The 72,089-nt window shown below is 36.0% G+C and overlaps 1 protein-coding gene and 1 pseudogene across 3 annotated transcripts; both read left to right on the top strand.

Moving 5' to 3' along the window:
• The window catches only part of LOC118999891 (asparagine synthetase [glutamine-hydrolyzing]-like), a 1,627-nt pseudogene extending 1,145 nt beyond the window's left edge, over positions 1–482 (top strand).
• Positions 483–19,536: 19,054 nt separating this feature from the next.
• Positions 19,537–58,490, top strand: DCN (decorin). Of its 3 annotated transcripts, none has more exons than XM_037064660.1 (8): positions 19,537–19,735; positions 23,617–23,872; positions 34,390–34,502; positions 40,525–40,738; positions 41,571–41,684; positions 47,399–47,492; positions 50,527–50,665; positions 57,920–58,490. In XM_037064660.1, the coding sequence occupies exons 2-8, from the start codon at positions 23,650–23,652 to the stop codon at positions 58,112–58,114; spliced, it is 1,092 nt and encodes a 363-aa protein (XP_036920555.1). In that variant the 5' UTR covers positions 19,537–19,735; positions 23,617–23,649; the 3' UTR covers positions 58,115–58,490. The 3 variants fall into 3 exon arrangements, with proteins under 3 accessions (XP_036920555.1, XP_036920556.1, XP_036920557.1); XM_037064661.1 differs by lacking the exon at positions 19,537–19,735 and adding an exon at positions 22,673–22,840; XM_037064662.1 differs by lacking the exon at positions 19,537–19,735 and adding an exon at positions 22,726–22,801.
• Positions 58,491–72,089: the final 13,599 nt, after the last annotated feature.

The raw sequence follows: 72,089 nt of genomic DNA, 5'->3' as shown, positions 1-72,089 counted from the left end.
AACTCTGTTTGCTGTTCCCTGTGAGGATCGAACTACTGTTTCCCATGGCGTTAAACTGAGAGTCCCATTTCTGGATCATTGATTTTGTTTCTAGTACTTGTCTCTGCCACCAGATATGAGAATTCCCAAGATTGGGTTAGAAAAAGATCTGTTTGGAGAGACACTTTAGGACTTCAATCTGGTACCTAAAGAGATTCTCTAGTGACCAAAAGAGGTGTTCAGTGTATGGCATAACCTCAGTTAAGAATTCCTGGTTTAGGATTTTACAGGACTAGATTGAACATCAGGTTGAGGATGCAATGAGGGCAACAGTCATCTAAAAGTTTCCCTTCAACACTCCCAAAACTAAAGAACACTATTAATACTGTCAAATCTTCTAACGCCACTACCCAGGCCGGGCTGACTGGTTGACCCATTGCTGGATGCCCAGGTGGATTAACGCTGCTGACCCTTCTGCATGTACTCTGACCACCAAAGATTAGAAACACTCTAAGGCAGAGAGTGAAAGTAAATGTTTCTTCTAATTATAAAGTGTAGAAGGTTTACAGGCTAGCAGGTTAACAATGAGCATTATTCATCCAGGGGGTGAAAAAATAAATGTCTTAAAGCTAAAAAAATTTTTTTACAAAGAGCAATTATTAGAGGTTAATCAGCCTGTACACCCTGGAAAGTGATTACACAAATGAAAAACAACAAACCACCATAGAAATTACATAGATCTAAGTGTTGGTAGCCTTGACCAAACTTTGTGTAGCTTTAGAGCTACGGAGTGACACAAGCCATCAATTATTCCTGTAAAGCACTGCACCACTTACAAAGAACGTTTCCCTGGTGGGAGGCATCAGACTGGTAGGTGATCATCCAATTATGGGAGAGAGCTATTTGTTTCCTCATTTTTTCAGATGTAGAGTCTAAGGCACAAACAATATCATAATTTAAAGCATTAGACAAAGGTAAAGTTCGGACATTGCAAATGGGTGGTTTGGGGGTGTATGTTCTGCTAGTTTTGTTTAGATGAGAATATTTCAAAATTAATTTAGATAATTACTTAAAATTGATAAATTTTGTATAGAAATCCATAGGTTTTACCCTTGATAGTCTAAAATGGCACCAGCCAGCTGGAGGTGAGCAGTGGTGATCTTAGAAAGTGTGTGTGCCCTTTCAAACGGACACAATTGCTGCCACTAGCTCAACACAGGCAAGTGCATTTGCATCAGCAGCTCCCAAACAGGAGGGTCTCTCCAGTCCCCTTCTCCACCCCCCTCCTAAAAGCTAGCATTGTTATTAATTCCTTACCTAATGTACATATATATATTGAGTTACTATGATGTGCACTATTTTGAAGTGTGGATATAGCAATGTAAATGACAAAGTTCTTGCCCTCAAGCTCTTCTTCTAACTGATGGGGATTTTAATGGGACTTGATGGGCTCCGCTATCATGTTTTATTGTAAAGGCTGCATGTCAGGGGTGTCAAACTCAGAGGCCACATCAGCCTTGCGGTTGCCTGCAAAAGGCCAAAAGAATTTTAGAACTGTGTAAATGTAACTACCCCTCGACTGTTATGGAGTTGAAATTACATTCAGCCCTTTGAAGGCAGCTGAAAGGCTTGTGTGGCCCCCGGTGAAAATGAGTTTGACACCTATGCTGTATGTAATCATTTGAAAGATATTTATTCATTTAAGATGTGCTGTTTGTGGCTGTGTTGATGAATTGTTATGTTTTAGGCATTGTGGTAAGCACATTACATACCCTTTCTAACAACAAAAGCCCAATGATAACTTTCTGAAGTAGGTGATTATTATCCTGATGCTAAATGTGAGTTTATAAACCAAATTTCAGAGAGGAAAACTTGCCCATAGTTTATAAGCTATGAAATAACGAAGCTGTGATTCATGTACAGATCTGACTAACACAAAAGACAGTCTTGTGTAACTCATCAGATCCTGCTAAAAGCAATTAGCTCTAATTTCAACACTTTGCCGGGAAACCAACTTACCCAAATTTACAAGTTAATTGGGTTCATATGCTTTCTTTGATATAGCAGTAAGTTCTCACTATGAATGGGTACTATGGGCTACCTTTCTTCCAGTCTCCTATATTGTTGTCCATTCCATTTTTTAAGTGTTTCTTCAAAACCAGTTTTCTTGCCTTTCACGAATCAGTCTCAAATCCAATACCCAGTATTTTAGGTTTTCGTACCACAGCAGCACACTTCGAGGAACTACCTCTACCAATGAGCAGTTTGCCCAGAGAATTTCAGCGTAAACAGAGAAAACTTTCCCCATGAGCCATGTACAACCAAAGGACAGATATTTGTGGTGAGGAGAAGGGTGTAAGGACACATATCTGAGATCAGATCAAATACTTTGAGTGGTTCAGGAACATTACCCTTCCTTATCCATAGTTAATTATATCGTGGAGAACATGTAGCTGTCAACAGATTCTGCTGTATTTTCATAAACGTGGGAACAATCAGGCAGTAAATAAATTAGTCCCTAAAGCAGTAAAGTTAAGTAAGTGTCTAGCAGAGCTGTTTTATGTCTATTGCAATTTCCTCCGTTCATAGATAGAAATTCTCGTAAAACAATTACTTTCTGCAAGCTAATATTCCTTTTAAAAAATAACTTTTGGATTCTAATCTTTACTCACAGTATAGATTGAGTAACTGTGTTTGTATGTTAAAGAAAATGACTTGAGTAATATTTACTATTATCTTCAGGGTATAATTTAATTGCAAGTGAAAACATGCAGTAATACATCTCTCCAAATGCACAAATTACGTGTCTTTATGATTCATAAATCCCAGTCCACTCAAACACTATCAGAAAATAAGTTTATTTGGGAGAATAACCATCTTTGGTGAATAATTGCTTACAAAATATTGTGGGGGAAAAGGCAATTAATTTGTAAGAACTTTCAAAATATTGAGTTAATATCAAAAGCATCTTACTATGTTCAAGACAATATTATATAATATGTTAAGCCAAAATTCTTATGTTTTCTCCCTAAAAACTCATAAAAGTTTCAAAAATAGGAATTGTACATGTACAAAAATAAATGCATTCCTTCTACTCTATGTTTTCATATACAAAAATTAGAGTCTACCTTGGGCACAAGGTATATATATACATATGTATATGTATATATATTAGGATCACTTGGCACTAGATTTGACACTCATGGAATTTCAAAATTTGACTTTTAGCATTATTTTCGAGTAATATTTTACATATAGTCACACAGATACACTGATGGAACCTTAAAAAACTATTATCATAATTCTTAAAGAACTACTAATTCCACGTCATATTTCATATCTTTTAATTTTTTAAATATTAGCCTTTAAAATGAAATGAGATTAATCTGTCAAACTTTTAGAGACTCTGATAATATGGCTCTGGTTTAGAAGGTAATTTTTTCAGAATAAATATTTATAATATCATATAGCTGGTTTTTAAATTGATTGGTATCATAATCCTAAATTTCTACTCAATTATTTATTAATTCAATAAATATTTATTCAGTATCTATAGAGTAAGCACTAAGTAGTAAAAATGTCTTTATACTAAATATATATATATATATATATATATATATATATATATATATATGCTAGATGCACTTTTTAGTAAGGGGAGAAAGACATATAAACAAACATGCATAATTGAATGACATAGATAATTTGGGAAAAGTCTGTCCTAAGTACATGATAGTGTAAATGACATGAAGGAATCAATAATAAGTCAAAAGACTGAGATAATGGCAAATATCAAGATACTTTATAGAGAATTATATTTTAAATAAACATTGAAGCAGGTAGATTTCACTAGTTGATGAGAGAGGAAACAAAGCATAAGCGTGAGCCACGGGGTATGAAACAATGCGATGCACTGGGCCCCCCAAGTTGTTTGCCGTGGTTGGTGCATGCATGGGGCATGGAAGGGCACCTTGAGAGATGAGGCTGGAGACCTAAGCAAAAACTGACATTAATCTCGTATTCCAGGTAGTATGGTTTGTTTCTCTATTGTACAATAAGATAGCTGCTAGTTATAGCTGGGTTTTTATATTTAATTTTAGCTAATTAAAATTAAATATAATAAAAATTAAATATATAACAAACTAAATAAATTAAATATATTCTATAAATATTCAATCACATAATTAAATATTTAATATAATTACATATAAATATAATATAATGTATTACCTGTTTATACAATATAAATATATATTATATGTTTATATGTAATATAAATATCTATTCAATATGATGATATAATTTAAATATATAATAAATTAAATTAAATTAAATTAAAATATAACTTAAAATTTTATGTCACTTTAGCCACAGTTCAGGTGCTCAGTAGACAATGTACCATATCTAGTGGCAAGTCTGTGGGTCAGAACAAATATCAATCATTTCTACCATTGTACAAAATTCTGTTGGACAGCATTGAATCACTTAGAATAAGAACCCAAGAATTTAATACCTACAGAGAATAGGCAAGTAATAAAAATGAATGAATCTGGCTTAACATAGATAGATTAACAAGTAAGAATATTTTTTGATATATGATCCAATATTGCTAGATAATATTATTCATGAAATTCATTGATTTAAAATATGTGGACTAAAGGTTATATCTGAAGTTTAGCCCCTTGTTTATAATACTTATGTAGATTTTGAAAAATTTTAAGCCACGAATATCATAATCAGACTATTCAGTTACACATATCATGCTGGTGGCTTATTGGATCATTGGTTAGGGGAAGGCAATACTGGAGGCAAATTATAGCAATAGTNCAAAATTCTGTTGGACAGCATTGAGTCACTTAGAATAAGAACCCAAGAATTTAATGCCTACAGAGAATAGGCAAGTAATAAAAATGAATGAACCTGGCCTAACATAGATAGATTAACAAGTAAGAATATTTTTTGATATATGATCCAATATTGCTAGATAATATTATTCATGAAATTCATTGGTTTAAAATATGTGGACTAAAGATTATATCTGAAGTTTAGCCTCTTGTTTATAATACTTATGTAGATTTTGAAAAATTTTAAGCCACGAATATCATAATCAGACTATTCAGTTACACATATCATGCTGGTGGCTTATTGGATCATTGGTTAGGGGAAGGCAATACTGGAGGCAAATTATAGCAATAGTTTATTTATGGCACAGTGATACAGAAGCTCATCAGGGAGCATAATGGAGGTACAGAAGAGATGATGGATAAACACCACATGAAGAAAACTTAGACTGCTGATTGTTTGGGTAGATGATTTTGCCCAGTCCTAAAGTAAAAAAACAAAACAAAACACAGAGAACACTTATGTTGGACAGCAACGAATTCCATTTTGAACATGCTGAGACTGAGGTGCTTATGAGATGTTCTAGAAGGAATGTTCAGTAGAAAGAGAAATAGAAGATTTCAGAGCACAGGATAAATGCCAATACTTTATGGTGCATGACCAAAATCAGGCCATTGCTTACCTTTAAAAACAAAGTTTTATTGGCATACAGTTAAGAACATTTATTTAGATAATGCCCCCCTTTGCTCTGCAATGCCAGAGCTAAGTAGATAGAATAGTGATATATCACCAACAAAAAATTTAATAACAATATTAAACATTTAATATTGAATTACAAAAAAAGTTTGCTGACCCCTACTCTAGCACCAGAGATTAGTGCTCTGTGTGGCTAACCCACAGACCTCAATCCAATGTGTGAGGTAAACCCAGCCACTCATTCGTTGAATCAATTAGAAAATATTTATTAAAAAGCATCTATGTTCTGGGCATTAGGCTAACAAATTATGTGAGTTTTGCCACTTTTGACAGTTTTGGATTACTTTGTTTAGGCTCATACAAATTTTCTACTGAAACATTAGGTGATATTGATTTCTCTGTCCTTTCTCCCAGAGTAAGTCAACAATATATAACTCCAGAAATGTGAAAAGACTTCTGGACTAAAATCTGTGAAACTCCAAAAGAACTTCCAGTGTAAATGAAGTATGGATGAGGTGGTTTGAAGGGAAGACTCTTCCTGGAATAGCTACCACATCAATAGGTGACCATTTATACATTTATTTGTTCTTTCACCTATCAATTTATTTAGTAAATATTTGTTTATTTATTTATTTTTAGAGAGAGAGGAAGGGAAGGAGAAAGAGAGGGAGAGAAACATCAATGTGCGGTTGCCTCTCATGTGGCCTCTACTGAGGACCTGGCCCGCAACCCAGGCATGTGCCCTGACTGGGAATCCAACTGGCGGACCCTTTGCTTCACAGGCCCATGCTCAATCCACCGAGCCACACCAGCCAGGGTTAATAAGTAGTTTTTGAAGTACTTGTTATTTGCAAAATACTGTTTTGGCTTCAAGATATAAAAGTGAAAAGGATAATTCTCAAAATCATAATATTGACATATTTGGGGAAATTGTCTCATAGAATACTAAGGGAATACAGTGTTAAAGTATGGATGACAATTTAAACAAATTCATTAACCTAACTTCTTTACCAAATCTAATAAAGGTGTCAAAAATCTTTAAAATACATCAAAAATAACAGTGAAGAGAGAAAAAACTATGGTAATAGAATTCTGGAAGAAAGGGAGAAGGATAAAAATCACTGACTTAAAAGATCTGAGACATTTCCAGTTTCAGTAACAAAGCTTGGAAGCAGCTCCTATTGCAATAAGAAAAAGACAAACAAACTGAATATCAGTGATGTTTTTAGACCAACCAGAACACTGAAGTTTTAGGCCCAAGCACTGCACAGCACTTTGGCTAGACAGAAGAACTCAGAGAGTCGTAGCTGGGATCTGTTTAACTGCAGCAGACCCAGCTGCAGCCATGGACTAGTAGAATCAGTTAAATGGTGTCTTTCAGTAAAATATACACACATATCATGCCAAATTGTCTAAAAAGACAAAGTAAGCCTTAGAATCAGACTCAGATACGCCACAGATGTTGGAATTATCATAGGGAATTTAAAACACTTTTTTATTCTCACCCAAGGACTTTTTTCTTTCATTGCTTTTAGAGGTAGGTGTGAGACAGAAGCACCAATCAGTTGCCTCTCACTTATGCTGGGACTGGGGATCAACCTGCAAACTAAATATGTGTCGTTACCAGGAATTGAACCTGCTACACTCGGTCATGAGGCAACACTCCAATTATTAGAGACACACTGGCTAGGGCACAGGGTTTTAAAAAATGTTTGGTAATATTGTAGAAGTCCTAATGAAAAAAAAAGCAAACGTGTAAGAACAGTTGGGTAGCATAAGCAGAGAAATAGAGATCCTGAGGACGAATCCAAATGAAATGCTAGAAATCCCAAATCTTAAAAGAGACAGGAAAAATACTTGTGATAAGCTCATCCATTGAATAGATAAATCCAAGGAAAGAATCAGTGAGCTTGAAGATAGGTCACTAGAAACTATCCACATGAATTTGAAAACAAACCAAACACACACACAAAGACACAGAACATCTAAAAACTATGGAACAGTATAAAAATGTCACACACACATGACTGGAACACCATAAGAAAAAAAGAAATATTTGAAGTAACAATGCCTGAGAACCTCTGACATTTAAAAAAGATACCAAAACACAGATCCAGGGAGGTCAGAGAACAGCAGGTAGAATAAATACCAAAGGACTACATATGGGGTGGGACAAAAGTAGGCTTACAGCTGTTCCTTTTTGAAAATGGCACAATCATGAATGAATAACAATGAAAGAATAAAGTGTGTTTTTCATACTCACAACTATAAACCCACCTTTGCCCACCCCACATAGGCATACCATATTTAGAACACCTCTCTCTCCAAATTAGAAAGGGACAGAAAAACATCTTAAAAGAATGTAGAGGGGGAAAAATGCACCTTACCTATAGAGAAACAAGAACATAGTAAATGTCTTTTCAGAAATCATGCAAGGGAGAAAGAAGTGAGATGAACCTGCAAAGTGCTGAAAGAAGTAAAAAGCACCAGCCAAGAATTCTATATCCGGAAAAATTTTTCTTCAAAGTGGAGGAGAAATAAACCCTCTCTTAGGTGAATAAAAATTGAAGGAATCCATGGGACTGTGAGAAGTAAATGTCTGTTGTTTGTAAACCACCCAGTCTAAAGATTTTGTTGTAGAACCCAAACAGATTAAGACACAGTGTTTTCTTCACATATGTAGTATGGAATGGCTATTGAGAATTGTTTAATGTTTATGGACCTCTTTCTTAGTGACACAATGATGCGCGCATAAAATTTCAGTATTATTCTAGTTAACAGTATTCTTCTCCTTGGGAAAAACAAATCATTTGTTTTTTTAACTCTCAAATGGTAGCATATTTGAAAACTCCTGGATCAGATTACACTTTCTCATACTTCATAACAAAATGCTGTAATAATCTACCTGGCATATGTATCCTTCAACAATACAGTCATCTCTCGCTATATCACAGTTCACTTATTGTGGCATCACTGTATCGAGGGTTTTAAAAATATATAGATCTAATTCTAAATCATGGAGTTTTCACTATATGGTGAGATATGGTGAGATTTTGAGGTATACTATACCCATGTAGAATTTTATATGTTGTTAAAATTACTTAGGTTTAATAGTGTAGAAAGTGTTTAAGAGCATATTAAATGTTTATAAGAGTGTGAGAAAGGTTAATAAGAGAGTGGGAAAGGTTTACAGGAATGTGGGAAGGGTTTAGAAAGCCTTAAAATATATATAAATAATAAAATAAGTATAACGCTGCTACTTCATGGATTTTCACCTATCTCGAGGTCTCTGGAATGTAACTCCTGTGATAGGTGAGTGATCACTGTATATAAGTAGCCATGTATAGGTCTGTCAGCCAAGTTCATGGTTTTAATATACTATTAATTCATTGTAATTCAATTTCCTATAGACTTGTGCCAAACGTCTAATTTTTTAGTTTTGTTAATTTAACAAACAATTGTTGAGTAACCTATACTTACTATGCCAGATGTCATGAATTATACATTTGAAAAGGCACACATAACTTCTACTTTTAACCAACTGTTGATTTAGTGAGATAAAGAGATACAGAGAAATTTTCTTTTTTTAAAATCCTCACCCAAAGGTATGTTTATTAACTTTAGAGAAAGAGGGAGGGAGAGCAAGAGAAACATGGATGTGAGAGAGCGACATCTGTTGGTTGCCTCCCAGAGGCTCCCTGTCTGGGGATTGAACTCGAAATCCAGGTTTGTGCCCCGAACAAGGGTCAAACCTACAAACTTTTGTGTGCAGGCTAATGCTCCAACCAACTAGGCCACCCAACCAGGGCTACAACGACATTTTCAAAATAATAGAAAATACTTTATTCATACGAAAAAATTCCTATATGATACAACGGGAAGCTCTTGTGGTGGATGCTGTGGGCCATTATTGCTCAGACATTTTCTTCATTTTTGAAGCACTTATTTCTCTAGCTGTGAATTTTCAGTTGTCAGAATTTTTGACAGAGGAAATTTCACAGCTCGGTCCTATTGATGAAGGGAGCTACCTCATTCACAGTTGAGTGCCTTCTCCCAGCGGCATCTCACACATTCTATTTGGTCAACGCTGGGCTACAGAAGTTCCGCTGCCTCGCTGCATTTGACTCACGTCTTAAACTCCTCTCAACTTAGAGCTTCATACTGTATTAGCTGAGGCGGTGGTTGTGGTTACAACATAGTTCCACTTCTAATCCTACTCTTGTCTCTCCCGTACAAAGGTTGTTTCTAAGAGCTTTCCCCAATCAACCTCCTACAGGAAAGTTTTTTCAGGATCTGCTTTCTCCTGAACCTGACCTAAGGCATCTCTGAATGTGATTTCCTTGACAATTAAAGAAATTGTCAAGGAAAATACTGAAGGGCCAGTCCAGAAATATGATAAGGCAGGAAGTGAGAAACTCTGTGAGGGAAGATCTAATGCAGAATTTGCAAGTGGCATTAGAAGATACGTGAGATTCAGTCTGGGCCCTATTGCTCCAGATAACTTCACCCAGTAAGAGCATTGTGAGTAGTCATCCTGGGATCCACATACAATAGATTTAACACTTAGGAAGTACAATCAATATAGCCTATAGATCACTGTTACTGGGAATCTCGGTGACATTTGGAAAAGAGGTTCAAATTACCTCACAAACAGAAAACGAGGGATGTATTTCTAACCTGATCCCAACAAACTAAAAGGGCACTGAGTAGATAGCCCCCAAATATCCATAAAACTGACATCTGTTATGGGTTAATTACTAACATGTTAAATATAAAATATTAGAATTTTTTTAAGAAGTTTGGGTTAGGGCTTAATAAATATTTTTCACAAAGTAAACCCCCACCTTTGATAGTAGGCAGTGTTATTTTATGTGACACATCAATGAATAGTTTTATTAGAATAAGTAAGTATTTACTTAAGCATATAACAAAAATATAACTACCATATAATAATATGGTTTTGCAGACTTTAGAATTATTTAGAGCAATTATTTTTAAGTAATGAATAATCATTAGGTAAAACAGAGAAGATAATAAGAACTTAGGATGTTGCTGATCAGTTGACTGAATTTTGAGGCTCATGGAGCTACAGGGAAAATGACAGCTGTGGTGGAAAAGATGCACTGTGAAACCCCCTGGGCTGTGAAACTGGACACAGAGGGCTCATCAGGCAAGTTCAACAGTTTACCGTGGCCACTCTGTGCCATGCCTGTTTTAAGCACAGAAATATAACAATGGATAAAAGACACAAATATCTCTGCTGTGATGAAGCATTCATTCTCATTTTGATATCCTGGATGCTACAGTATAAATGAACTTTAGAATGAACTGAATTATGATTTTTAAATTGTAAATGAAAAAAACTTCACTTCTCCCTTGGCTTTTGTTTGATACTGACATTTTTTCCCTAAGAATCTCCACAATGCTTGAATTATTTCTCTCATTTGGAGTTAAACATTTAAATGGTTTCTTTTTAACTTCAACATACTCGATATTTAAAAAGAAAATTTACAAGTACTTTGTAGAAATATGTGCTATTCTTTCAGGAAGATAATGTCTTTAGTACTTCCATAAAAGTATCTAGTTGGTGTAGGAAATATCTTTAGTAAGACCCAAATTAAAAGTTTATTTGACTATGTCAAGTTTGTTTAACTTTATTTTATGGTCATAAATCATACCCTTATGTTTCTTGTTTCGCAGAACTGCTGTGACAAGACACAGATACTTTACTGATGCTCAATTAACAGTACTGAAAATATATCCCTCCTAATAAGGAGTTGGTACTACCATTCCAAATGCATGAGTTTGTCTTCAGATTATATCCTCAATTTTTGTAAACAGATATTCAGTAATATTAACGCTTCCTTAGTAAAGTATCTTCTCAGAAAATCTGTATATTTTATGTTTTTTATTCAATACTAATTTTAATAAAGAAGGTTGGGTATCTTCAGATTATATCTCTGACATAATAATTGCAAGCTCCCCGGCTCATCTGTCACGATTTCCTGGCAGAGGCCAGGGTGGTCCTCTCAGAAGAAACCCTTCAGTAACATAGTTGGCTCTTTCACAGCCTCTGACAGTTTCCTCCCATTCTGCTTTTTCCTCATGTAAATTAAAAAGAAAAAAACTTAGCCAAAACAATTAAAAAATGCTTCCCCCCAAGTTAATAAATGTGTTGTATCATTTCAATTATATATGGTTTCTAGTATAAGCAAATTCATGGAGACAATAAAATGGAGGTTGCTGGGACCTGAGCAGAGAAGGAAAAGTGGAGTTACTGTTTAAGGGGCACAGTTTTTGTTTGGGAGGGAAACAAATTCTGGAAACGGATAGTGGTGATGGTTGCACAACATTGGAAGTGTACTTAATGTCCCTAAACTGAATGCCTAAAATGTAAAGTGGTAAGATTTTTCTGTTGTTTTAATCACAATAAAGAACAAAAACAAACAAACAAAAAAGCCCTTTAAACCACGAGATTTGCAACAGCATCATTAAGTACTCGGTTGTTAGGGAATGTGGGCGCCACCATCTTTTAATGGCCAGTTGGCAACCATCGAGATTTGCAACTGCATGAAATCGAAAATGAAAAATAATCGTCACAGTGTGTCCCGTGATCACTCAGCAGCTATGGCTATGTGGCTTTACTTTCCTCAGAAAGGCACATAATGTTCTTATTCAGGAAGTTAAAAATCATCTATTTTCAAGAGCTGTTTTTATTTATTAATTTTAGAGATAGAGAGAGGGGAAGCAAGAGAGTCATAGATCATTGATTTGTTGTTCTACTTACTTATATGTTCATTGCTTGGCTATTGTATGTTCCCTGACTGAAAATCAAACCCCCACTTGGGGGTATGGGGACAACAGTCTAACCAACTGAACTACCCTCCCAGGGCCAAGAGCTGTTTTGATGGCACGAACTTCTGCACTTCTTGGTATATGGCAAGAACTAAATATTTTGTTTCTAGTGGGATTTTGTATTGTCTGAGACCATGAGCAATGCTGGGGAAGTTATTGAAACTGGCCTCCAAGAATGAAGATGTTTCACAAGCCAACCTTTTGTTGAAAAAAGCTCCAAGGAGATGTAAACTTGAAATGCTGGATGTGATTATGCCTCAATTTTCTTTGTTAATCTCATGCAGTGATAAAGTGAGCTCATGTAGTGGTGAGTTAATGTGCTTATATGTGATATGTTCAGACATCATTCTAAAAAAAGAGCACATACATTTTATCTAAACAGTAATACTTCCTCAGGTATTTAAAGTAGATTTATTAAAAACACAGGATGGTTTACAAAAATAAAAACCCTCATGATTTAAATGATAAACCATGTTCCACTTTGTTGTCATGTTGATCTTTATCTTCATCAAAAAATCCATCTCATGTATTGTTAAAGAAATAACCTCAACAAGGCAAATTACCAGGGATGGATTATTGCTATTTAAAGGACAACTTGAAGGAAATCAAACCGTTCTCAAGGGGCTATAACTATCTCAAACACAGTACCTAAACTAAGCCCTTATTTGACAGTGCAGATACTAGAATAAAGCCTTCCATCCATTTGCCTACTTGAATTCTGAATGGCTGTACTTTGTGGTGGAACATCGACTTTCTCCAGGATGCAGGGTAAACAGAAAGGAGAATATTTACAGACCAAGTAGGTGCCGTACAGTAAATACACATCTGAAAACTCCAATCTAAACAGGACATAACTTTCAGGCTAGAGCATCAATCAAAGGCAAGATGAAGAAGAAACAATCTCATATTAAAAGCCTCAATTCATTCTGACATTTTTGTTACTTGACATGAACTTACATAGCTTATCTTTCATGACCGTCTGTTCTATGCTGCTTGCAACTACAGACTCATTTTATCTTCCTGTGTAGTAAGTTGCTATCCATGGGGATATTGCCTAGGATCAGGGATAGAGTTAGTGGCAGAGCCGAGAATCAAACCTGATCCGTCTGGCCCCAGGCTCTCTGTGCTCAAATACTACACTGTGCTACTGTTTTGAAACGCTAGTGAAGAGAAGTGATCTTTGTTGCAGAAAATTACCAATATAGGGTCTTTGCTTTCTAATACTCATTATTTCCTTCTATCTGTTGTTCTTAAGTATAACTTTATGCTTGTTTTTCTTTGTTTGAAAAGAAAGTATAGCATTTCCAGTGGAGTCTTCATTGGCGAGTTTATGGTAGCGGGCCTTACTCTCGCAGCCTAGTCAACTAATAAGTGAACTGACAGGCACGTAGCCAGGAGGTAGTCTTCCAGAGAACGTCTGTCTTTTATCTCTCTTTTTTGTAGTTTCATTCACTTCTAACATGTACCTCTCCAAAGGTGGTCCCATCTGTAAAATGTCAACATTTCTACCATCAGGGTGTGTGAAGCCTTCATTAAACACAAGTTCTTTTCCCATGTGAGAATTCACAGGGAAAAATTCTATGTAAGTCCTTCTCTCCTTTTTTAAATTCCATAATTCAGATTGCATGATTTGTCCAAGTGACTAGCAAGACCACAAATTATTTAAATATACCAAAAGATGACCTCATAGAATGGTTAATTTCTTAGGATATTTACATATCCAAAGAGCTTTAGTTAGCTCAATCATTTTTGTTTGTTGCTCTTTCCCATTTAAAGAATGTTCTCCTTAGAAATAAATAAGCAAGCAAAAGAAGTCCACTCTTCCCTTTACCCAGATGTTGCTTACACAAAAAAAGAACTGGTTGGAGCTGTGAGGAGAATAGAGTCATGGAGCACATGACTTCAAGCTCTGAACTGATTTAAAATCAATTTTAAAATTGATTATGATAGTAACTAACTGATATGGTTCTTATGATTCTTAGTCGAGATAAGACACTTAAAGAATACAGCACAGTGTCTGGCCCAGGACAGGCCCTCCACTCATCTGTCTTTGATTCGTCGCCTCGGCTTTCTGAGCACTGGTCCGATCCTCACCGTGCTTGTTCTTGTTGCTGAGATAGTATTAGCACGCCGAGATGAAAGTAATAGCCTGCTAATTAGCTCCCTTGGTTCTAGCATCACCCCCTGCACGTACTTGCTAGATTCGATTTGCTAAAATGAAACTTTTATCATACTATTACCTCATTCAAGTACCTATCGTAACATCAGCTATTTGCACAGGAATTGGCATATATTAATCGCCAGATGAATATTTGCTGAATAAATCAATGAATAAATATGTGCTCCACAGGAGACTTTCAAGACCTCCCACAGTCAGGATCTCCCCTCATTTCTTTCCTTATCACCCTTTAGCTTTTCCCATAGACTCAGCTCTCCATTTACTGTGTGACTTCCATACCTCAGACACCATGCCTGTTGTTGAATATTCAAGAATGATGAAAAGGGCTCATGCCTTCCTTGAAAGACAGTGTCCACTTAAGCTGTACTGCTTTATTTATTCTCTGGTTATCCTGTTGTCAAGGTTTTGATAGAAGTGTTTCACCAGCCTACAGAGCTTTCTTTCTCCTTTCATATTCTTTTGACGCCTCAGGATTCAGCTCAAATTGTACTTTGTTCTCAACAAATACTCACCTAAACCACCTTTGTGTAATGTGATCTCTCCCGATCCCTCCTCTGACTTGCTAGAATAATTATTTTTAAGTACAACATATTTTGCTTTTGCCAGGTATTATAATTATTTAATGCATCATAGGTTTTCTAGTATAACTACTCTGGATGTGTGTGTGTGAGAGGATACACATATTTAATGCATTAATTATATATATATGTATATCATTATATATATACACACACACACACACACACACATATATATATATATATATATATATAGCGTACGCCCTATCCCCTTACTCCAGTCTGAGTATTCATGGGCATGTTTTTTACTTCATAATTTTTGTTTCTTTGTATCCTCCTCAGGGCCTAGTATTGACTTTTTCTCCCACAGCTGTGCCTCAGTAAATACATGCTGATTGATTAATTGTTTGGTAGGTTACTGGAAGTTTCCTTATATTTAACAGAGAAGTGTGTGCCTTGCACACACTACTAGATATTCAATAACTGGTGACTTATTATCCCAGTGCAAATTGACTAATCCATATTGTAGACAGAATAATAAGTCTTCTGACTGAAACCGACAATAGAGATGCTCCTGAATCTTCAAGAAGAGTCACGCAATCAAGAAACTGAATACTTTGGGGGTAAAAGAGAGGTACACGTCTCTGTATCTTTTTCCTGTCTAAATTTATAACTTGCCCCATCCTTGTCTCTATGACTCTTTCTGCTTCATAGCTCAGAGTAGAGATTCCCTGCCTTGGAGTCTCTGGATTTTTATGAAGTCCATGAATGAATTTCAGCAGGATTTACTTGGAACCCAGTAAAATGTTATGCATGAAAAAAGCCAGGCAGTTACTTAACAAGTACAAAGTATGAGTTTAAACCCAAGCTTATCTAACTATGAAGTCCCTGTTTTTCCAGTTCCATTGTGGTTGAGGTGATCTCTCTGCAGAAAACACCTTGGGCCAGGAAAGGGCTGCAGTCTGACTATTGGACTGGTGCGTCTGAGGAACGGCTTGTGACAATCACGGCAGGAGCGGCAGCAGCAGAAGTGAGAACACTTACGTGTTGTTTGGGTTGTGTCAGGTACAGCTCTGAATGCTTTATGTATTGACCTGCTTTAAACCTCACCACAGACCTACAGTAGGTAGTATTACGGTTATCCACATTTTATGGACTAAAAACCTGAGAAAAAGAGGGGTTACATGGCTTATGAAAGGTACAAGGATACTGAACACAGTGGTGATGGGTGAAGGGAATGGAGTCATGTGGGGAAAGAAAGGAGATAACCAAGGTAATAGTTTCCCACTACCACATTTGGTCTCAAGCCGTCCCACAGGCGAGGCTGCCCTGAATTCCCCCACTAGCATTCCTTCTTGGCTAAAGGAGAAAATCTGTCTAGGATGGTGAAAAGAAGAGCCAGACAACCCACTGCAGCCACTGACCTGACTTTGAAGAGTCAGTCTAAGAATAAACCAGTCACATCAGGTTTGTGAAGATAATCACTTGCTTTCAGACCTCTTAGAAAATAAAAGGATGTCATAAGGAGAGCTTTCTAGGCTCTGGCATTCTTCACATCCTTAATACGTAGGTAAAGTTTAAATCACTTGTATTGGATGTCACTGGGGGAAAGTGACTAGCCTTGCAATGAACTTTGACAGCATGCAGAAAGTAGTCACCCTGTTAACCAGGGGTTGTCAGTAGAAATCACAGTTTAAGTGGTTTTAACAGCAGTTGCGGTATGTGCTCTGCATTTGAATATTTTGAATATCTATACAGCAGCCAAGCTTTCTGTGAACCCTACTCCCATACATTCCAAACCAGGATAAGTTTCAGTCGTCTCTGTACAAGCCCTGCTTCCAGCCTCAAAATTGTTCCATTTCCCATTAGATTGAAAGCGACCTGGATTCTGACCACAGCTCCCATGGTTTCTTTGTGGCTTGATTGCATATGATTTTGTTGCGACTTAGTTTCTTCTATTTAAAAGCAAGCATGACCATAAACGCAATTTAACATCTGATTGAAAGTACAGACTTCAAATAAAATCATGTTTGACCAAATTGTTGGGGGTTTGGAGGTAAGGGTCTTATTACAGTTTTTAAAAAGGAAATATTTGGTCCTTCACAAATGTAGAGTTTACAGACAATTAAAATTTGGTCACAGTTTTTAAAATACTCTGCAAAACACATGCTACCGAAGAATTTTAATAGTTAACTTTCTGTCTTCAGAGTTTGATCTTTCTTAAAATGTAGTATGGTAATGGGAAACTGGAAGACCTGAGTAGCAGTTTCTGTTGTGCTTCTTACCAGCGAGGTGAACTTGGGCAGACCATTGGAGTTCAGTTTTCTCATCTGTCAAATGATAGTAGTACATAGGATTTCTCTTGCTCACTTAAAAAGAGTTCAACTTACCAGGGTCATGCTTCGAATTAACGTGCTTTATGTATATCGCCTCATTGCTTCCTCACTCCAACATTGTGAATTAGGTAATAATTTCTTCCTGCTGTACAGATATGAACGCTGAGATTCAGAGTGGTTATGTAAGCTGTCTGAGTTCACACAGATTACCATCAGGGGGAAGGGCAGTATTCCTTCTGCTGCATAAAAGTGAAAAAAAGTGAGAAAGAAGACACACATGAAGTTAGGTCTTCTTCTCCTTCTGTTGCCCTCTTTTTACTGCATTTTAGTATTCTTATCCCTCTCTTCTCACTCTCTTTCAACTGTTATTGCTGTTACTTTTGAGTTATAATTTAGTAGGATTTGTTTTTGTTTGTCTGTGTTTTAGATTCCAGAGAGGCAGACAGACAGACAGAGACAGAGAAAGATGTGAAAGAAATGTTGTTTGGTTGCCCGCCTTACACACCCCAAAGAGGGACTGAACCCTCAGTGAAGGCCTGTGCCCTGACTGGGACTTGAACCTGTGACCTTTGGGTTATGGCACAAAGGTCCAACCAACTGAGTTACACTAGCAGGCCAAGCCTGGGCAACATAATAATCATGGTGTGGTCCATAACCAATGCTGCTAATGTCTTTATGGAACCATTCAAGTGTCTCTTGAGAATTTATTATATACTGTGATTGTGCTGGGTGCAGAGACTCTATAAATATGAAAACACTGTGCTTCCTCCCTTCTTACTATGAAAACTATAATATGAAGAAGAAGCAGCTGAATGTCTTCAGAAAGAGATAAATGCCGTACAAGAGAATATCAGAGGAAAAAAATTAATCCAGGTAAGGGGATCATTTGCACCATTGTTTAGGGGGAAAGAATATTTGCCTTTTTCTAAACCATCAGAATTACTGGGTTTAAGGTTATTAAATGTCAAGGAAAAGAGGAGTGGGGTAAGGTGCTAAAATTAGGGAGGTGGAGCTTGGGAAATAGGTAAAATATAATTTGATAGCAACCTTTCCCCTCCTTTAGTTACCCACTCAAGAATGTACTTCCTTGAAGTTCCATCAAGGCAAAAGAGTGTTTACTGTGGAATTACACCCTCAGAAGGCTGGAGGGGGGAAAGAGGGAGGGGGATGAGTGGAGGGGGATCCTATCATGTTTCACAGATGTTGATTTCAAGTTTCCACCTGGTAATAGCCCTGGGGGCCCGAGCATAAGGATGCAAGTCAAAACAGAGAGACACACAGACAGAACTAACAGCGTCCAGCGAGGGAATTACACAAACTCAAAAAAAAAAAAAAAAAGCCTTCCAGTAGCTAAATAGATGCCTTTCCTTGTACTTGCATTGTCTTTTTTTTATTACTGAAATTTGGAAAGAGCCATAGACTTTGCCTCTTCAGAGTCCCAGATTACATAAAAGTATAGTCTGTGAAATAAATGGTTTCATATGCAGACTGAATTTAATTGTGACCAACTTCTAGTATCTGTGTGCTTTATTTAAAAAAACTGGTATACAACAAGAAAGATTTTAAACTATGAGTAATAAAAGTAATAAATGATGTGCTTTTCATATAAAACCCTGGCTTTCTTCCAGGACACTAGAAACATATTCAAAATATATAGGAAACCTCCACAGCATAGGACTTGAATTTGCACAAACAGCCTAAGGCAAGTAAGTATCCGAATGAGTATTTTCACATAAGGCTACTCATTTATTTTCACAGACCACATTTAAAACAGCTACAAGATTCGTTTCATTCCATTTGCTGGACTTACACATCCCAAGAAAGCAAGAAAAACTGTCCTTTCAGAAATATAATAAATGTTCCTTGTAAACAAGACTAGAAAGGGTGGGTAGTGGAGAGGGATGGGGGTGGGGAAACAAACCCTTTAGTTACAATATTTTGGGAAATGAATCGACACAATAAAGCAAATTTTAAGTCAAGTTTCTTCACTATACTACATAAGCCGTTTAGAATCTTAAGCAGATGTAAAAGGAATAAAGCAAATGAGGAGGAAAAAAAGGCCAATAAAGATTCTGGCTGCAATACAAGAGACATATCATTACCATATGATCTAATGTGGGTGTCAGCCGGGTAGTGTTCATTGAGGGAAACCTTATTTTTTATCTGGGCTATGGAGTAGAAGCAGGAGATTTTCAGCCTAGTGACAGGCACAGAGCAGCACCTACCCCCTCCTCCTTTCCACACCTGCAAACTCTCTTGCTTGGGCTGAATATTTAGTGTAATTACATCTCAGCTTTGAGGGCTCCCGTGGCAAATCCCTGGATTAAAAGGTATGGTTTTCAATAATTGTCCTGAACTCTGCTACAAACTAATAAAACTTTGATCAAGCTGAGAGATTATTTGGTGAGAAAAAGAAAAGAAAAAGTAACTTGGTAAACTTTTAAAAATCTTTATGCAGCATTTTTAAAAAGCATTGTTGGAAATGGAAGTTAAATATTTGGTTAAATTGTTTTAGTTTTTTTCTCTCTGTTCTTACAGGAAAAAATATGCTTATTAACATCTATGACCTAACAACGTAAATATCTATGTTTATATATTTGTATTTGTACTGATGAACTTTTTAGCTCTTTACAATGTATTCGTAGAAAAGTATTCTAGACTAGGATTTTATTCGCTGTTTCATTATATTGCATTACATAGTTAAGGATGTACTTTCTTCCTGAATTCTTGTATATTTTAAGGACTTTTAAAACCTAAGAGAAGTGAACCCTGGTCACTAGTTGTAGAAGTCTTGTGTACATTTCTACCACCTAGAAAAGATAAAATTATCACCAAAGAGGTGAAAATAAACATTGAAAATATTTATGCTGGTGATTAAAGACCTAACTAAAATACCACATTTAGCTACATAATTCCTTAAATGTAAAGAAGCGACACTGTCAGTATTTTCAATACAAATGAGAATTTTCATAAGACGCATTCCCTAGAAGATGAGGGTGTAGGTTATTTTTCTTTCTAATTGCAAAACAGGGCTACATACACGACGCCCACTTGTTCAGTGGGTTCCTGGTGATGTAAATACCTGTGGTTTTTCCTTCCAATTGTTATTTTGACCAGAAAAAGAACCAAATGCTTCCTCTAGTCACTTTTATTTATAGATAAATACAGTTGTATTGTTTATTTTAAATGTATTTCTTCTATTATTGAGGTTTTAAAAATTCCCTTAGGGCTGGGGTATTTTAATTTTGCTCTGCATTTATAGCTTCATTTGTCTCCTGAGGGTTAAAATTTGGCTTTGAAAGTCACTCCAAAGTCAGAAATGACATCACACAGATGTTGATCTGAATTAAAAAATTAATTTAGTGGGCTGAAGTAGTTTAAGGAACCAGAGATTGTTATTTTTGCTAAAATACTTATAAACTGTGGCAAGATGCTTTAGTGAAGTAGTGACATTATTCTTAGCAATTAGCATTTAGGAAAAAGTCATACATTTAAAGAGTACTTAAAACAGTTTAATGAAATTAGAAAAAAAACAAATCATGATCTCAGTAATAGGCTGCCTGGTCTCTATATGGGCAGCTGTTGCTTTTTGTTTATTTTTCTGATTTCTTCAGGAAGGAAGGAGATGATTAAAGAAATCATTAGTATCAACTGCCCACATTAATTGTTTTAAGATGCTGAATCTTCAAGTATTACGGCACCAATTTAAAAGAAGTTTGTGGAGGAATCAGTGTGAAGTTCCTGGACATGTTAGTTTTTATTCCCCAGGACCTTCAGGTTTAAAATACACACACACACACACACACACACACACACACACACACACACACACACACTGAAGGAATGGCACCTATAAGCTGTCTGTTTGCATTCAGCTTCAACCAAAAAGAATTTTGTATAGAGAACTTGCACCATTTTAACAAGAGTAAATAAGTATAAATGATAATATTTCCTTGAGCTTATAGCTCAACATTTCCTTTTGTGGGTTTGTGAAACAACCAGGCACTTTGTGTTCTGAAGAAAAGATCAAAAAGTGACATCTGCATTAATTCTCGATGCTATTTATTAAATCTGCAATGACTTTGCTGCATGTTTCTTCTAAAATTGTGAGACATTAAATATGCAAGGCTAGCAGACTTGCGGTCAACCATAAACTTTGCATTTTAATGTGAAACAGACATGAAACCCTTCCCTTAGATCCAATCCAAGGAAGCTGCCAAAACAATAGGGTCTCCATGGAGAGGCCGTCCAGCAACTGAGTGGGGAAGGGCTCCTGGGGAAAGCCCGAGCCTGGACTTAAAGGGCCAGAGTGAACAACGGTCTTGGTAGTATTTTAAAAATAAAACCTACAAGCCCCTATTTTATATGTGCATTACATATACTTCAGGAATAAATATGAACTAAGAAACAAAAGTATAAAAGCTGAAAAATATCTATTCGCTCTCTAGTGGATCAAGGCAAAAATTTCCTGAAGATGCATTAGGGTTAGGGCATACCGAGATTTGTTTGTTTGTTTGTGCTACAATTAGATAATGTCTCTGACCAATTGTTTAATTCTCTATATAAATGTGCGGCTTTAATTTGGATTCTTATACACATGGAATTCAAAACAGAGGTGAAGAGACTAAAGATAATACATGTGGTATGTTTCTGGAATACTCAGAACAGTTGCAATTGGTTTTTAATGTATCAGTTCAGAAGTAGACTTCTTGCTGTCTACATGATCCACTCATGTTTTGTTATTCAGATTTAGTAAGATTTAGTTAGTCAATTCTATTTAGTTTACGTCAACCAACTAAACACCAATTTAGCAACATAGATGTATATACATGCTTAATGAATGGATTGATAAATATTGTATGGATTTGTCAAAAGTGTACTTTTTGTTTGTTTACAGATGGCCTTATAGGTAAAATGAAGTCCTGTATATTATATAAAAATCAGTTAGGGTTTTCCGTAGGTGTTTATTGATTCGTTTGAAATGGTCAGTGTGAGAAACTATCCAATAGGAATGTTTAAGTTAGTCTTGCTTATACCAAGTTGAGGTATTCAAGTCAATATTTTTCTTATGCTAGCAATTGGATATGGAAAAATATAATTTGTGTTTAAAAAATCAGACTGCTTGCTTAGCACACATTGAATAGCTTATGTTAATAAACTGATGGTCAATTGAGTCATTTATGTGCAGAATATTGTGCAAGGCTGGGTAGAAAACAAAGCATAACAGGGCACGCCCTGAAGGAGTGCATCTTCTAGAGGGGGGTTCCCAAGCAGACCAAGCACGCAAAACAAATTACAATAAAATGTGGTAAATTCTTTAAAAGAAGTAACAGCAGCAAGCTTTGGGAGCACAGAAGAGGGAGAAAGCAGCATCCTGACTGGATGAGCCAGGGCAAGTCCATTATCTCACTTAATCTTTACCACCCCTTTTCAAGGTAGGTACTCTGAGTAGCCATTAGCTTTGGGGGTCAGGATTGAGGTGGGGACTGGGAGTGAAGAGCAAATGGAAAGAAATGTGGCTAGAACATCAGCTGGTACCAAATTATGAATGGTCTTACCCGCACCACAGGGGACGTAGACCTTATTGGCAATCTATGGAGGTTACCAAAGGGTTTCCAGTAGAAGAGGAATATAATTAAATTGAATTTTTAGAAGATGACGGGAGCAGAAGAGCGCGATATGGCCTGGTGTAGAGGCGATATTCAAGGCAGATACCATTTGGTAGCTTTTACCATAGTTTCAGGAGATAAGAAGGGCCTGGTCCAAGATAAATACAGTAGCATGCAGAGATGAGATAGGCTTCCAGAGATATTTCTGAAGCAGGAGTCAAAGATCTCTGAAGTGTATATACAAAGCTTATCTGACGGTGGCATGGCTCGTGTTGAGTGAGCACTGAGAATTTCGACATGATTTATCCATAACAATTTTGTAAATGATGTGAATATAGTTGCCTTAATTCAGACCCAACATTCAAAAGAAGATTTAGATAATATTCAAATTTTACTTCATAAATAAATAGCCATGAAAATTAGTCTATAATGTACCTTATCACCTTTTAAATACATTTCTAATGCTCTGCTTCCTAACAACAAATTATATGTACATAATTTGAGTTATTTACATACAACTTTTCTCTATGTTCGTCTGCTCTGCTGTGAGGTGTTACAAACGAGGCAACACCACTCTTCTAAACCTCTTGTTTGTTTCCCAGGTTCTTTGGTTGTGAACACACATGAAATAAATCATGAAGGCAACTCTCATCTTCCTGCTGCTTGCTCAAGTTTCCTGGGCTGGACCGTTTCAACAGCGAAGCATATTTGACTTTTCTGAGCTCCTGCCAGCAGATGAAGCTTCTGGTGCAGGCTTTGATGACAACCCTCCTGATGGCCCTGATATAGAGCCCATGGGACCGGTGTGTCCCTTCCGCTGCCAGTGCCACCTTCGAGTTGTCCAGTGTTCTGATTTGGGTGAGTGGAGTGCAGGCTCTTTTTACCTCCCTTCTTTGTTGTGTTCTGGGAATGGCTTCCCTGGGAGGTCAGCACTTTCAGTTTTAATCTTTGCATTTCCAAATGTGAGAGACAGTGCCACCTAATGAGAAGTAAAGGAAGCAGAGTAAGATAGAAAGAAAGAGCTTAAAGGTTAGGAGACTTTTCTCGTTTTCCTTTTCTGTAAGTCACAGCTCCATCACTTTGCAATCTTGGACAAATCACTTAAAAAAAACTTTTTTTCAGCCTCATGGTCCCCCTTCTATAAAGTTAAATTTTAAACAAAACAACATCTTACACTCTGTGATTCCAGACCGATACTTTATTTTAATTTGATGATTTTTTAAAATGAAACCTTAGATAGTAAGAAAACATGGGCAATCTCCTTATTCTTGGCTTAGTCCAGACAACAGAGTTCAAAGATTACTAAACGGTAAAGTATGCAGAGTTATCAGAAGCAAAACAAGTAAACTTTGAAAATTAAAAAAATATCTTTCAAATACCAAAATACTCCCTTAATCTCTGGGTCTTATCTTTGCCCTCATTGTTGATATTTTGTATTCTAGCTGTTTATATTCTTTAAAAAGTTTCACACTAACTCTTTATAAAGCATAGTGTATTCAAAATATTCGCAGAGCACATATATTGAGCCCAACATTGTAAATACAGCTTGATTTATCATCTTTCAAGAAAAACTTGGCCTGGGGATTTCAAGAGCAGCACACTCTGAAGATAAATCTCTAGCAGTTTAGAAGTCCCAGCACATGGGCCAAATGGGAATGAATTTAGTTTACATGGCCACTGATTCATTGTCTTCTCTTTTTTTGGTACATTTTGTTATTGGAAAGGAAAAAGAAAAAGTCCCCAATGAATGATTCTACCACAGTGTATTTCCTTGTGGAAGAAACCCATAGCGTAGTGGGACATTTTTCAGAAACCCTATATTCATTCAAAAAATGCTTTCCAGTAGGATTTTGCAGGGGAAAAAATGCCACTAACTTCTATGGTTGAAATAAATTAAATACACAGACCCAGGAAAACATAAAACATGTTGAATAATAACTGAAAACCAAACTAGCTTCCTCAATATCGACATGCATTGCATGGCTTTTTGAAACCCTAATCAATGTATAGAAAGCACATAGAAAGGTTATAAAAAACTGTAAGATAATCCCACTAGATTCATTCATTCATTCCTCAGATATATTGAGAACCCACAATGGGTCAGATATTTTCTAGGCTCTGGGAAGAAAGGACTGAGAAAGACATGTGTGGTTCCTGTTTGTGTAAATCTGGTACTCTACTGACGGTGGGTTTGTGTTTTGCTTTTTTTTTGACTTGTGTAATCATTACCAGGGAGATTAGATTACTATCAATTCAAAAGAAACTTCTATAAGCATCTAGAGATTATGTGCATTGTGGGTTTAGGCAGTAAAAACAATGAAGTTGGAACTATCTGAACAAAAGAATCATCATTTGATGGACATACTAATGGTAAATTTTTCTGACGTTACTAAAATGGCTGAGTTCCAAGAAAAGTGATGCAAGTTAAATCTCACTTTGCCTCTGAACAAGGTTAAAAGACTTCATGATTACTCCCACCACATATTATCAACAATGAAAGGCTAATGTTTTTGAAGAACGAAGACTTGTCCCATCACATCACTTAATTTTATTTTTCCATAAATAGTTTTACTATTTGCATGATAAATGCTCCACAAAGCTTGGCTCTGATAAAATCATTAGAAGAATTGTCCAATTGTCTACCATGAAAAAGGACCACACCTACCGCACAAAACTGTACAGAAAACTGTAGTTTTCAAAAGAATCATCAAAGTTCATTGACTTGGGTGTCTCATGACAGTTTTGTTGCTGTTGTTGTTCTGTCTATTTTCTTATTTTAGATGAAAATGCTTTCTGTGTTATCTGTGGTCCACAGGCCGGCACTCAGTCCACTGAGCCACACCAGTCAGGGCAATGTTGTCTTATTTCTAAGGGCCCAGAGTGTGCATAATTCCTTTAGCTTTTAAAAGGGATTTTATTTATTTATTTTTAGAGAGAGGGTAAGGGAGGGAAAGAGATACATCCATCAGTTGCCTCTCATACACTGGGGACCTGAGCCACAACCCAGTACTTTTACTCACCTTAGGAGTTTAGGTGCATCAAAACGGCCCACTCCAAAATGTGGTATAGGAAAGATACTGTGCACAGAGCATGCCCAGCAGGTTCCCAAAGTTAGCGTCGCATAGAGGCAAAGTCTGACAGATCTTCAGATGAAGCAAGAGGAATGCCCAGGTAACCTGGTTAACCCAGGTAACCAAGGCTCCCGACTCATAGGGTTAAAGATGGGCAGGAGGAAGAAGAGAGGGGTTAGAACCAAAGGGAGCTTCCCTCTCCTTGACCTGACTTAGAACTGATACATCTCAGTTTCTCAGTCCCGGGAGGGGAGCGAGGCAGCTGTGTGGGATCAAGCTGTGTTAGACTGCAGCTGTGGTGCAGTCTCCTCTGTCCGACCATTACTGGCTCCAGAGGACAGGGTGGGGTTGGGTTAGCCAGAACTTCAGTTCCCTGGGTAAAAGAGAAATGCAGAGACCTCTTAATTTTCACTTTTATTCTTTAAAAAAAGTAGTGAGATTATATGTTTCTTTGAAAATAAAAATAAGGAAGAATTAAACCAGTTTGAACTTCGGTCTTAATAAAAGGAGGAAGTCTTGTAGCAGTTACACTGTAATAACAAGATAGAGTTAACTCTTAACTTCGACTCTGGGTTGTTTTGAGGCAACTTCTGAGCTTGTCAATTTCTGTGTCTTCATTGTAATGCACATTTGTTTTTTGGGGTTTTTTTTTAGATTTTATTTATTTGTCTTTAGAGAGGAAGGGAAGGAGAGAAATACCAATGTATGGTTGCTTCTTGTAAGTCCCCTGCTGGGAACTGGCCTGCAACCCAGGCATGTGGCCTGACTGGGAATCGAACTGCTATCATGTGATTCACAGGCCCGCACTCAATCCACTGAGCTATACCAGCCAGGCCTGCACATTTGTTTTTTATTATTCTTTAGCAATCAATGATATGTAATAATTATTATTCACTATCTTTTTATTTCCTGTTTAAACATCTCTTTTCTCTACCAGAAGGGAAGCATGGCAATAATTTCAGTTTGTAGAACCTCTAATCAATAACTGCCTTGTGTTTGATAGGCTATCATACATTAATAAACACTTGGCAAATGAATAAATGAAAAAATGTAGGCTTAGTCTATGGATGAGTGCATAATTCTACAATATTCTTGAGTCTGTGAAGCTGGAAATAGGAGGGATCATGTCTGACTGAGAATTAGTTGTCATGTACCTATAATTCACCCTTTCTTATTTTCTTTGAGAATGACCTTACACGGAAGCTTACACCTTCCTTGAGTTTATTTGGGAAAACAATCCAGTTGAAGGTGGAATCTTCTATTTCTCAAACGTGGTCTGACTACCATTATAGTCAAATTGCTTTTTTTAAAAGGGAAAGAGAGAAACATGCATGCCTTGGGCAGAAAGGTATTTTGATGGGGCTGGACATCTACATATTGTTCTGGTTATATGCCAAACACTGAAATTTATCACCATTATCCTAATTATTAAATTGAAAACAGAATTACAAAAACACTGTTGGAAATCAATAAGGATAAATAGAGGAGTTTGGATCCTTGCCACAAGTCAGAGGGAAAAAAGCAAGTTATGGGACAGCCTGGCCTTTGTCCAGTGTGGCATTTAGCAGATTGCTGACACTGGCTAACAGAACAATACTAGTCATCACTGGGATGACTAGAGAAATAAAAATAAAATTATTTTTACTAATAAGCCTTTATTTCAGAAATGATTTTCCACTCACATCTTTAGACTTTTATTTAATAAATAACCCTACTTTAAAGATGACAAAGTTCCTTTTACAGAATGTGGGAAAGTAAATAAATAATTTAGAAAAGCCTTAGAAATAACTGTATTTTAATGGAAAATGTAGGATTATATTAAAGTATGCTCACTGAAAAATAATTAAATTTAGGTAACCACTCTGTTCCTTTTACTATTGCAGAATAAATATTTCCTCAAAACTTGGCAACTTAAAAATATAATTTTAATTGTGATTTTAGGTACAGGAGTACTGAGCCATGCTCAGAATGGCTGTTCTCACTTGAGGTCTCTCATGCATCCATAGTCAGGCATCCGCTGTGGTCATCACTGTGGGGTTGTTATCCTAAACTAGACCCCTAGGAAAAACAGCTCAATCTCATGACTGGCAGCTGGTGCTGCTGTTGCCTAAGAGCTCTGCTTTCCATCATCTGGAGTGCCTCAGGTGGCGTCTCCAGTGTGGTGATCTCAGCATAGACAGAATTCTTTCTTACATAGCCTCTGGCTGCCCCCCAGAGCAAGCACCCCAGAGGAATGGATATCAGCTGGACAGCTGTTTCTGAGCTGGCGTCAAAAGTCATGCTGTGTTACTTCCACCACATCAGTTCATAGAATCATTAGGAGGCCAGGCCAGACTTGAAGGAGGCGAATTTGACTCAATTTCTTGATGGGGGTGGGGCAAGTTTGAATTGAGTAAGAGTATATTGGGTGGGAGATATGATTAATATCATCTTTGAAAAATGCAATTATCTACATAGTCATTTAGATTATATATATTTCTTGATAAAAATAAAGAATACCCTAATATAAATAAAGACTAATATTTCACAGATTTCCAAGAGAGAAGAGGATTTTCTACCATTAAGATAGGATTATATTGACCATGAACAATTTTTAGGAAATCTCATTACTAGCTGGGAGCCTAGGCTTATCAAACTGAGGGGTTACCATCCAAAGATGGAGCTTGGTAGGTAAGCTCACCAGAGGCTCTAAACTTCAGGAGAGCAGCAATGACTACAGAAAGACAATGAATTGACTGACAATAGAAACCCAGCCAGTATCAAAAGCTTTAGATAAAAAATCTGTGTGTGACATGCCATCAAAAGACATTTCAATTTCCAGATAATATGTATTATAATTGTATTGTTCAGAGAGAAAATAACTCTTGTTACAGACATACAGACAAGTAATCAGCGGTGTATCATCTCCTTATTGAAGATAATTTTAGGTACCAATAATTGGGATGCTGCTTGGCACTGTGGTAAGAAATTATTTTGTAGAACAGTTTATTGAGTTTGCAGAAAAATTTTGTGAAAGATACAGGAAAATTAAGGCTTAGAGAGTTTAAGCAACTTTCCCAGTGATCTTAAGGATCAAGAAATGGACCAAAGTTAAAATTCCAATAACAGTTTTATAAAAAGGTGTGAGAACATTTTTAAATATACAAATTTACAAAATAAAAGACAATTGTGCATCCATCATCAAGCTTCACCAAATATCAACTAATGCCAGTATTTTCCTCTATACCCTGCAACTTCCCCCTCCTTGTTATTTTGAAGCATATTTCAGACATCATATCATTTTACCCCACAGTTATATCAGATATTTCTCAGGAAGATTAAAACTCATATATAACACAATCACAATAACCAGATCATATCAAAAACTAAAAACAATTTTTATTTTGCCATTTTCTTTATTTTTTCTTCATTTTTATTTTCACATTATTACATATGCTCCCATTTTTGAAATATTATCAAATATTTATCCAATGTACAGATTTTCAATCTTATAAATGTTATAAATATTTTATTTACAGTTTATTATATGAATCAGAGTCCAAATGCAGTATATACAGTGCAATTATTTAAATAGCTCTTGTGTCTCTTTTAACCTACAGTTTCACCAACATTTCTTTATTTTTCCATGCAGTTTATTTGTTAAAGAAATTGGGATTTTGTTGAATCCATTTTTTTAGTAGATTTAGCACATTCCTTTGACCTCTACATTTTTTGGTAAATTGGGACTTATATCTTGAGGCTTATCCAGATTCAGGATTCATTGTTTCTTCATTTGTTTCTTTGTTTGTTTGTTTGTTGTTGTTTTTTTAAATATTTTATTTATTTACCTTTAGAGGGGAAGGGAAGGAGAGAGGAAGGAAACATCAATGTATGGTTGCCTCTGGTGCATCCCCTGCTGGGAACTGACCCCTGCCGGAAACTGGCCTGCAACCCAAGCATGTGCCCTGACTGGGAATCGAACCGCGATCGTCTGGTTCGCAGGCCCGCGCTCAATCCACTGAGCTACACCAGCCAGGGCCTGTTTGTTTGTTTTTGATGATACTAATCCACAAATGAAAATGGTGCCAAATGCTACTTTCCAAATGCTACACTCACTCCCTCTCCCACAAGAAATTGGAGAAATACATGTCATTCAAAGAGAATTGAGTGCCGAACTGTGAAGTAAGGATCACTAGTTTGATTCCCAGTCAGGACACATGCCTGGGTTGCGAGCCAGGTCCCCAGTAGGGGGCTCATGAGAGGCAACCACACATTGATGTTTCTCTTCTTTTCTTTCTCCCTCCCTTCATCTCTCTCTAAAAAAACAAATAAGTAAAATCTTTTAATTAAAAAAAAAAAAGAAATTATCACCACAGGACCAGTCACCATGTGGGACAGAAAAGGCAGTCTTCTTCAGACACACAGGTGACCAAAGTTCCCTCACAAATATATCAGACACATAGGAAGGTGAGAGCAACTTTTAGGTAGACATATTGGGGATGATATGTTTGATAGTAGCATTTATTTCTAAAATGTTCTTGGACAACCAAGAAACAGAAGGAAAATTATAATTACTATAGTTAGCTGTACCCTAATGCTTCTCATGAAAGCGGGATATGAAGAGATGATTGTAACAAAACCTTAGCGGAAAAGACTCTGAAGCCATATCCTGAAATGTGGCTTCATTTCAGGAAATGAGAGAGCAGGGCAGATTATAATTTCAAAATTAATCAATCAAAAATCTACATCCTGTGTGTAAAGCGGTAAGATTAAAGCTCTGATGAAGGATAATTTGTCCTTGCTTAACCAAAACTTTCAGAAAAGAAAGAAACCTAAAATGAAGTATTACATCAGAAGTTATACATAAGGAGTTTGGAGGGTGGGGTCATCATTATCTGGGTTGGCTAGGATGAATATTACAAGGGAGGGAAATGAGTATGCCTTAAGAGATTGTTAGAATGAAAGCAAAAGGAAATGAGTTGGTGGCATATTCCATACATGTAAGTTATATGAAAAAAAGGAGTAGCTAGGAATAAGCACAGTATGTTCAAGAGAAATAATTGACTGACGCCTTTAAAACATCCAGAATATTTACATGCATAGATGACACATTGGGTTGTTCTGTAGTGAGGACACATGACACCTTAGTCTTGGTCTAGTGTAGCTATGAGGTGCCTTGGTTACACCATTTAATTCTGGTTTTTACTTATAAAAAGAGATTGTTGGACTAGCTTAGAAGTTCATGATTTCTGGGACAAGTTAAGTTTTTTAGAATGTTGAACAAGTTAATTTTTTTATTAAAGTAAAAAATCCAACAAAATAACAACAACCTGCCATCTGCTGTTAGAACCTTGTTTTTTTAAAAGAAAGCGTGTTTAAAACCAAAAAGCAGTGTGTATGCATGTGTCTCTGTTGTGTGTGTTCCACAGTTCATATTAAAACTAACCAGATTGCCCTATTTTCTTCTGATTTTGATATAGTTTGAGAAGAACCTCATCATGGAGTCTGTCTGATCAGCATTTGGGAACTGCAGACTAACTGATATTTAATGGTCCTTCCCTTTGTGACATTCCAAGGACTTAAACTGGCATAATCTCCCTATCATACTCCGCCTAGAGCTGTCAAGCAAGCTGGGTAACTAACACCCAGATGCGCTGTCTAGCCCTTAAATGTGCAGCCATGCTCCCGAGTCTGCTGTCAAAACAGTTGTTTTGGGGGTACACACAGGCAGAACTCTGTGCCAGCTGGAACTCTGCCAGCTAAAAACTTTTAGCTGGAAACCAGCAGAATTTTCTTCTGGTCTGTGTGTTTGTCACCCTGGCTGCTTGAACTTGTACATTTATTATACCTTTCTAAAAGTTATCTGGAAAATGAAATGCTCGTAGTGCCTTACCTATCTCACTGAATTGCTGTAAGATCAATACAATAACATATTTATTGTTCTTTTTATAAACTGTAAAGCTACATAAAGTTTAAATAGTAGAATAATGATATGTAACATGCCCCAAACAGATATGAAGTAACTAGAATTTCAGAGAAGATTGTAGGATTATGATTTTGATCATGAAAACACCTTTCAAAGAACTAAATTACAAAAATCACAAGCCTAAAGAAAACATTATATGTTTTTATAATAAATCTTCAGAAAAAAGATTTGATTTACCCTTAGCATGTCATGTTTTTAAAAATCTAGGATGGCAACATAATCAAAATTGTCAGCCATCCAAATGTACCATTTTTTTCTCTTCACATCTGAAAATTAGTTGCACTTTGCATTGAACGAATGTTAAGAGAGCCATTAGAATTTAAGTCCAACAACATATAAAAGGCCCTGGCTGGTGTGGTTTGCAAACACCAGCCTGCAAACCAAAGGGTTGCTGGTTCGATTCCCAGTCAGGACACAAGCCTGGGTTGCAGGTGAGATCCCCAGTTAAGACTTTGACAAAAGTAATGGAGTAATGGAGTAACGATGAAAGGTAGGCAGTAACATTTGTTGAAATGAAAGGAAATATGCCTTCTCTTGGTTGGAGAACAGTAATCATCAGCTGAAGATTTGGCAGAAGTCTACCACTCCTAATTGCATGAAATCAGCAAACTGACATTTCTGAAAATGGCACCAATCACAACATAGCACGGTGGAGTAACCCCCCTCCAGGGCGGCTGGCTGCTCTGGCCATTCGCTGTCTGTCGCCAAAAACAGTTCAGTCTTGTCATTTCTCCAGGAACTGTTTCTGTGATTTCTTGGAATATAATTTACACATGTTTAGAATCGCCTGTATTCTAATATTCATGTTTAAAACAACTGTTGATCAATGAATTAAGAATTAGACTTTTTTCCAGAGCAGGTGATTTCAGGTCCATTTTCTGCAATTTTCATGGAAGACATGAAGATAAAATATGGCTACCCTGATGATTTACCAGTATGCCCTACATAAGGTTCAAAACTGGAAAGATAGCTTCTTCCCAACATTGCAGTTATTATCTGCCCTGTTGCAACTTTTTTAAAGTTGAAAACTATATATTGAATTATATTTTCCATGATGATGTGGGCAATTTTTGTCTTGCTCCTGCTCTATCCCCAGGGCCTAATAAATTGATGGCATTTAGGAGGTATTCAATAAAGAATCGTTGAATAAATGAAAGCATGATGTTCAATACTTCAAGTTTCAGATATCATGGAAAAGTTGAAAAACATTTCTAATTTATGTTATACAATTTTAAAATGCAGAAACCATCACATGAGTTTTATGTTAATATTGTAGAATCTCAATTTTTGACTAATATCCTTCATCGATATGGAACAAAAAATGTAAGAAAGGCAAACAAATACATAATTTAATATTTTTCTCCATTAACATTCAAAATGATGACTTATTTTAAATGCCATTTCTCTTGAATGAAACAGTTCATCCTTATACTTCTAGTTGAAAAAATATGTTTTAATACTAAAGAATATTTTTATTCAATATGTTTATGTTTATAAACTATAGCCATAACTCAGTTATTTAGACCTAAATTTAATGTGCAGAGGAAACACATCACAGTGATGATTTTAGACAAGTCAAAGGTTTTCAGTTCATTTTATTCTAATTAGCCACATATCCATCAGTCATAAAAGTATTAACTCAAATTGATAGTATTTTGCTATTCAATTAGAACTGAAAGAACTCCCAAAAGTTTGGAGAAATATTTAAGTTGTTGATATAATAACATGGTTGCATGCTTATATATTTTTAATCTTAAATGTAGACCTGTGAGAGTATTAGGTTTATCAAAAAGATTTTTAACTGATGATTTGGCTTCTCTACTGACAAGATATTTATGTGAGAAGGTATAGATTTACAAACAACTTGCACTTAACACTGATTAAATGAATAACATGAATGAGGTAGAATAAACATGAATGAGGTAGAATATACTGTGTACTGATTATTTTAACAGTACATTCTACATATAGAATATGTGTACTGTGTACTGATTATTTTCACAGTATATTCTACCCCATTCATATTTTAAACATGAATGAGGTAGAATATACTGTGTACTGATTATTTGAACCACACCCTTTACAAAATATAAAGTTTTCTTTTATAAAGAAGAGTAATTGCATAATAAAAAAATGTGTTCTCTTTACTAGAAAAAATCCTTTGACTTGGTTGGAAAAAGTAAAGCAGATGTTTTAAACTACAACTAAAATAATTCCTAGAAGAAAATATGCTACTTGTAAAACTTTCACTGCAAGAGTAGTTTGTAAACACATCCTTTGTGATTCTGTAGTCATGTGTCCCTTCTCACCGACTCGACATTGATTTATTTCCATGCTAGGTCTGGACAAAGTACCGAAAGATCTTCCTCCTGACACTACACTGCTAGACCTGCAAAACAATAAAATAACCGAAATCAAAGATGGGGACTTTAAGGACCTGAAGAACCTTCATGTAAGAATTTTGTTTTGTCTTTTTAAATTTTTGAATTGTAACAAGGTCTGACTCAATGTATTTTTCAAAACAAAAGTTAGGTAGGGCCAGGAATACTATATGGTAATAAATAAGCACCTAAGTTTTTATTCAGTTTTTAGGAGGTGATGGGGAAGCAAATCATCAGTCATTAACTCCTAAAAATCAGCCAGTTTTTTACATATACTGCATACATATTTAGTGTTTGTTTCTTAAATTACTTTAAATCTTAATCTCATGTTTCATGACTAAAAGTCTTTATCATCCTAATTACATTGTACTTCAGTAGTGAAAGAAAATGGACTGATTTCAGTACTATTTTATTTTTTGTTTTCATTTATTCATATTCTAAGAGGTACAAGCCTTTGGAAAGGCTTATAGATTGACACCAAGAGAAAAAGGAGTAATATTTATATTTTATTTAGCAAATATAATTCCATCTTCAAATATATATATACATATATTTCTTTCTATTTTGGATTATGCATACTACATTCTTATCTGTATCTGTGTTATTATTATGCTTTTTACTTCACTCTATTCTAGTATACAACAACACATCTAGTCTACCAATCAGAATTTCAGCAGAAAAGAGATGGCATTCTCAAAAGGGTTTCACAGAGGAGACATTACTAAAGTGACTCTTCACAAAGGGGTAGGAGAACCAAGAAGGTTTTGCGAGTCACTCAAGCCCACAAGGCCTCAAGGAATATGAAGAGTTAGAATTTTCAAATAGTGTAGAAGATTGCCTAGTGACCAGTTACCTATTTGTGGAGATGAATATTATAGAAAAACACTTGTAAGGTTTATAAACATAGAAAACTATGTTCATATTCATTTATTTCTTTTAACCATTATAAAAGTTAACTGAGAAGTTATATAGTAAGAATAAACAATACATAGTAAAATATAAATGTAAAAATAGTCTGGCTGCTATTTATTAGAATAAGAAATGTGTGTTCAAGGGAATCAATGTAATGTAAAGTGAAATAAACTGACCATAATATGCTACAGAGTTCACATACTGAGAACAACATGTAGTAATCAACTTTTCGACAGCTAAGAGGAGAAAAGCAATAAACATGTATCCATTAGGAGAATTTTAAAGGGAAGTGTATATCTTTTTTTCTTAAGATTTTAAGATTCCCCGTGGAACTGTTAATTAAAATAATAGCACTTACAAAGTTGTGTAGTCAGTCTCTTGAAGGGTCCAGCAGTGTACTGCTGGATATCAGTAGTGAATGTTAAGAGTACCAAGTAAGAGAAAAATCAAACATCACTTTAAATCAGGTTACCAGTTCGTGTTTTGAGAAAATATGGGGCAAAGAAGTCTCAGAATATTAGCAGAATTTTCAAGAGAAGAGGGCTTTCTGTGCAAGAGGGAAGGAAATGTAGAACACAATAAGAAGCAGGCAAATGTAAACAGAAACTGGCTTGGGTGAAAGATTCAGGTTCCAGAACAGTAGAGGATAAAGTTTGAGCTAGAGATCTCAGACCATGGCCCCCAGGGTCCACCTCCACTGGCCAGTTCGGGGCTTGAGCCCCTACCTCGCTCTCTGCTTCCGTGTGGTTGCTTCACTGGGAGTATGCCCACCTTGCTACCAACAGGGTTTTCAATGAGTATTTAAATCGTCATTGGACTAAGCGAAAAAGAATAATGCTAAAAATGGAAGATTATTTGTTTCAATAAACTAAAACATTTTGAAAACTTTATTTTATTTTCATGAGAAAGCTACTTTTTTGAGAAAGAAAAATTTCCTTCCCCTAATCCCTACTTCCTGTATATTTATGTATAATCCGAATAATTTGTTTAAACTCCTCACATCCTGAAATCAGAGGTATTTTGTTTCTATGTTCTCATTAAGTCTGGCATTTATAATAATGCGTTCTTTATTTTCCACATCTCCATCTAAGTATGTTTCTAGGCAATTATCTTGGCAGTCTCTTTCTTTCTACTTGAAAGTACACATTAGAAGACGAGGGAGACTTTATTAGAGCTTCCAACTAGTCAGAGGACGCTAAGTAACCACTTTCCTCTGAGTCTTTCATTCATGAAAGACTATCCTTGTTATTATGCAAATGAACATCATAATTCAGCCAGGAAAGCCTCACTGGAAAGAGAAAGAAGGAAACAAATTAAAATGTAGTGAGTGTTAAAATGAAAAGGATTTAACAGAAAAATGTCTACTTATTTCCTCAATAATTTGATCAGTTTACAACTCTGTGGTTCCTTGTGAGTGGTACATGTTGTATGAGTAGTTATATGTAGTAGAAAAACTATATACTTGTTCTATAAGATAATAGAAAATTTCCTGTTGATATTCAATACTTTTGTATTGAAGCTTAAAATCTAGTAAGGAATTTTTAAGTTAAAGATAAAAATTGTCAAAGATTGAATTATAAAGACATTTGTTTAAGCATTACTATAAACTAGGCTCTGTTCTTAATACCTCATATGCCTTAACTCTCTTAATTCTAATAATTATTCTTTTATGAAGTAGACAGTCTTGATAACCCCTTTGTACAGATGAGGCCACTCAGTCACCAAGAAATGGAGTTACTTGGTCATAGCCACAGAGCCAATAAGAGCCGAAACTTGAGATCTAAACTTAGGAGCAGTCTAGCTTGTATATATGCACCAATAATTTCCTATAAATTTGATAGCCACCATACAATTCTTTAAAACACCACCTGGTACAGTGTAAGCTGTACATAAGTGGCTTTAGAGAAAATTTTGCATTTCAATTCAGTTTTCTATATTTTTTTCTTTCAGTGTTTTGAAATATATTTTACCTACATTACTGTATAATTGTAAGGTACGTACCATGAAGAATTGACTTATACATATTGAAAAATAATTACCAAAATGAGATTAGCTAACATCCATCATCTCAGATATTAAAAGGTTTTCCATTGTGATGAGAAATTTTAAGATTTACTCTCTTAGCACTTTCAAATATACCATACAGTAGTGTTAACTATAATCATTATGTTGTACAATACATCTAAAATAGTTATTTATCTTATAACCAGAAATTTTGTACCTTTTGTTCCTTTCTTGGATGAAGGTGGTAAAAGTGTTTTTACTCCTGCTTCCACCCTATTTCTGTTGCTTCATCCCTTCATTACCTCTCCCTGCCTCCCAGGTTTGATCACCTTTTTTGTTAGTTACCTAAGAAGTAGGTTGTCCTGATTTTTAAGTCTGTGCTTCAATTTTAGATTAAATGGCATTCAAGGCACTTCTCATTCCCAAGCAACACTTTCTCTTCTAATCCAGTTCTCTTGGCCCCTTAGCTAACTCATGATAATCCATTTCTGCTTGTTTTTCTTTTTTACATTAGGTGAGGTGCTCTCCAGAAGAACACCTGGAGTGTGTCTTTGACTTTTTCTTTACTCTGGACTTTCTCATTAGCCACTGTAATTAGTGAATTTTTCTCATCTCAGCATTTTGCCGTTGCCTGTTATTGTATAAGTATACTTTCTTAAATTCACATCCCCCTGTACAGAGCTAACATCAACCATCTTTAACAATAGTGTGTATACACGAGTAACTTTCTCATGTGTGAATCTGTTTTAGGTGACATTTTAATTTACATAGCCCTTAAAAGTTTACCTTATTATGACCAAAATTTACAGTTTTATTTTTCAAGTCTGTTTTATTCTGAAAGCCAAGATGGTTTTCATTGGACTAAAACTTTCAATGAACAACAATATTTGAAAGTCACTTAGCAAAGAAGCCGTCTATTGTAATTTTTAATCCTCACAACAACCCTTCTAGGTGCTCTTATTATTCCCACTTTACAGAAGAAACAACTGGGGGCAAATCATACTCCCCCCAAAATCATCAGCAGTCATTACTACAACATGCTCACAGGCACTGGCATTGTCTAGTTATTAACTAGTCAGAGAGGTAATATTTTATCATCTGGAATAGCAGGTAATGCATCCTCATGTTGATTGTTTATTTATAGTTTTTAACATTTAACATGAAATAAAATAGATTTCAAACCATGTTGAATGAGTTTAATTGTATCAAGATTTCAGAATTTGAGGATCTCCTTTGTATTTAAAATTAAACTTCCACTATTTGGGAAGTCTTTTACTGATACAAGTCCTCTGAACCTCTGGCTCTGGCTTATACTGATTTCTTGAGCATTTTGTTTGTTAATATGAATTTTCTATGACTTATAAACCCTGATGACTTTCTGAACTTTCTGTACTTTCTGTACTCTTTATTAATTTTTTTAGGATTTTGTTTTGATTTCCAATGCACAGTTTAGAATTAGATAAAAATTATGTTACTTGTAACGAGCATTAATTAATTAAATAATGTCAACTACACGAAGATGTACATGGTTTAATTAATCAGCTGTTACTCTAAAAATTATTCTTGCATTTCTGAGACTGGAAGTTACCCCTCTTCTGTTACTCTCGTTTCCTTTTTGTCCCTCTGTGTTTTCATAGATGCATAAATGTTACTATAGTTGAAAATGCAAGTTTTTAAAAACTTGATTAAATTATTTCATTAATTAGAATTAGTTTACAAAAGATTTAAAATAATAAGACTGGTGTGATTCTGTAGACGTACAGACCATTGGAAGACAATGAAGTAGTCCAAAAATAGGTTCGGCAATAGCTATAGAAGTGGCAGAAATGAATGATAAGTAATTACCCATATTAGGACAACTCCAAAACCAAAAATTTTTAAAGTTGCCAAAAAATTAATATACTTAGCCATATAAAACCATTATATGTAAAAGGGGCAAGAGAATTGAAAAGACATTTTTAGGATCTGACTATCATATTAACTATATCTTTATTTTCTTAACCAATTACCAAAATTTAATAAAAACAAGACGTATTGTGATCAGGCAAACCCTCCCCTTCAAAAAGTACAGTAAATCACAATAAAATGAGCAAAATTTTTAAAGCTTTCAAACAACAACAAAAAAAGCAAAATAAAGCAATACGCTACAACATAATATACTAATTTGGCAAAGTTTTGAAACAAATCGTCTAAATTTTTGAGGCTTCAGGAAAACGTTCCTATCTTGCACTGCTGGTGAGAGTGTCAGGTTGTGCTCGCCCCTCGCAGTGGGACCTGCAACAACAATCAGGGCAGTGGAATAGGAGGCTGGAAAACCAGAGAGCAGACAGGTGCCTTTTCAGGTGTCATGGGTCACTCCAGCAATTTCGGTTGTTAGGAATATTATATATTGTTTAATATTATATGTTGGGTTGGCCAAAAAGTTTGTTTAATTTTTCTGTATGATGACTATAATAATGCATAGTTGCCGTTAGCTTCATCCAATACAATTTCGTTAGATTGTACTGTGACAGCTGTCATATTGGCACATATTTTAAACAAACTTATGAAAATTGGTGAATTTTTGTGCAGCCATTTTAGTACTGAAGATGTAAGAAAATATGCAACATTTTAGTATATTATGCTTTATTACTTTAAGAAATGTAAAAACACACACAAAAGATTTATGCAGTGTATGGAAAAGGTGCTGTCACTGATCGAACATGTCAAATGTGGTTTGTGAAGTTTCTTGGTACCATGGACATTTCGGCCAAATGATTCTTTGCTGTGGATTTGTCTTGTGCACTGGAAGATGTTTAGCAGCACCCCTGGCCTCTATCCAGCAGAAATCTATAGCAGGAGATAGACGACATATTCAAACTATCCAAACAATAAAGTTATTGGTGACAATTTTTTAAAAATTGTGTCTTTTATTATATGGAAGAAAATAAATGGACTTTTTGGCTGACCTGATATAAATAGATATATTTCATTATATTTCCTTCTTTTTTATTCCTGATGTGCAGTTCTTCATATACTTCTTAAAGGAGCCACGTCTGATTGATATTTACTGATTTCTTACAACTTGCAGGTTTCTCTGCTAGCTTTATCAATGGAATGAACAGACTACCCACTCATTTTTCATATGTGTGGAAGGTTTTGGAATTAAAAGAAGGTTATTTTATTCCCTATCCACAGGCATTGATTCTGGTCAACAACAAAATTAGCAAAATCAGCCCTGGAGCATTTTCACCTTTGGTGAAATTGGAACGACTCTATCTGTCCAAGAATCACCTGAAGGAATTGCCAGAGAAAATGCCCAAAACTCTTCAGGAGCTGCGTGCCCATGAGAATGAGATCACCAAAGTGCGAAAATCTGTGTTCAATGGAATGAACCAGATGATCGTCATAGGTACACATATGCTTATGACTCTAAGACCAGGATTCAAGGTTCACCTTAGGAGATTTCAGGTTAAGCTTTAGCTGCAGGAATGTAAATTACCCAGAACTTAAGCTTAGGTAAATTACTGTATCTTAAGCCTGGGAGAATGACAGGAGCAGCAGGGCCAGGAGAAGTGGGATTTTGAATGTGTGCCTTTCTACAGCGTTTCTATTTCTCGTCCTAGGGGTTCTAAGAACATAGAGAAAGCTCTAGAGCTGAAGTTACCCTACTCCATGTCCAACATGTAGGATGTAATTAAGCAGGGCTTAATTAGAGATACTTGAGGATACATTTTCATGTAGGAATTGGTTTTATCTAGAACATCTATAAATTATTTGCTTTAAAAAATGTGTTCTAATGTTTTGCACTCTGCATGACAAAATTAGAATTTTATAATTGGCCTACAAACATTAGATTCAAATTATGTAACAACATTTTAATGTATTTTAGGAAAGTAATAGTCCCATTATAAGTATAATTTGCAAATACTTGATTTTGTTGATTTCTGGGCAAAGTTGTGCATGTACCTTAAATAATTTTGTCATTATTGTTTTTGCTACTATTACTCTTCTATAAACGTTTGTGTATTTTTTTGTTATTTGTTGTTCATTTTATGAAGGATCATTATTACCACATTTTTAATCCCTTTGAAGAGCATTGCTTTAATTTCTCCTTTGTTTTTCAGTACAGATGTTATTGAACCAAATTTCCGTTTAATCCTTTGTTGAGATAATAAACACTACTCTGACATGCAATGTCCTAAAATTTTCTTCTAAAAGTTCTGCACTTAATGCATTTCCAGAACTGGGCACCAATCCACTGAAGAGCTCAGGAATTGATAACGGAGCCTTCCAGGGAATGAAGAAGCTCTCCTACATCCGCATTGCTGACACCAATATCACCTCCATCCCTCAAGGTGACGGCAGATTCTCCAAAGCAGCTTGAAAATCCAAATACAACAACTTTCATACTTTAAAAGGATTTTTTTTTGTAAACCTGAATGATGAATCAAGTAGCCAACTTCATTTCTAGTAAATTCTCTATCCCTGGAAGTGTTTCTACTGAGCCTGGCTGACCACTCGGCCAACTAGGCTCATTATAGAGATGGCCCAGCTCTTTTACGTATAAAGTCTCTTCTAAGATGTAACTAGCTTAATGCACAGTGATTTCACATAATAGAATTCTGACTTCACAAAGATAAAAGCATAGTTATTTTAAGAAATGGAGTGCCTTAGTGGTACTTTGTTAAAGGAGAGATAGATACATAGAAGTACCTCTGAAATTGAACCATTTTTTTCTTTCAGTCCCTAATCACTTAGTAGATTTTTTTTCCATTTGAGGATTTTCCAGTTAATACTCTTTGAGTAAGAGGATCCATGGTGACCACACTCTTATTTAAATAGAAATGGATGTTTTTTATAAATAGTGTGGGTTTTGGAGTCTGTTTGCTTGACTTCCAATTGTCACTAATTGGAAGTTATCAAAATCAATTTCTTTATTTTTGATGTGAAAATAATATTAATAACCACCTCATTGGGGTGTTTAAAATGAAACAAATAATTAGAGGAATACCTGGTATATAGATAAGTAGTGGATTAATATTACCTTATGTAGTTCATTTTAAATGCTTTGAACATTTATTTTGCTTAGGCAAAGTCCCAAACACAGGAGATAGGACAGTGAATAGGATATACTACCTGCCTTCAGGGAGCTTATTGCCTGAGCAAAGCCCAACAGTTCAACAGTAATCATGGCACCATCCTGGGGGTAAGCTCACTGTATGAAGAGCTACCCAGGAGAGGCACGTAAGCCAGTCTCCATGAACCAGGAAAGGTATCAAATCACCAAAACTAAGTTCTTGTAATTTTCCCATTTTCACTGTCTTAGATTCTCCAGTCTCACACACACAAAAAACCCCTCTATATTCTCAGATTTTCCTTTCAACCTGCCCCTTCTCCATTTGTATGTCTTATTCTTAGGCTGAGTAGAAAATGCAGCTACTTGCTCACAGAAAACAATGACCCTTTATTGTGATTCCATAAAAACTCAAACTTTTAAGAGTACAAATTCCATAGGATGGTTTCTTACCACCACTCGCCAACTCCACAGTCTTCTCTTTACTATGGAAGATATTTTTGACTCATAACAGCAACTATTGGTGTAGACAGAGAGATACATAGATAGAGAAGGGAGACTGATTTCCAGTTCAGAAAGCAGATTCATATTGACACTCTGACTTGTTGCATATAATAGGCGATGTTTTTATCCCCAGTGCAGGGATTATATATATTTAATATATGTATATATTCATATGGTATATAGTTTATGTTGTATGTTATACAACATACAGTATAAACTATATTATATTATAGTTTATGTTGTATAAACTATATATAAGTGATATATGTATATACTTGTACACACACACATATATATATATATATATATATATATATATATATATCACCTTAGAGTGCTATAGGAGAAGTAAAGTTACTGGAATTTACAGTCCACACCCTTCCACTGCTTCTTGCTGCCAGATGACTTGCATTAAGAAAACAATCTTTGATTTTTCTCTCCTTAATGTATTTTCCCTAATATCCCTCAGTAATACATTTTATCACTTAGTGAGAGGTTTTTCTAGACTATCTTATATCCTTTCTGTACCCTGGGTGCTCTTATCATTTCTAGCTTGTTTTTATTTAATAAATACTTAATAATATTAAAATTACAGTAACAAAATTTCATTCAGTACTTGTACCCTAACAGANTGGCACTGTCCTGGGGGTAAGCTCACTGTATGAAGAGCTACCCAGGAGAGGCACATAAGCCAGTCTCCATGAACCAGGAAAGGTATCAAATCACCAAAACTAAGTTCTTGTAATTTTCCCATTTTCACTGTCTTAGATTCTCCAGTCTCACACACACAAAAAACCCCTCTATATTCTCAAATTTTCCTTTCAACCTGCCCCTTCTCCATTTGTATGTCTTATTCTTAGGCTGAGTAGAAAATGCAGCTACTTGCTCACAGAAAACAATGACCCTTTATTGTGATTCCATAAAAACTCAAACTTTTGAGAGTACAAATTCCATAGGATGGTTTCTTACCACCACTCGCCAACTCCACAGTCTTCTCTTTATTATGGAAGATATTTTTGACTCATAACAGCAACTATTGGTGTAGACAGAGAGATACATAGATAGAGAAGGGAGACTGATTTCCAGTTCAGAAAGCACATTCATATTGACACTCTGACTTGTTGCATATAATAGGTGATGTTTTTATCCCCAGTGCAGGGATTATATATATTTAATATATGTATATATTCATATGGTAGATAGTTTATGTTGTATGTTATACAATATACAGTATAAACTATATTATATTATAGTTTATGTTGTATAAACTATATATAAGTGGTATATGTATATACTTGTACACACACACACACATATATATATAATTCACCTTAGAGTGCTATAGGAGAAGTAAAGTTACTGGAATTTACAGTCCACACCCTGCCACTGCTTCTTGCTGCCAGATGACTTGCATTAAGAAAACAATCTTTGATTTTTCTCTCCTTAATGTATCTTCCCTAATATCCCTCAGTAATACATTTTATCACTTAGTGAGAGGTTTTTCTAGACTATCTTATATCCTTTCTGTACCCTGGGTGCTCTTATCATTTCTAGCTTGTTTTTATTTAATAAATACTTAATAATATTAAAATTACAGTAACAAAATTTCATTCAGTACTTGTACCCTAACAGAGCCTTTCATGGGTTCTGTTATGTGTGTCAAATGCTTTTCATAGGTTGTTAAGTGAATCTGGAAACAACCCTCTGTAAGTAACATTATTAGACATGTTTTACAAATGAGGAGAATGGGGCTTAAATTGCGATCGAAGTCCTGGAGCTGGGAAGTGGCAGAGCAAGGGTTGTGCTGGGCTGACGTCAGAGCGCCTGCGCTTGGCATTTCGCTCTGCGTCCCCAGCAAGGCCTTACTCCACGCATATCCATTCATATTTGATGTCAGAGTCAGCGTTCTTAGTCTAGGACCCTTCTGCCTGAACATCATCTATTTTCAAGGAGCCTTAATTTCTGCACATTACCTTCCATTACTGTTGCAGTAGAATAAAATGGAGAGATTATAAATTCACACTTGAGTTAGACTAACCCGAGTGAGAGACCTATCAGCCTCTCAGTTGCTCTTTGACTCCAGGCTATTTGGTCCACATCTCTGAAACCTCTGTTTTGTTACCTGTGAAGTGGACACATCAGGGACACCTGTTTTCGAGTACTTGTGAGAATAACTAGATGTAAGACTTGAAATGCACATACATGGCATTTGGCCTAAAGTAAGCTATCAGTATATTTGTGTTAAAATGGGAGAAGGAGAAAAGGTAACTATAGGTTTTTTGGCTAAATGCTGCAGTGCCAAAGGCTGATGACATTTGCTGTTACTTTGACTCCTCTGCGCTATGCAAAGCTTTCTTCCACAAACTTCCTCCTGACTATAACTTTCCTTCTGGGAAACTGACCTGCCCAAAAGGGAGACACTTCAAAACTAGGTAAGAATGACAGATATGATGTGCTTGGTGTTCTAGGCACACTGCACTTTAGAAACATCTTTTCATGGTGATAGGGGAGAAAATAGAGGGTCCAGCAGAAGTCATGCCTGCTGGAGTGTGGTCGGTAGGGTAATAATGTGGATGTAGCCATTTATAGTTTTAATTTGAACATTTCACCTAAAATGTCGATGGTGTGCTTGAGTGAGATATTGTTATGTATGTTACAGAATTACATGCTTATGATTTTATTATGAAAAAGGGGCGCTATTTGTGCCAGACCCTATATACACACAATTTTAAAAAAAATTAGAGTTGCATTCATTGTTATATACAAATGCATATATATGTGTGTGTATATATATGTATATATATATTCATTTGTTTTACTCATAGAAATAGTTTACAAATCCACATGCATTTATTCTAAGCAAATTCAAGTGGTTGAAATTCCCTATTCCAAGAGTGATTGGGATTTCCTGTTACTTATTCATGAGAATACTGCAATTGCCATTTCATTTCCTTCAGTTTAGAGCATGCTATTTAACTCCTTTTGGCCATCGGGAAACTTACTGTATTCTCTACTTACCACCTAGATAACCTACAACATTTGTTTCCTCATCAGGAAGCATAGATCATCATCACAGATGATGAAGTGGAATAAATAAAAAATAATTTAAACAATGAAAGAATTAAATGAGGTAATTTAGGAAAAGTGCTAATCTCAGAGTTTGGCACAAAACAGACATTTAGTGAACAGACCCTTCCCTTAGCATCTCCCACATAAACAGAGAAACTAATTGTCGCTTCCAAATCAAATACAGACTAAACTTTTATGGTAGATAGACACTCCTGACAGAATTCAGTGAGATGCAATGAAAATTTTAGACCAAACATAAACTGTCATTTTCCAGTTATGTTGTTAATGGATAAATAACTGACACTTTCTGCTAAGCAGATGTTAGTTCTACATGTAACCAATTTGCAGTTTTCTTTGTAGTTGTTGCTATTCTTCTAAGTGGAACAATATGCTCCACTTAGAAGATGAAAAAATTGTATTAAAATATAATACCTCCTCAGATGGCAGAAGGAAATGAAAATAAAATATCTAAAGTTTTCTATTTATATCACTAAATTTTTAGAAATCTTAGCCATTCAAGCAGTAGTACCCAGGGGCTTTGTGGATACTTTGGGTCAGAAGTGTTTTCCCAGGTGCTCCACATACGGCAGACCACTTGATCGTGGGCCCCTGCACTCAGCTTGTGTAAAGAAACTGTCTTGATTAAAGAGTCCAAAGAAGCTTTAGCTCGTCCATATGCCTATGCTGCAGACAGGCATTTGATATTTTTATGGAAAAGTTACATTAGGACTAAGCCAGTGTATCAGTGTTAATTTTTAATGATCAAATACCTAGTTAATTTATATATGATCTCTGTATTATAGTTCAGCTGATCATCTCTTCATTTTAGAGTTATTATATTTTGTCAATAACAGTGTTAGCCTAGCCAGTGTGGCTCAGTGGATTGAGTGAAGCAAGGGGTCACTGCTTTGATTTCCTGTTGGGGCACATACCTGGGTTGCAGGCCAGGTCCCCAGGAGGCAACCACACAGTGTTGTTTTTCTCCCTTTCCCTCTCCCTTTTCCTCTCTAAAAATAAATGAATAAAATCTTTTTAAGAATAATGGTGTTAGCCCATTAACAAAAGTGTAAATACCTAACAAGATTCAGGGTTTTATTGCAGTTCTATAATTGTATCTACAATTATAGATAATAAATTCCCTCCAAATTCCTAGGAGGGAAAATCTACTATTTGTTAAGCACAATCCATATTTTTGTTAAACTCAATCTAGGAGAAAAATTTAAAAAGTTCTCACACTACTTCCAAGAGTGTATATGATTATAAATAGGATGAAGAAAAATGAGGAAAAGCAAAACTGATAAGATGAAAAGCAAATCATTTGGAACTATTGTCTTTTAGAAAGTGGCTTTTGTCATCATTATATACTTGTACATTCTGTAATTATGTTTACCTGCTAATTAACTTTTTGTATCCATATTCTAGGTCTCCCTCCTTCCCTTACTGAATTACATCTGGATGGCAACAAAATCACCAAAGTTGATGCAGCTAGCCTGAAAGGACTGAATAATTTGGCTAAGTAATAACCTTTCATGAAATTCTATCAGTAAAATTCTATCAGCAAAATGGCTAGGTATATTAGTTCCTACATGCTCAGAATTAGAAACATGATTGATTTTTGACTGCACCACATTTTTTGTTGCTATTTATAACAACCTCAGACTTCAGCCAGCCCAATTATTTCTTTTAAAAAATCTAGTGAAATAGTATACTTACTATAACTACCAAATCAACTTCCTGTTTTATGAATACCCTATGTGGTTAGATTCCTGTATATCTTATTACAAGGTATTTAAATCAGTATGCTCATTATGTTCTAACTTAAATTGCATTGAACAGAAGTTTAGCAAATCATAACACAGTGTCCAGAATTTGAAAATCCATTAAAATGAAAGCTACCAGGATATGGGAATATTGGACATCTCATACCATATTATAGAGTTAGAACAGTTATGATGGGATTTTCTAATTCTTACTCAGAAGAATTTAAAATGTCCATAGATAGTTAATATAGTATAAAACAGATTTTTAAAGTGTCTGGCCCTTCTTCACTCCCCCACCCCAATAGATGATCACTAGTTCCTAGTTCACCAGTTCCTAGTTCACTAGTTTTTCTTTCTAGCCTAACTATAATATTCCTATATTTACAGTCTGGTTAAGTAATAAAAAGAGGAGAGTTCTGGAAAACTGTTTCAGTTGTCTTCAAGGAACACTTTGCTCGTGATCCACCAGTACAGTTGAATGTCTTTACAGAGGACTGTGCTGTGATGCCCAATCGGCTCCTCCTCTCTTTGTATATAAATTTCACGGTACATAAATAAATACAAAATATTCAGTTCATCTTTGAAAAGCACCTGTGCCCGGATGGGTACATCATGCAGCTTTCCCCACTTGTGGCTATTCCTCAGTAACCCCGGGGATGGTGAGAGCCGAAGATGAGCACACACACGTGACAAAGAGCTACAGAGCATCACCCCGGTGTGTCACAGGTGATAAGAAATCCTTTATCTGAAGCTACTTAATTTCAGCTTCAAATGTAGAAAACATTTTTCAAAATAGTATTATGCAGCACCCACCTTTCTTTGTTGATTCAGTTCCTCTAGCTGCAGAAAAATGTTGGAAATTCAGTTGCATTACTTGTGTAAAGTGTCTTTAGGACCCAGTTCGTACTGGGTCATTGCGGAGAGGAGCAGTGAGGATACGTGAACAAAAAAGCATGGCATTCTAAATGTCGTAGGTCACTCATAATATTCATGCCTTTTTAGTAAAAAAATTTCTGTACTGAAAATTATATGGATATCTTGAGATTCTATACTTTAATACTAACATTATATGCTTGTCATTAAATAGAAAGAAGCATAAAGAACTAGTAAACTTTTAAAGGTTAATACAAGTGAGGATTTCTGGTTAAATAGATTTGAGCCTCACTGACCAAGCAAACTTTGCTAAATCTTGAATTTATCAAACACATTTCTTTTGGGGATCAAATTCAGAAAAAAAAAATGTCTCTTAAACCATTAAAATCTTGTGCTATTTGCTCCTTACCGATGTTGGAATAGAAGTAGTTTAGTGCTGAAATATCAAAACGGCGAAAACAAGGGGAAAGCAGCCACTGATTTCAGATCCTTGCTGCAGGGTACATATTCCACTTGGTGACTGGGAACAGAGGGGGGAAATGTGTGTGTGTTCACCCACAAAAAAATATTTTCAGGCAAACTTCTCTTTTTGTATACATACACACAACCATCATATATATATCAAAATATATATCATTATATCGTCATCTCTCCCTATTCTTCAGTGAAAAGAATTGTGGGTGTTTGAGCCATGTGCCGTCTGCCTCACAAGCCTAGGGTAATGTCTTAAACATACTAAGCTCTTGAATATATAAATAAATTATTTAAACATCAAGCTTCCTTGAATAAACTATTAGGAATATTATATTCTAAGAAATGTGTTAGCCCAAAACAGATGTAGGGCTTGAAGTGTAGTAAAAAATAGGAGACGCGATTCTGAAATTAAAAAAAAAAACAGGGAAGTCCAAAAACAAGAGAAAAATGCCTAAGACAAAGAGAAAACCAAAATATTCTGAGCTAAGTTGCTAGGTTAAGAATCTAAAGCTAAGATAAACCAACTGTGCTATTAATTTCCTAAAATTAGTACACTTTAATCTCAGCTTTTTCAAATAGCAAGTCATGATTAATATTTAGCCAGAATCTAAACGTTAAAAGGGTTCAAATGTCAGAACTAGCTAAAGACAAGTAGAAACCTATAAAACATTCCCTAGTCTCTTTCACTGCATTTGAAGAAACCCAGTAGATTTTTTTCTCTCACTTGCAGCTTTCTGTATCTCTTTCAAAATCTTCTTCCCTCATCCCTAGAGATGTAGATCAGAGATGAGGATCAGAAACTAGGGATGTTGGTACCTGGTCCATTCAGATAGTAAAAGATGGTCATTCACTCTTTCAAAATAGTGGGAGATACTAATTTTGGTGACTGTTCTGGAAGGTAAGCTTGTTGACTCATTAGAATCTTATACCTTTTATTTCCAATAAATAAATCTATGCAATAAACATACAGTTGCTTAATTTCAAAAGTAACCAAAACAATAATAGTATTCTTTTTATTCTTTCCTAAATGAACCTATTACATTCATTAGATATAGAAATCAATTCAACAGCTATTCACTGGTTATGTCAATCTCTGTGTTAGTACCAAATATACCACCAGACAGTCACTGTTCTCAAGGAGAGACCCACAGGTACACAGTCCCTTGAGTTATCAGACGGTGACAGAGGATGCTTGCTATATATGAGCATTTCCATTTAATTTATTACTCTCAGAAAAATTTTAAAGAGGGTAAACTCTAAGCTGAAATCTTAAGAACAAATGGACTTTGTCTAGGTTCAGCAAGTTTGCAAAAGCACTGTAGGCAGATGGAAGAGTAAGTGCAAAAATGAAAAATGCCCTTTTGCATTGACTTGGTAGATCACATGTCTGGAAGAAAGTACCCAGGTGTGGTGTATGAGCTTGTTTCCTCTTTTCTGTTATAGGTTGGGACTAGGTTTCAACAATATCACTGCTGTTGACAACGGCTCTCTGGCCAACACTCCTCATTTGAGGGAACTTCACTTGAACAACAACAATCTTACCAAAGTGCCTGCTGGGCTGGCAGAACATAAGTACATCCAGGTAATGCAATGTCACTAACCATCGTGAACAATCTCTAGGGAGCAAGCACTCTGTCCTAGGATGTCAGGAGGTAGGAAGCTCCGCTTAGAAATCATTTTTCAGAGAGAAGTGTTTAATGTTTGCACACAAATAATCATTCTACTTTTATAGGTTTAAATGATTAAATTTTTAAAATTTGGAGTGTTGCCTTGAACTTGCTTCCAGAATGTAGTATTTTTTATGAGGCAGGATAGTTTCAAGTAACAGATTAGTGTAATAAATACATACTAGTCAGAAGAAATGATAAAATCTATGATGCATAGATAATAAATAAAATCATAGTTTAAATTTTTAGCTTCATCAGATGTTGTATAGGTCAAAAGTGAGGTTTATCCAGCAGTTTGACTGAATTAACTTTATATGAATTATAAAGTTATAATGCATTCAAAAGGATAAAATGATTCAGTTCAATGGTCCACTATGGTAATAGAGCTTTATGGTCTGTAGATCTATAAATCTATAAACATGCTACTAGTTTAAATTGTGGTAATAGTTTTATACATAATGGTATAAGACTTCCATTGTTACTTTGAAGAACTAAAATAAACAAGTTACTCAAATTGAGTATTTTTTTAAATTCAGTAATGTAGATTTACTCTTCTATAGATTTTACATATTTGCTTATTTTATCTAAATTTTTGGCTTTTGAAAGGCCATATTTAAATTGTTTCAGAGGTGTACATAGGTACTTAGTTCAACTATGGCGATTCAGAAACTCTACTTTGACAATGACACTATGTTGCAGGGAAAAACATTTTATAAGTTTGCTCTTTTTGTAATCTAGAATCTCAGCTTTACTGCTTGGGATTCAAAATAAGTTTCCTTTCTACTCTGCTCTCAACAATATGAATAAATCACTGATTTTTTATTGAGTTGTGACAAAACTCCAAACTAAATTGATATATTGCAATTTTCATTATCTTATGCTAATTCTTTTTCGGTGGGTCTTTGGTGATGCTAGAGAAGTGAGTAAGTGGGTTTGGAGCCACATGTAATACCAGCCCACTTGGAAGACCTAGAAGAATAGCTTTCATTGTTACTACTAGGGTTTGAGTTGGTAGTAGATTTTGTTTTGTTTGTTTGGTTTGGTTTGGTTTTCATTTTTTATCTCAAGTAATCATTTTTACCTTCTTTATTTCTGTTTTTCGAATGTTAGCCTCAACATATTATCAAGTCAATAAGATCAGTTTCGTGGGCTCATTAGGAACATTTATGAAATGGGATGGTTTGGAGCAGGGTGGGATGAACCAGAATAAATTGAATATAAAAGAAAATATCCTGGCCCTGGCTGGTGTAGCTCAGTGGATTGAGCACAGGCCTGCGAACCAGAGGATCGAGGTTCAATTCCCAGTCAGGGCACATGCCTGGGTTGCAGGCCAGTTCCCTGCAGGCCAACTCCCAGCAGGGGATGCACAAAAAAGCAACCATACATTGATGTTTCTCTCCCTCTCTCCTTCCCCTCTAAAGATAAATAAATAAATAAAATCTTTAAAAAAAAAAGAATGACTGATGAATAAATATGTATGTGGTGTAAAAATATTTTAAAAAAAGAAAAGAAAATATCCTGTACTATTAAGTATTTAAAAATTGATTTGCATATACAGATTTTTTTCTATTAAACCTCAATGTATAATGTGTCTCACATGGTCGATCACAAAGAAAAAAATGAAACATACTTGTTTGCATCTTTGTTGAATATCAGTAAATCTCATGGACTTTCACACAAGGTCCACATTCAGAAGGGCCTCACTCTCAGTTTTCCACATCTAATTGATTCTCTGTGTATTCATGTTACCCCTCTTCCTTCAGGCACCAAGGGATTCCACCTACCCTTCTTCCTTTTCCATAATTATATAGTTCACTTATTTTAAGAAAAATAATAGAGTTGTTCAACTTCACCACAATCCAGTTTCAGGACATCTCTATTACCCTTGAAATATTCTCCTATTAATTTCTAGTCAGTTCTCAATCTCATCCCCAGAAACAGAGAATCATTAATATTCTTTCTGTTTCTATGCATTTGCCTTTTCTGGACAATTCATACAAATGTAGGGCTTCTGGCCAAGATGGAGGTGTAGGTTCCTCACACAACCAAAAGAAGGGTAACAAGCAATTTAAAAACAAAAATAAATCAGAACTGCTAAGAAATTGAACTGGATGGAAGTGCAACAACCAAGGAGTTAAAGAAACATTCATCCAGACTGGTAGGAAGAGCAGAGATGGGCATTGGGGCAGAGAGGACACTCAGCAAGGCAGCAAACCATCTGGGTGGGGAGGTGGTGGAGAACCCAGAGGTCCCACATTCATGTGCAGATAAGCTGGGAGAAACAACTAGGGAGCAAAACAGACTGCACAACCAAGGGTTCCAGGATGGGAAACTAAAGCCTCAAAACTTCTGATTATAGAAATCTGTGGGGTTGCAACAATGGAAAAAACTCCCAGTCTCACAGGAGAGTCTGTAGGACAGGCCCACAGGATCCTAGAATGTGCACAAGTCCGCCCACCCAGGAATCAGCACCTAAAAGGCCACAATCCATTTGTGGGAAGTGAGGGAAGTGACTAAAAGTCGGTGGAGAGGCAAGCAAGTGGCATTGTTCCCTCTCTGACCCCTCCCACACGTAAAGCAGCACAGCATGGCAAAGTGAATTGGCGATACCTAATGTCCCACCCCTTACAACATAACAGCTGCGCCAAGACAAAGAAATATAGCCCAAGTGAAAGAACAGATCAGAACTCCAGAAGAAGAACTAAGTAACAAGGAGATAGCCAATCTATCACATGCAGGGTTCAAAGCACTGGTAATCAGGGTGCTCACAGAAATGGTTGAGTTTATTATTTTCTTTATTTGGTTGCCAGTTTGATTCCCAGTCGGGGCACATGCCTGGGTTGTAGGCCAGGTCCCCAGTGGGGAGTATGCAGCAGGCAACCACACATTGGTGTTTCTCTCCTTTTCTTTCTCCCTCCCTTCCCTCTCTCTAAAAATAAATAAATAAATAAGTAATCTTTTTTTAAAAACCTTATTAGCTGTATTGGTGAATACAATCTCCCATTCTTTGGGTTGTCTTTTTATTTTGTTGATGATTTCCTTCCCTGTGAACCACTTTTTAGTTTGATACAGCACCATTTGTTTATGTTTTCTTTTGTTTCCCTTGCCTGGGGAGATATAGCTGATAAAAAATAGCTATGAGCCATATTTGAGATTTTGCTGCCTATGTTTTCTCCTAGGATTTTTATGATTTCAAGTCTAATATTTAAGCCTTTGATCCACTTTGAATTTATTCTTGTGTGTGGTGTAGGAAGGTGGTCTAGTTTCATTTTTCTGAATTTGTCTGTCCATTTTTCTCAACACCATATATTTAATAAACTATCTCTTGCCTATTGTATGTGCTTACTTCCTTTGTCAAATATTAATTGACTATGAAAGTGTGGGTTTATTTCTGAGCTCTCTGTTCTGTTCCATTGATCTATGTGTCTGTTTTTAGGCCATTACCATGCTGTTTTGATTACTATGGTCTTAGAGTATAATTCCATATTAGGTAACATGATTCCTCCAACTCTGTTCTTTCTCAGGAGTGCTGTTGCTATGTGGGACCTTTTATGGTTCCGTATATATTTTTGAAATATTTGTTATAGTTCTGTGAAATAAGCCATTGGGATCTTGATTGGAATTGCATTGCATCTATAGATTGCTTTGGATAGCATGGACATTTTAATGATGTTAATTCTTCCTATCCAGGAACATGGTATGTGCTTTCGCTTATTTGTATCTTCTTCAATGTCTTTCTTCAGTATCTTATCATTTACCAAGTGCAGGTCTTTTATATCCTTGGTTAGGTTCATTCCTTGGTATTTTATTCTTTATGAAGCAATTGTGAATGGGATTATTTATTGTTTATTTCTATTTCTTAGTTTGTTACTGACATATTAAAATGTAACTGATTTCTGGATATCAATTTTGTACTCTGCTACTTTCCTGAATTCATTTATCAGTTTTAGTAATTTCTAGGTGGAATCTTTAGGGATCTCTATGTACAATATCATGTTACCTGTGAGTAAAAGCAGTTTTACTACTTCCTTTCCAATTTGGATGCCTTTTATTTCTTCTGGTCTGATTGCTGTGGCTAGGATTTCCAGTACTATGTTGAATAAGAGAGGTGAAAGCAGACATCCCTGTCTTGTTCCCGATTATAAGGAGAACTCAACACTTGTAGTTTTTGCCCATTGAGTGCGATGCTAGCAGTAGGATTGTCATATGTGGCCTTTGCTATGTGTAGATATGTTACTTCTATTCCCACTTTGCTGAAAGTTGTTTATGGTAAATGACTGCTGGATTTTGTCAAATGCTTTTTCTGCAATGAATGATAGTATCATGTGGTTTTTATCCTACATTTTATTAATGTGGTAAATCACACATATTGATTTGAGAATGTTGCTAATACTGCACCTTTTGATTACTATAGCTTTTGATTATGTTTTGAAATCGGAAGTGAAGATATTCTAACTTCCTTCTTGTTTTCCAAAATTGTTTTGGCTCTTCTTGTTTCTTTGCATTTCTATGTAATTTTAGGATCAACTTTTTTATTTCTGCTAAAATAGTGTGCTGGGATTTTGATAGGGATTGTATTAAAACTTTAGATCAATCAGAGGAGAGTTTTTATCTGGATAATATTGAGTCTTTCAATTAAAAAGCATGTAATATAATATCATAGCATGTAGACCTCTTTTATCTTTTTTAATTTTTCACAACAATGTTTTTTTCATTTTAGGGTACAAATGTTAATGATTCTTTTATTAAGTTCATTTCTGTTTTTTTTTATTTTGTTGTGAATGAATTGCTACCTTAATTTCATTTGAATTATTTGTTGCTACATACAGAAATTCAATTGATTTTTTTATCTTGCTCTTCTGCCCTAGTACTATGTTGAAATAGTTTTTAGTTGAAATTAGTTTTTCATGTATTCTTTTGGATATTCTATATTCAGGAATTGTCGTTTGTAAATAGACAGTTTTAGTTACTCTTTTTTATCTAAATTCCTTTAATTTCTTTTTCTTATTTCATTTCAATGCATAGAATCTCTAGTGCAATGTTGAGTAGAAGTGATGAAATTAAACATCTTTGCCTTGTTTTCTATTTTAAGAGGGAGTTGGACAATTAATTAAACCAATTTATGTTTCTGAGATAAATGTCTTGGTCTTTATGTATAATTTTTTTACATGTGAGATACATTTTTCTTATGGTTTGTTAAAGTTTTTGTCTATATTCATATGAGATATTTTATTATAGTATTCTTGAGATTATTTTTGTCTTGCTTTAATATTAGAAAAAATTGACCTAATAGAATGAGTTGAGAATCTAACTTCCTTTTACATAGACTAATATTTGCTCTATGTCATGATATTTTCTTTTGTCACCTTCTATAATTAGCCATAACCTCTCACCAAACACCTTTCCCCTTTCTTGCTAATCACTGCTAGGAAATAAAGAAAGGTAAATGACAACAAGAAATGGTCAGAGTTTGAGAATGACAGAAGACAGATACTCATAATCATTGTTTTGATTTTGATAGCCTTTGTTCCTGTTTTGGTATGACATCTACTGTTCTCTATATAAACTTTTCTTAAAGAAGATCCTTTTCACCACCAAGTGGGTGTGAGTGTTCTGGTAGGTGGAACAGTGTGTCAAGTCAACTATTTTAAAGGAGCACCTCATGGTTTTTATAATCTGCTTCAGAAATTGTCACCTTACATATCATTATATTTTAGCCTTGATTGTATGGTTTTATCATCAAGTCATTATTGCTCTTCAGAATTCACATCTACAGTAAGGAAGTAAAACACTCATTTATTAAGTCCTTTTTCTGTCTGATATTTAGTATCCCTACAGAAATCTATGAACAAATTACCATTATCTTATATGCAATCATAAATATATTTCAGAAAGAAATCTAATGAACTCTAATGTATTTATATAGTATAATTTGTAACAGAGAATACATTAAAAACTTTATAGGTATATTTATTGCAATTGCTGTGACACATTTTCTTAGAGTTTAAGTTGATTTTGATTTCAGTATTGTATAACCTCTTTTTCTTTACTATTTATTACTTCCTTATTTTATATAACTTTATTGAAAGTTCTATGATTTATCTTTGCCCCTGAAAATATATGCCACATAGACACAGTTTATGAAATAACTATGAACCCATTTATTTATTCTCTCAGCCTATGTTTATTGAACAACTACTCTGTCCTAGTAGACACTAGAGATATAGTCATGAACTAAACAGGAAGGGGATTTTCTGCTAATGGAACTTTCATTCTAGAGGAGAAAAATAGACAAAAATAAATAAATATATAATAGGCTATACAGTGATGATTGCTATGAAGGAGAATAAATAAGTTTATTTCTGACAGGGAATGGCAGAAGGGATGATTGGGTGAGATATTTTTGCTAAGGAAAGATGAATTACGAGGCAGTAAACCTGGCAGACATCTTGGAGGAGGTGATTCCAGGTGAAGGAAATAGTGTATGCCAACTTGAGGGGGAACCATGCTTTGCACATTAGAGGAGAAGCAAGGAGGCCAGGGTGGTTGTATTGAACAGAGAGGGGAGATGAAGTCAGAGCAGAAGGGTGTCAGATCATATAGGATATGGAGGCCAATGGGAGAACTTTGGGTTTTATTCTAGATGTGGGAAACTGCTGGAATGCTGAAATAAAGAAGTTATAACTTGGCTTAGTTTTTAAAACAATTGTTTTGTGAACCAAAACAAAGGAAATAAAGAACAGACTTTAGGAAAGAAAAAGCAAGAAGAAAAACCAGTGCAACTTCAATAATCCAGAAGGAGATAATGGTGGCTTTGGAGAAGGATTTTGGAGTAGACATGGGGGGAGAACTGGATTCTTTGCATATTTTGAAGTCTGAGCTGGCAAGGATTGCTGGGAGAGAGTGTGACAGAAAGAAAGAAGCAAAGATGATGACAATGTTTTTAGCTTGAGAATCTGAAAAGCTTGTGATGCTGTATACCAAAATGAGGAGACTAAGGGAGGGAAAAGCAAGTTTTAAAAGAAAGAGAGAAATAAAAAATTTGGTTTGAGAAGTATTACAGTATTTAAACTGAAAAACAAAAATACTTGAAAAGAATAAAGTATTTACATGAGGGGCCTTGGGACATTCAGAGAAAAATAATGATTCTCCATTGTTTCATGCTGCAGGTTGTTTACCTTCATAACAACAACATCTCTGCTGTTGGATCTAATGACTTCTGCCCTCCTGGATACAACACAAAGAAGGCTTCTTACTCAGGAGTGAGCCTTTTCAGCAACCCGGTTCAGTACTGGGAGATTCAGCCATCTACCTTCCGATGCGTCTATGTGCGCTCTGCCATTCAGCTTGGAAACTACAAGTAACTCCCAAGGAAGCCCCCATTTTTATAATGGCAAAATCCCATTAGTGCCATTGCTCGGAAAAAAAGAAAATGAAAGCTAGATATTGAAATCCTAACTGCAACGTGGATGTTTTTCCCACATGACTTATTATGCATAAAGCCAAGTGTGCAGTTTAAATAATTGCCTACAATAAAAAATATTTTGCCTGAATTATTTTTGAAGCTTTCTGTTGGTGTTAACTGAGCTATCGCAGATACTCTTATTTCACTAAATGTAAAATTTGGAGAAAATATGTATGTCCAAAATTTAATAAAGCTATTCTTTTTTAATTTTCAAGAGAAGTCAATTTTAAAAATCATCAATCTTCTGTAACTCATAAGATGGTTAGTGCCTTTGACTTAAAATCAAAAATCACATTCTAGCTTTGTATTAATCCCCATTATTACTGGAAAAGCCTCATTTGAATATGTAAATTCAATATAGGCTATGTAAAATTTTTATGTCATTATTTTGAAAAAAATAAATTTACAAATTCACATTCAAAAGTAATATTGTATTAAAGTATAATTGTAAATCTTTCCTAAAATTAATTTTCTGAAAAGAGTAGACATTGCTTTCTTGATAGAAACAGCACATTCTTTCAAGTTCTTGGGTGTTTCTTCTGCTCCTGTCCTTGCACATTTGTGTATTGTAACTTACATTATCTATATTCAATGTTAAGCTGGTAAAGCACAAAACTGACTTTTTCTGATGGCTTAAAAAAGTGATATTTTATAGTTACTAAGATCTAAATTAACCTTAAAGCTCACATGAGCATAATTTTAGGCTGCTCACCTAAACATTTCTATTATTACTGGAGGTATTAGATATTTACTGAGTTTAGTTAAACCTTCCTTTGATTTCAGACTGTTTTTTCAATGAGCCTGGGGAATGGGATTAACTACCAAGAGTAAATATTTATCAAAAAGTATATTTGTTCCATCCACGTCTAGTAAGTAAACATGTGAAGACAGTTTGTTTCTTTCACGACGTTGAATGTTTTATGGTTGTAAATACAGAAAACCAAATCCAAGCTTGTTCAAACTACAAAGGGAAATACAAAATAGTCCCTCTATTAGGTGACCCTTTAGTTGCAGTTTGATAGAATTTTAGCTGAGTTTCTCTGAAGTTCTTTCAGCTCTGCCTCCCTTCATTACATTCTCAGGATGGCTTCTCTTATGTTTGCAAAGCAGACATCTCACCTCATAATTTATCCCATTCAGAACACAGAAGAATGTTAGCACATTTCCCAGAAGTCATGAGATTCACTTTGATTTTTGCATACCAACCTCATAACCCTGTAAGAGGGACTGTTACTCCCATTCTGTAGAAAACTGAACTGAAGTCAGTAATAACTTTCTTGTAGTTAAATACCTGTGACAGAGCTTTTCCTTTTTTCTTTGCAAAAAGGCAGGGTCTGGGAGAAAACAGAACTTACCCCAGATAATTCACATGAAAGTGATTTAATGAAGGGACTGTGACGGGGTCGGCACAGAGTTTATTGCATCAAACAAGGGACAGTGAGACACCCAGAGACTGGCAATGGCACCAAGCCACTCCTACCATATGGCTGAATGCAGGGGAGGAAAGTGAGTTTCTGGAGCCAAGCGAGAGGACAGCTATGGAGCACTTTCGTGCCCAGTGAGCCTTGTTCCCGGAGGAACACAACTTCTACCAGACGTGATGTGCTAAAACAGGGTATCTACTTTTCTCTCCTAACATACATCCTGTCACTCACTGTTCAAACCTAAAGGAAAGACAACCATCAAGGGAGCCAGGCAGATGAAGTCTTCTCCTGGCACAGGACAAAGAGGAGAATAAAAAGCATCTGGTTAAGACATGTGGAGAGTAACTAACCCAGGCACTCTAATTACAATCATTGAGCAAGTTCCACCAACCTCAGACAAACATTGCATTCATATCACATGTTATCACAGGCACTTCTGGATTCAGACTCTGAAGAACAACTGACAAGCAAAGCAATCGAGTCCTCTCATTACCTATTGTACTGCATCTGTCTCCTGTCTCCCACTGGCTGGCCCCTGTGAGAAACCACCACTGCTTTAGTTTCCTATGACTACTGGAACAAAGTACCACAAACTAGGGGGCTTAAAATGACAGAAACTTATGCTGAAACAGTTGTAGAGGCGTAAAGTTCAAAATCAAGGTGTCAGCAGAGCTATGCTCACTCTGAAGTCTCCAAGGGAAAAGTCTTCCTTGCTTCTGGCTTCTGGTAGCTCAAGGTATCCTTGGCTTGTTGCATTATCATTCTAATCTCTGCCTGTGTACTCACATGGCTTTCTCTCTTCTTGTCTTGGATGTCTGCATCTATTCTCCTCTTCTTCTAAGGACCCTTGGTAAATTGGGTTAGGCGCCCCCCCCACCCCAATTCAGTATGACCTCATCTTAACTTGATCTTCTGCAAAGACCCTATTTCCAAATAAAATCTCCTTCACAGGTTCTAGGGATTGCATCTGCACCGTACCTTTTGGAGGGACACAATTCAACCATCAACAATTTTTATTATTATAAAAAAAGTGTTCTTGATTTTGTTCTTATTTCTATTAATACTTTTGTTTGACTGTGTGCAGTTTACATAAGAGGNCCCCCCCCCCCAATTCAGTATGACCTCATCTTAACTTGATCTTCTGCAAAGACCCTATTTCCAAATAAAATCTCCTTGATTTGTTCATGAAGCCACAAATCAATTTAAATATATACTCAAAATATCAAAATAATCTAAACCTTCTGTTCAGGCCTGATCTATCTACTAGCAGAGATTATTTTGTTCTAGGGATTAGGTTCTAGGGATTGCATCTGCACCGTACCTTTTGGAGGGACACAATTCAACCATCAACAATTTTTATTATTATAAAAAAAGTGTTCTTGATTTTGTTCTTATTTCTATTAATACTTTTGTTTGACTGTGTGCAGTTTACATAAGAGGTTGGAAAATGTGACTCTGCCTCTGACCCTTTGCGATTGGGTCAGCCCCCTGCATCCATTCATATTTAACTAGGCTGCGATACTTTCTGCATCAAAGGCAGTCATTTTACCATATTCAAGTGACCCACATTTTCCAGAACACAGTGTTTATGTTCTTTCAATGCATTCCTCTTCAGTGACCTTGATCTGGCAAAGGAAATTGTTATGTCATCCTCATCACATAAATCAGACGTAATGTGGGTCTCCACTTCCCTTCTGGTTCATCCATTTTACTGAGTTGTGACTATTTTCTTTTTTCCTNTCCATTCATATTTAACTAGGCTGCGATCCTTTCTGCATCAAAGGCAGTCATTTTACCATTTTCAAGTGACCCACATTTTCCAGAACACAGTGTTTATGTTCTTTCAATGCATTCCTCTTCAGTGACCTTGATCTGGCAAAGGAAATTGTTATGTCATCCTCATCACATAAATCAGACGTAATGTGGGTCTCCACTTCCCTTCTGGTTCATCCATTTTACTGAGTTGTGACTATTTTCTTTTTTCCTTCCTCCTTTTCCATAATATAATGTTCTTCTAAGGAACTCCTTCATTCCACATTTCATTGCAGCTGCAGAATCTCATTTCTTTATCTTCCATGCAAACAAAGAAACACCTAATCCCTCAAGTAAACTAAAAATGCTATATATAACAGTTTCTCAGTGATCCAAAGTTCCCAAGCGGCCTGGCCCAAGACTCCTCCTCAATGCACACAGAACTCTTCACGGGACTTTATTGCCCTTCAGACTCTGAGCTCCTGCAGCACAGGTATTATAGGTTGCTGCACTGATATAACAGCTATTTCATTCTTGACTCTGTTGCTCATTTTCACTTTCCACACTTATTGCTAAAGCATTTCTTGTAGTGGGTCGGCTTACGTGTTCTAGCAAACCATCTGTCACAGCGACTTCGAGTCACAGGTCCGTGACAGACTGTCAATTTCACACTACAAAGTATAAATAGCAGTGGGAAACAAAGAAAGTTCAGCAAAGGAAAAACACTGAACTTACTGAAATCAAATACAGACATAAACATCCAAGGATGTAAAGTAACCTTAAGATAGAGTTAAATAGTTTTCAAGGAAGAAAAAATCCATTTGTTTCCCCAACATAAGATAATTAGAAAAGGGCTGGATGAGATCCCTCCTGAGCACATGACTCCCAGCAATGTGTTAGCCATTGACAGTCAGGAGACTTCCTGCCTATTGACTTTCCTATTCCCATTGAAATAGGAACTGTGAGGACTGTGGTAATTAATGCTTCCGGGCCTCTGTGAGCAAGCATGGAGCCACAAATCAATTTAAATATATACTCAAAATATCAAAATAATCTAAACCTTCTGTTCAGGCCTGATCTATCTACTAGCAGAGATTATTTTGTTTCTTCAATTTATATCTATTAAGGACCTAGTGTGTGCTTGTCACTCTCCTGGTGGCTGAGATAGGGCAATGCACAGTGTCTTGTGCTCATGTAGCCGATGGCACCAGCACTGTTGAGGAGACCTTTCAAGGCATGACAGACAAAATGGAAGAGAGTATAGCAGGACTGGGAAATAGGAATGTGAGAAATTGGGGCTTGTTATTTTACACAGGATGATCAGAAAAAGACGTTCAGATAAGAGACATCTGAGCAGACATCGTAAGAGCTGAAGGAAGCAAGACAGAAAGAAGGAGCTCTAATTAGAAAGATGTGAGGAAGATTCTGGTAACATCAGAGATGGCACACGTAAGCAAAGTGACAGAGGAGAGGCAACAAATGACATGAAGTCAGAGAGGTAAAGGGAACCTAATCCGGCAGGGCTTTTTAGGCTATTTTAAAGACTCATGTTTCCTCTGAATGTAACAGGAAGCCACAGAAGGACTCTCAGCAGAGACATGACTAGATTCAACAGCCTGTAAAAGAATACTTCTGGCCATATAGACTGTGGAGAGACAGGAACACACGTAGGTGGGATGTCTTTGTAATAATCAAGCCAGACATGATACTGGATTTGACCGGATGGCAGCAGAAAAGTTGGTGAGAAGCGGTCACAGTGTGGAAGTGTTTTGAAGCTACAGAGGAGAAAAGCGCCTGAGAGAGCAAATGGGGTGGGTGGGATATGCAAGGGCAACAGTAAAGACAGAAATTCTTCTTCCAAGAATTTTAACCTGAGCCACTGGAAGGATGAAGTCACTGACTTGAGATGGGAAAGACGGCAAGGAAGTTGAGGTGGAGGGGATGGAAATCAACAGTTTGACTTTGGATGTGTTCTTTTTCAGATGTCTACTCAATTTCCATGTGGACATACTGAGGAGGCTTTGTGGGTCTGGGAGTCGAGCTCAGGGGAGAGGGTCTAATTGTGGACATAGATCTGTAAGATACCAGAATAGAGATTGTCTTTCTTTACCAGTACAGAAATGACTTAAGTCTGTTCAAACCAAGCAGTCATACTGTACATATTAACAACACATTTTGCAAGGCTAATCCTGGCCTTCTGCAATGTTCCTGTGGTCTCCAAGATAAATAAACATATTCTGTGTTTCCCACTGGATGCCTTTGCGGAGATCCTGTCAGCATTTCCAAAACAGTTCCTACTTGAACAACACCAAGACAAACCTCTTGAGGAGAAAGGATAGTATTATTTTTGAAAAGAAATCCCTGTTTTTCTCTCATGCGTTTCAAATTGTATAAAAACAGTCTAGTTTCTGTTTGCCACAAAATCTCACATTAACAAAAGTGTAGCTTGCCTTAAATGCGGGTTGATAACGTGCTGGCGGTTTGACAGCTTTGAACAGACATGTTCCATACCGAGGGCGTGTTCCTGAAACTGCAGGAGGTCCTAGGCGCCTTGGCCACTGTAGCCAGAACATTTAACTAGAAAGTCATGGAAATGTGTATAAACCCCACAGCTAAGGTCATTATTCTGAAGAATCTTAGCATAAATAATTCTCTAGTACCTTGTATTAATCACTAGTTTACAAGCAACCCATATGTTCACTTAATCTGGCATTAGTGTATAAAAATATTAAACATTTCTATTGAGGTAATTTTCCTTTTCCCGTGTTTTCATGAAACCAGTTATGTGTGCATGTCAGGTGGGCATGCGATGGGGGTGTCCTCCTCTAATATTCACATGCACTATGCAGGAAATAAAAGTTTAATTAATTTAATTATTCATTCATGTGTTTATTCCTTTATCTCACACATTTATTGAGGATTTAGAATATCACAGGGACTATGCTAGATACGGATAAAATAAAAACAAAATGATTATATTTTCTTCCCTGTAGTAAAAACTATGTGATGTGAAAGTGAGATATTAGTTCAGCAAACTTTAGAAATGAATGAAAAGATAATATATGAGATGTTTCTGGGAGGAAATGAATGTCAAAAGCATTGTATACCCACTCATGATTAAAAATTATAGTGTGAGACAAATTTCCTGTGGTTGACCCTGACTTCAGGAAAAACATCTGGAACACTGTAAGAAATACAAGGCCACCTACAAATCACAAAGGTTTTATTGAGGTCAGGGAAATAATAAACAGAGCTTATGAGACCAGATGTGCTTGGATGCTGTTATTGTGATTAAGACCCTTCTCAAGCCATCTGGATTAATAAATGAATTTTTAGGGTATATTTCTCTAACTTCAGCACTTCTCACTGATAGATATATTAGAGTTCTATTTCCCTGATAGGAATGACAATAGAGTTAGTACTTTTCTGAAAGGCAAAGTGAGTGCAAAAATCTCCAACTACCAGTGAGCAAGATGAACGAGGTAGCCCAGGTTTGAAAGTTGTCATGTTCACAAAGCCTGACATTTTTCCTGCCATCCAGTGTCTGCTTTTAAACTCTCCTCTCAGAAACAATGCCTCAGGCCCTAGTTAGCAAAAGCTGGAAAACAGCTAACCACGTTATCACTCTTTTCATCTATTGCTAGAACTCCTTGACTTTGGCCCATCCTGACTGTAGCAAATAGCAAACTGGTTTGATGTAGTTGTTGCTGTTTCATGTGGGCAAACATTTATTTTTTCATTTTTATTGATATATAACTGACACCTCACATTATAGAAATTTAAGGTGTAAGACATAATGATTTGGTTACATATATGTATGTGTCTATATATATATATATATATATATATATATATATATATATATATATGGATTTCAAAATTATTTCCACAAAAAGTTTAGTGAACATTCTTCACTTTACATCCATTCTCTGGATGTTCTTTCAGGAACTGTGACAGTGAAAATAGCAATGCTAGTTTGCATTGACATGGCAGCTTTTCATTGACATGTTCACTGATACACTCTCATCAACGTTTTACAACCAGTACTGCAATTAATTTACATTCTGATAAAAAAAAGAGGCAAGTAATAAGTAATTCAAAAGAGCTGTGGTGAAAAATGAGATTAAGCATAGGCCTAATTCCTTAGCTAGGGGATAAAGAGTTTAACTGCTGGTAAGAATTAGGAAAAGAAAAGGTCTCTCTTTCTGCTCCACATTCTCAATGAGAGCCCTCTCCCCCTCCACTCCCTTTCTCTCTCATTTATCAGTTCCATCCCTGTCATGGTCTAAATGTGTGTGACCCCCCAAAATTCACATGTTGAAACCCTGCTTCACAATGGAATGAAATTAGGAGGTGAGGCCCTTGGGAGGCAATTACCATTACATGGGTTCATGAGGGTGGAACCTTCCTGGGTAGGATTAGTGCCCTTTAAAGTCTCCAGAGATCTTGCTTTGCTCTGCTCCATGCCACCGGAGAATACAAGGGGAAGTTGGCCATCTGCAACCCAGAACCGGGTACTCATTAGAACCCAACTGTGTTGGCCCTGTTCTCAAATTTTTAACTTCCAGAACTGTAATGAATACATTTATGTTATTTATAATTCATCCGGTTTATGGTATTTTTGTCATAGCTGTCTGGAGTGACTAAGGTAATTTCTACCATCCTTGCTCCATGAACGGGTCAGAACAGGACCTTTCAGAGGTGGGGATTTGGGGAAGGTCCATGGGCTCGCCCAGGCCTGGGTTTCAGAGCTAAGGGAGAATCTTCTCTGAGGTCCAGACCACCCATGTGGAAGCCTGAACTGTAGCCTCAGAATCGAAGCCAGCTCTTGAGCCAGCGGAGAGCAGCCATGAAGAGGAAAAGTCTCTGGTCATATGGACCTGGGATAGTCTCTGTTACAGGGTTGACAAGCTGTGTGACATTCAGCACATCAGTTTATCACTCCAAGCTGAAAATGGAGAATAATAATAAAGACACCTCCCATAAAAACTACTTAGGACAATTAACTGAAATACTGTATGTTAATAATAAAAAAATCCTGTAACATAAAATTAAAGGGAGAATTAAAGTTGTAGGGGGAAAAGCACTGCTTTGAAGGCTATTTCTCCAGGAAACAAAATTTTTAAAGTTTTACTCTAAGTAAATATTGAAAAAGTAATATGTATAAAACAACAGATAATGAGATGGAAGGAAATAGGCAGAATGATAGGCAGAATTGAAAGAAATAAGAATGCATTATGAGAAAAGTAATCAGTTGCAGAAACAGTGAAAACATCATCAGCACTGCAGAAGGAAGGCAAAAGAAAAGAAACAAAGGAATGAAATGTGATGACAAATGAAGACAGAATGAGAAAACCATCCTATTGGGAACCACTCTGCCTGGTTTCAGGAGTTGTAACTGCCCCCCTTGGCTAACGCTGAGTGAGGGATCTCTGGAATGTGAGATACTAAGGAGACAAAGCTTGTCCCCTGCCCCTCAATGCTTGGTCAGTTAGTCTATAACAGGTACGACCCCTCAGAGCGGGGCAACCTAAGCCAGACACGATCACTTGGGAGGCCATCATAGAAGGACTCAGGGGGCTGTTACAAAGAGAGAATGATGGACCCTCACCCCCCTACTATTATGACATAGCCCGAGTTCCCATTTTCATCTGGGAGAAGCATTTCCTGGCTCAAATCCACCTAAGCCTAAAAACCTATGATAGGGAAGGTGGTGCAGCCCAGTACTGGAAAGGGCAGGTTCCTTGGGTGGTCAGGCCTAAGAAAGAATATGTAAAAATCCTGGGAAACCTGCTTTGTTTAGAATGCTCTCATTAAATGATAAGGGTCCAAGCAAGAAATTTGTTCCTCGAAGTTTTATGGCTCATTAGCTATCTGACCCTGACTGAGAATAAGCCCTCATAGTTCTTTGAATGATATCTGTTGTTTGATACTTACCTGTATTCTTGTGCAAATAAACCTAATGAAAGCCCCTTGAGGAAGGGGCTCTTGGCCCTTCTCCTCTGAGGGATTGGCCACCTTTCCTCCCCAAGCAGATTATGTCTCAGTAGTTTCACTTTCGTCTGTGGCGGACGGTGGGTGGGGAGTATTGGGGGACTTTGCGGGCAAAGTTGTCCCCACACCATTCCATGAGTTCTTGCTGTTATTTAAAAATAAATTAATTCAAATAGTGTGGAAAGAATAATCCAAGAAGATCAGGAGAAACATTCTCTGAGTGAAGATTTGAATCTGCTGCTTAAAAGGGCACCCATGGAGGATCAAAAAATTAATGAAATAAAACCAATCTTAATGAAACCTGCCTGGTGAAGTATTTGGATTTCAAAACACACAAAAAAATTACACAAATCATGTGACACAAATAACAATAAATAAAAGAGTCTGTCTACAGAGGGAAAATGACTGTGTTTGTTTTGGACTTTTCTACAGGATGAAACTTCAAAAGAATTTTGATAAAATTTATAATTATTTGCACGCCCTCTTTTATTTTCCTAAGACATGGGTTATATAGCAGGTCATATTCATTGAATTAAGATAAATACAAAAGTGAGTAGAGCAAGCTTTTTTAAGTATCTAGATTTTTTAAAATTTTGTTTTTATTACATTTATTTGGGTCACACTGGGTAATAAGTTCATATAGGTTTCAAGTGTACATTACTGTGATACATGATTTATATATTGCATTGTGTGCCCACCACCCAAAGTCAGATCATTTTCTGTCACCATTTATTTGACCCCTTTTACTCTTTATTACGTTCCCCACCTCCTTCCTTCTGGTAATCACCATGCTGCTATCTCTTTCTATGAGTTTCAGTTTTATATCCCACATGTGAGTGAAATCATATGGTTCTTAGCTTTTTCTGACTGGCTTATTTCATTTAGCATGATATTCTCAAGGTCCCTCTGAGTTGTCACAAATGGCAGCATGTCACCTTTTCTTATGACAGAGTAGTATTCAATTGCGTATATGTACCACCTTTTCTTTTCCAATCACTCGTCTAAGATGCTTCAGTTGTGTCCATGCTTTGGCCACCATGAATAGTGCTGCAATGAACACAAGGGTGCATATAGCTTTACAAATACATGTTTTCAAAATTTTTAGGTAGAAACATGGAAGAGGGGTTGCTGGGTCATATGGTAATCTGATTGTTAGCTTTTTGAGAAACCTCCATACTATTTTTCATAGGAAAGAGAATAATGTACTGAATTTTAAACAAGGAGTATGAGCTTTACTCATTAAGTAGTAATTAGTGTACCTGTTTTTCAACTATATATTTCTGATAATCATTATCAATATTTTTACACGTTTATTGTCCAAGAAAACATAATGTGATTTCCATTGCCCTCATGATATTGAAATTAACGTAGGTTGTTTCTCATCAATATACTATAGAGTCATTGATTTGTTCATCCAAAATCTGGACAGTACTTTTTGGTAATCTGTCAGCAAGTACTACCAGCATAACACCCAAAGCATATCCTCAGTCTGTCCCCTTTTTATCAGTTGAAACCAAACCACACCATCACATCTCACCTGGGATATGACATATCCTAAGTGATTTCCCTGCTTCCACTCTCTGCCTTTCTCTGCTCCATTCCGTACAACCCCAACCCCACTTCTACAAAATGCAATCTATAGGGCTGTCCGCAAGCAATTCTTTGTCCAACTCTCAGCACTACCATGCCGAGCTCATCCTTCCTGAGAACACTTATACTTGCTCTTCCCTTTGTCTGGGACCCTTTGCTCTGTGCTCCAATGCCATTCCCATGGCCACTATTTATGAAACAAAATATATTTTCCTCACTTTCCATCCTTTTATCTTGTTTTCCATAGTACTTAAACTATTTTTTAAAATTATCTCAGTTTCTTGTTTATTATCTTTTCTTCCCCAAATAATTCCTTGTTTGTATTGTTTGTTCCTATAATCCAAAAATATAGGTTAATTCTAGACTCACACTTGGGCTTTCAGTATATCTTGACTGAACAAATGATTAAATACACAAACAAAGGCCCCAACAACGGAGGCTGGTTGTTCAGTTTCTGTGCTCACCCTCAAGCTAACTACTTAAGTTGTGAATTTTTATCCAACATTGCAAACCAGCTGCTTCTATTTACCTTCTTTTCTTTTCCTTAATTTGGAGTGTTTGGAGGAAGGTCCAGTCAACAGAGATGATTTGTAACTTGCATACTTCCAGAAGAATCTGAGGAAGTAACTCCAATACTCAGAGGAGAAAATGTAAGATCAAGGTGACACAATATTTGTACATTTAGGACAGTCTCCATCACTTTTTGTAAACCCCCACAGATATCTGTGTTTTGAGCTGGTGTGAGCAATTTTGATACTGAAAATTCATTCTTTTCAACAAAGTTTCTTTCATTTTGACATAAATGTCCAAAGAATAGTTGATGAGAGAGAGATAGAGATGAAGATAGAGAAAGAGGCAGGGCGGGGAGAGAGAGGGAAAGAATGAGGAAGGAAGGAAAGAAGGAAGGACGGAAGGAAGGAAAGAAGGAAGGAAGGAAAGAAGAAAGGAGAGGAAGGAATTGAGAGGAGAAAGAGAGGAAGGAAAATTGTTTTATTTCAACAGCTGAACCAAATTAGAAAACCAAATGACATTCTCTGGGTTGGATTCTTAACCCAGAAAACTGCAGTTGTGGCAAACACCACATTATTTTTAGCAAGTAAATAAGGGAAAATTGTATCTGTAATACCGGGTTCTATAAATGTTGATGAGTTAGACAGTTACCTTAGGACACAGTCTTTAGAAACTGTAAAGTATTGTTACTGGTGAAATGGAAAATTAGAGTTAATGAAGTTTAAAAGCAGTCACCTAAAAAATTCCTTTTTGCAAGGTTTGTTTTGGGTTTGTCTATGTTTATACCAGACAGAATGTCTGCAAAGCCTTCTTTGGTTGTATCAGACTGTACATCTATCGAAAAACAGTATTTCTTTGAGATGAGGTCATTATTTCTGAGTACCCAGAGCATTTTTTTCAAAATAAATATAGGCATAGAAATTAGGGGAGATGTGCTTGAAAAATATATTAAATATTTATCACATTATTGGGAAATGGAATTTGTAAAACATATGGTTTTAATTTTTATTACTATATCTTTTCTGAAATTTGAATCAGGAAGTGTAATTTTATTTTATAAAACTATAATTGTAACAGTGTAAAAATTAGAAGTTTTTATGGTTTTGTCTAACATGCTCACATAAGTTTAACAGGCAAATTCTTTATTTTTGGTTAGGATAAAAATACATAGATAAGATAGAAAATTAGATCATAATTATAAAATAATAAAATAGGCATTAACATTTAGGAGTTATTCATCATTAAGAATTAGAAATTGCCTCATTTTGAGAAGATTATTTTGATATTAAGCTGTGTAAAATTATGATACTAAAGCTAAAGGGTTTCTTTAGTTCAAGGAGATGTTTGGTTCAACGATTTCATTTTAACTTGCTTCATTGTCTGGTGTGTAGGCCATTAGAGTACATACTGTTATATCAACGCAAATACAAATTATGAGCTTTTGTGTTGCACTTTTACTGATTTATTTGAATAGAAATGTTTCTACTTTATTACATAATATGGGTGTAATTTTAATAGTATGTTATATTTTATTATGTGTATGTACCCCACAGTAAGAGTCCATACTCTTAATCTTCTATTTTATAATTTCTTTCAATTTTCTATTATATAGTGTGAAGAAAAATAATGTCCTCATTATAAATCACTTAAGATTTTGATATCTAGATAGAGGGATTGCTGGATCAAAGGCAGTGGACATTTCAGTACACTTGGGCAATTACAATTGTTTCTTGAATTAGTGTTATTTTTTTGTAAATTTTCTTTATTTATTTTTAGGGAGAGGGGATGGGAGGGAGAAAGAGAGGGAGAGAAACATCAATATGTGGTTGCCTCTCATGTGCCCCCTACTGAGGACCTGGCCCACAACCCAGGCGTGTGCCCTAGGCCGGAAATCAAACTGGCAGCCCTTTGGTTCACAGGTCAGTGCTCAATCCACTGAGCTAGGCCAGCCAGGGCTGAATTAGTATTATTTTATAGGTCCAAAATGGTAACTTATTTTCTCTGTTTACTATTAGTTTTATTATTGTTTTCCTACCTAGTTATACCTCATTAACTTTATTATAATGATGACTAGAGAGCCCATGATCATTTAAATGATCAGAAAAAAAAAGAAAGAGCAAATTAGTGAAACAGCTAGTACTACCAATTCAAATATGAGAGACTGTTAAATCTGTGAGTCAGCACATAAACATTTTTGAAACACAAATTAGTTGAGAAATAGAAAGTTTAAGAGACTCATGCAATGCATAAGGATCAAATTTAAATCATTTCATGCTGCAGCCTAAGAAGTATGGGAAAACTCTGATATCTCTCAACCTTTAGCAACATCTCATGTAATCCCTGAACTACTTCTGTTATGGGTTAATTCTTATGGGATATTCAAGAGACTTCAAATAGATTCCAGGACCCTTTGGTACATAAAAATAGTTTTAGCTCTGAGTGTATTAAACTGTGATCTTCATCTATGTGTTCAAGTATTGGACAAATGTGTGGATGCCTACCCTGCAGAGAGCATTGTAAGAGGTGCTGGAGGTACCAGAACGGCAACAACAACATGAAAAGCAAGTGTGGTTGTCATTGTTAGGGGCATATATGTGCACATGC

Source organism: Sturnira hondurensis, unplaced genomic scaffold (assembly GCF_014824575.4).
Source record: "Sturnira hondurensis isolate 20B ecotype Veracruz unplaced genomic scaffold, ASM1482457v3 Scaffold0015509, whole genome shotgun sequence".
NCBI classification, from domain to species: domain Eukaryota; kingdom Metazoa; phylum Chordata; class Mammalia; order Chiroptera; family Phyllostomidae; genus Sturnira; species Sturnira hondurensis.
Note: the sequence above shows the minus strand (reverse complement) of the source record. Positions and strands in the feature narration are given on the sequence as shown.

Bases quoted from the DNA above. Each gene is read 5' to 3' on its own strand.
- DCN (XM_037064660.1), top strand. From the start codon at position 23,650: ATGAAGGCAACTCTCATCTTCCTGCTGCTTGCTCAAGTTTCCTGGGCT. The intron at 40,739-41,570 runs GTACACATATGC...ATGCATTTCCAG, and splicing joins GAACCAGATGATCGTCATAG to AACTGGGCACCAATCCACTG. The intron at 47,493-50,526 runs GTAATAACCTTT...TTTCTGTTATAG, and splicing joins GGACTGAATAATTTGGCTAA to GTTGGGACTAGGTTTCAACA.